This window comes from Camellia sinensis, chromosome 2 (genome assembly GCF_055761805.1).
Source record: "Camellia sinensis isolate YWXY chromosome 2, ASM5576180v1, whole genome shotgun sequence".
NCBI lineage: Eukaryota > Viridiplantae > Streptophyta > Magnoliopsida > Ericales > Theaceae > Camellia > Camellia sinensis.
Genome location: NC_138962.1, coordinates 171,398,417 through 171,470,505, shown reverse-complemented (window position 1 = coordinate 171,470,505; position 72,089 = coordinate 171,398,417). Strand labels below are relative to the sequence as shown.

General features: G+C 36.2%; 3 protein-coding genes across 4 annotated transcripts; 2 read left to right on the top strand and 1 right to left on the bottom strand.

The window, feature by feature from the left end:
• Window positions 1-17,710: 17,710 nt before the first annotated feature.
• LOC145819243 (uncharacterized) lies at window positions 17,711-18,651 on the top strand. The gene is made up of 2 exons (XM_082913205.1): window positions 17,711-17,853; window positions 18,039-18,651. Exons 1-2 carry the CDS (start codon window positions 17,711-17,713, stop codon window positions 18,649-18,651), a joined length of 756 nt encoding a protein of 251 aa, XP_082769331.1.
• A 27,501-nt stretch (window positions 18,652-46,152) lies between these two features.
• On the top strand, window positions 46,153-59,733 carry LOC114287076 (protein SOSEKI 1). Its single transcript, XM_028230344.2, has 8 exons — window positions 46,153-46,407; window positions 46,770-46,905; window positions 53,955-54,109; window positions 54,318-54,387; window positions 54,559-54,671; window positions 55,318-56,041; window positions 57,006-57,113; window positions 59,374-59,733. Exons 2-8 carry the CDS (start codon window positions 46,856-46,858, stop codon window positions 59,549-59,551), a joined length of 1,398 nt encoding a protein of 465 aa, XP_028086145.2. The 5' UTR covers window positions 46,153-46,407; window positions 46,770-46,855; the 3' UTR covers window positions 59,552-59,733.
• Window positions 59,734-60,023: 290 nt separating this feature from the next.
• Window positions 60,024-71,668, bottom strand: LOC114287077 (elongation factor 1-delta, putative (DUF936)). Of its 2 annotated transcripts, none has more exons than XM_028230348.2 (4): window positions 70,769-71,668; window positions 62,465-62,725; window positions 62,303-62,394; window positions 60,024-61,050 (listed from the first exon to the last, which is right to left on the bottom strand). In XM_028230348.2, exons 1-4 carry the CDS (start codon window positions 71,402-71,404, stop codon window positions 60,276-60,278), a joined length of 1,764 nt encoding a protein of 587 aa, XP_028086149.2. In that variant the 5' UTR covers window positions 71,405-71,668; the 3' UTR covers window positions 60,024-60,275. The 2 variants fall into 2 exon arrangements, with proteins under 2 accessions (XP_028086149.2, XP_028086148.2); XM_028230347.2 differs by having other exon boundaries at window positions 60,024-61,068; window positions 70,769-71,667.
• Between the last annotated feature and the right edge of the window lie 421 nt (window positions 71,669-72,089).

Here is a 72,089-nt window from a genome sequence, read left to right as displayed (position 1 = left end):
AGAGCGGAGGGTGTACATTGGTGAGGGGGGATTGTGTTTAGATGACACCTCGATAGGGTAGGCTGGGTTTGCTCTTTACTGTTCTGGAGACTGCTCCATATTCATTGGTTGATGGTTGCCTGGCTCCTGATAAGAAGATGTGTGACTTTCAGTCGGAGTTGGTGGTTGGCGGTATGCTTTGGTGGTCAAAGCTTGGTGCATCAAGAAGTCCATCCTCTGATCATCTTGCTCCATTCGGATCGCCTTCTTCACTGCCCGGCTTAAGAATTGTAGGCGGCGCCGCACCAGGGACCTCTTCTGCTCCCTCATATAGCGGGAGTACTCCGTCTCCACCTTACGTATCTCTGATCATTTCCTCGGTGGCCCTTATACAGCGTCGGCGGCTAAAGCAAGGGCTAACAGACATGGCCCTCCTTCCTTGCATGCGGAAAGCACCCCACGAGTCAAGACTGACGGCGCGTCCTAGATAGTCTCCCGATGACATCCTAAGGTGGAAAAAGACTTTCATTAGTTAATCTTCTTAGAATAGCGTGATAGAATAAAATAAGATAAGGGGTAAGGGCTTCTAGAGTCGCGTATAGGGTTGCGAGGGTTAAGGGTTGAACCTATGCTCTGATACCAAGTTGTGACGTCCCGATTCTACACTATTGGTTGCAGTCAAGAGAGAGTCACTAATGAATCCTATGGTCAATAACAAAGTAAGATCTCAGATCGCTGGAGGAGTCAAATTAGCCTCCCTTCTAAGTCCAGCTTTCTTAGGCAGTGCACTGCCCCTTTGACAGATCTTAAAAGGTATTGGCACAAGGTCTCATAAGCAACGATAAGGTTCATACATAGAATATAATTACATAACAACCACAAATATACTTAATCCAAAAGATGGTTCCATTACATTATATCCCAAAAGAAAGCTTAAATCTTCACATGGGTCTTACAAATATCCAAAAAAGAAACTTCTAATTTTTCTAGGATAGCCAAAAGTCTTCGAAGGTTTCAAGCTCATCATCTCCGGCTATGAGTTCCTCTTCGTCACCTGGCATGATACGCCGTGAGCTTTGAATGCCCAGTAAACACACACACACCCCGTCCATTTTTCCCAGTCCAATACACAATCACAATTATAACATCAAGTAGTAAAGCATGTGTAGACGTTCCCGAACGCCCCGGGAGGACGAGTCCCGTTCTGTTCGTTTTGGGCTCGCTACAGTTCAGGACTCTCAAATTGTCACGGTTCTTAATCTGAACCAAATAGTCCAAATCCGGCAAATCATTTTGGAAAACAGATTTGTAGAAAAGAAGTGCCAAACATGGACTGCTTTTCCAGATACAGAGTTGCCACCTAAATATTTTATTTTGAAAAATTTAGGAAACCCTGACTCGGTGCCAAAGGCCACGTGTTCGTCATCACCAAAGTTGCCTCGGCTCAGGAACTTGGGTACGATTGGGGAAGGTCAGCTATGAGCACCCCCTCTCGCCCGATCAAAGATCGGCATCTACTAACCGTGATATCTTGTTTTGAAAGCATTATGAGTTCTTATTCCGATTATTAGCTTAGAATTACTATGTTATGCGCACAGCAAATAAGTATAGACCAAATCGCCTAAATTGGAATAAAACATTGCATGTTTGTTTTGAAAATGGTTTGCTACTCGCAAGTAGGCTAAAATGCAAGTTTTGCCACCCTCAAGTGGGCTTTAGAAAAGATGGTTTTGCCACTATCTAGTGGGCTTAAAACTCACAGTTTTAATACATTATTCCAATTTAGGTAATTCAACCTCCACCCACAGGCATTCGAGCAGTTATATCACATAAGCAAGTAGCCTCATGGTAAGCATGCTGTCATGGCAACACTCACACGCATGCAAGGATGCTAAAACATAAATGCTCACCGAGTACTCCAAGCCAAAATAGAAACTAGTTAGTAATCATATGCATGATCCTAGTTCATGTTTAAGATGGCTAATGCAACACATGCAAGATGCAGCTACAATAGGCTCAGCTAATCTATGGATGACATATGACGATGCTACAACTAACACGTATTCAACTTGGAATTGAAATACAATGCAGTTAGTATGATGCGCTGAGCCCGGTGCATGCAAGACAAATGTATGGATGCACGCATGCATAGCATAAGGTATGCTAATTTAAATATGCCCTAATACTAACCATCAAAAGTAGGTAAGTAAAAGGGAGAAAGAAGTGGGGGATTGGAAGACATGCACACACGCACCCACACTTATTACAAGTTAGCCCTCACTCGGAGGGACCGAAAGAATAATACAATTTAACTAACTAACAAGCTAATTAAATATTACAGACCACCTAATTAATTAAGCAAATTAATTAATCTAATTTAAGCAATAAACAGCCTCGGGAAGAGGGTCCAATGCGATGCGTGCTCGATTCCACTGGGATGTCACTGCCATGCACAAGTTGCCTCTGCTTTGACTGTTATCCTTCTCTGAAGACTGCACAAATCTCAAGGTTGCTTCCCTGAATGCTGTGGAACACCACCGGCTGACGGAATTGGTCACCGGCCATGGAGAATGGTCACCGGCCACAAATTAATCCATCAGCCACTTATGGATGGCCGGTCGGCACTGCAGATGGCCGGCCGGCCAAATCTTCCTGCAAAATCTGTTTTTGACAGCAGCAGAGGGCAAAACATAGCATGGCAATGCATTTCAAGCAATGTATGCACCAATCACACCCCTTATCATATTCATGACTCAAAGGGATATGATTCTCGATTCTCGGACCACCAATCGCGCATTTTCATGCATGATGGCCCAAGGAACCAAGTATGCATTTTGATATGGAATGCAATGCACATAATCAAGCAAAACGGGCTCAACCTCTATCATACTCAACTTAAGAGGTGAAGCATGCATGCCAATGCAATGCATCCTAGGTATGGAGGCTAGTATGCAACACGGCAATGCAATGTGTAATGTAGGTTAGGCACACAACCTAAGTAAAGAAGCATGTAAGGCATGAAGCAATGCAACCTACAAGCATGCAAGACACAATATGGATGTTCAAGCATGCAAGCAAGCATGTGACTTCATTCAATCATGCAACAACACACTAGTATGCAACAACACACAAGGTGAGCATGCAACAACATGCAAAGGGGTGGACTTAAACTAATTTAGGCAGCCCCCAAACGAGCCTAAAACAGTGGCCAATGCTATGGAAATGAGGGCCTACACACACACACATGTACATGTTGATGGGCCAACACTTAAGCTTCAAACAAGCAATCTTTAAGCACACTTAAAAAAGCTTAAACATGAACAATTAGCATGCAATGTAAACTCAGGAAATCATGTTAATAATGGCGTCAAACCAATTTAAACAAGACAAACATGGCATGCAATTGGTTCAAGTACTTGAGGCAAGCCAAGGAGACCTAAACCATGGCTAAGTCAACCTAGCCTCTCAAGGCCAAGAGGACTTAAAACAGGTTCAAGGCAGACCTAGACAATGCTAAGGGAACACCTAGATGGCATCTAAGTGGCTTAAACATGCAAGCATACAAAGGAGTACATTCATGGAGCATGAGGCAACAACTTTTTAAAACAACAAAGGAGTATCAAATGCAAGTATGCAAGCATGTTATAAGGACTGAAATAACATGGTAAGTGGTTCCAAACCACTGAAATAGTGCAAGTAATGCATGCTACACACTCACACACCTAAGGCTAACAAGCCAAAATGCAAGGTGGCTATACTAAGCATGCTATGGTCGACCAAAACAACCAAGAACAGAACTTAAGCATGCTAAAACAAACACAAAAGCTTCACAAAGCTTGGCCAAAATCATGCTAGAACAAGGATCAAAACCTAAAGCATGTTAAGGCCAAAACATGGCATTACAAGACATATAGGCAAAGCATGCAAGGTATGTCTAAACCAACTTAACACAATGCTATATCATGGCAATATAAGCACAAAAATCAGTTAAGGCATGATCAACATGAACCTAAACTGGATGCTCCCTCAAGAGGCAAAAATGGCCCTTTTCAAGGACAACAAGGAGAGGGGGTGGCCCTCTCCTTCTTAGGACCTCAAGGTACCATCCTCATCACTGAAATCCCTCAAGATTTCAGTGGTGAGGAGGCCCAAACACAATGGCCCCGGAGCTCAACCGAAATGGCACAAAACAAGGGCCAAACAAGCCTTAAGAGGGGTCAAACGACCCCAAAACTTAAAACACCCTTAAGAAACTATTTAGGGCAGATAAAAACAAGACTTTTCTATGTTATATGTTAAGCTCAAAAATAGTTTCAAGATAGGCAAAAAGACTATGCAAGAATGGGGAATAAAGGGTGAAGTTCTTACCCTTGATGACCCTCTTCATAAACAATGGTCCAGCAGCTTCTCTAAGCTCAAAACCAGCCAAAAACTTCAAGAATAGCCTCTTAGTACCTCAGTAGTTAAAAGAAGGTGTGATGGTGGATGTTTATGCACAAAAGTAAGACAAAACACACACAAAACACAAAAGAGATGGAGATATAGATATAGGATAAATACACAACTCAAACCCTAAAACTAGAACCCTCTGAAAATATTGTCTAACCTAAAAGAGGGAGAAGAGGCCCCTCTTTATAGAACTTCCCTCTTGTAAAGCTTCTCAAGTAAGCCATCCAAGAGGGAAATCCCTCCATACACGTGTATGGAAGGGAGCAAAGTGTATAGCTGGCACAAAAAATATCTGCAAAAGCAGATGAACAGTGGTCGGCCAGCCAAAAATGCAATTTGGCCAAAATAGATGGCCGGTCGACCATCTATAGTGCTAGCCGGCCAAACATTTGGCCGGTGGAAGCAAAACACAGCCGGTGGCCTCAAGCCAGGGCCGGTGATGTGTGGGGATGGCTCACAAGCCATTCCCTGCCCCTCCAAGGCAAAACACAAGTGTTTGGTGCAAAACCAGACACAAAACAGTCGAGTCGAGAGGTCCTGAGGCAAGACGCGTAGCCGAGACCTCTGAGAACTCAAGATGAACAAAAACAAGGATGATCACCGGGTGTTCAAGCGGTGACGTCCAAGTCTTGAGGACGGTCAAAAATGGGGTGTCTACAGCATGATACTCAAATAAATAAATGGTTAAGTTAGATGTCAGTAAACTACAAATCCCCCAAAGAGATTTCGTTCTCCCAACCACAAGAATCGGACGCGGATTATTCGGTATGCCCCCTCTTTTGCTGCTTTGTTGCAGAACTAACCTCAGATGCCAACCAACGGTTATGACCGCGTAGCGCCAACCGCAGGGCCTCAAAAGAGACGGTAAAATAGGGCATCGCTCGAATCCCTTCTTACCCCAAACCACCTAGGGTCCGAATACAACCGCTCCGTTCAAGGATCCCGAAAACCACTTGCGCAAGACTTTAACTTCCAAATAGGGAACGCATCCCAACAAACCATATATCACATATTCTCATCCTTTCATTTCTCAAGTGTTCGAAAACCCAATACCCTCCCTATTAGGTTTCCCGTTGAATTAAATGTTTTAAATCAAGGTTAGTCCAACTTATAAGACAATAATATTCATATAAGCATGCATTCTTAAGATGAGAAAGGTAAATAACATAACCACAACATATATAATATCATGCCAAGATATGATCATAAGCTAATAAAAAATCTCATGAACTCAAGGGTATAAAACATCCACACATAACAAAATTTCCTGATTTAGTATCGCATAAAGATTAAAATGAAAGGTCTATTTTAGATCCTTCACCGGACTTGGTCTTCCTATGGTTCGTAGAGAATTTGATCTAGTTTCTAGAACATTTTTCAGAAACGGGATTGCTTTTCCAGATTCTAAGTTATTCAGAAAATATTTCAGCGCTGTCCAGATTCTGTCCAGACCCGTCGACCGTTACAAAAATTTGATTTTATTGAAAACCGCTTAATGTTTTTTGATGAAACAAATTTTAGTTGAAAGATAACACCTTAAGGAAGGTTTTGACATAAAATAGAGATCCAGAATAATTTTATACATTTTTCTATAATTTCTGGAAGTGGGCTGCAAAAACATATTCTAAGGTACTATGCCCAAAACAAGAAGTTTTATGAGAAAAGGGTTCCACCAAGGGAAATTTTTCGTTTCTTTTGTGAAGAAAACATGCTAACTAACATATATTTAACTCAGAAAATTTTCTTGAAAGAGTGCCCTTGGAAAGTTGAGAGATTGGTATAAAAAAAAATATGATTTTGTGCCAAAATGGAGAAAATACAAGAGAGATGGAATCAATACTCAACCCTTAGCATTTTTAACATAAGAACTCATTAATAACAGATCTGAAAACATTATTTAGAACCCTTAGAAACATGTATTGAAAAAAAGGAAAATGAAAGAGAAGGTTGTGTTTGTGGCTTACTTGCTACTTTGCACAAGAAGGCTCTCTTCTTCCTCCTTCTTCTCCTCTAGACTTCTCTTTCTTGATCTTCTCCCTCTCTCTAGCCGAATGTGTGTGTGTCGGTGTAGTGTTTGTGCTTTGCCAAGCTAGGGAAGGTTGGTATATATAGGCAATTTTGATGTAAAATGTCCTAAAAGCCCATTAGTTGGAAATGGATGGAAAGTTTAGGATTTGTTTGAAGTTTAAAGGAATAGAAGTGATTTTTTATTTTTATTTTTTTTTTTGGGGGGGGGGGGGTTACTCAAGGATTAGACAACACTTAGTTAAAATGGAACTAGTTTTGGAATTTGCATCCTAGGTCTAGGGCACTAGGTTGTGTTTTTTTTCTAGAATTTCATGATGATATATTTTGAAAATGGTCTCCTCACTTTCTCCTAGAAGGGCCGGCCATAGGGAAGGGTGGAAGGGCCATTTTTTTTTATTAATTTTGGTCCTAGAGCACACTTCTCAAGGTGTATATATATATATATATATATCTTACATGATTGATGGTTACTTCAAGGTACAAGGTACAAGTACTAGTTTTTGGGGTAAGTTTTGAATTTAAATAAAAAGTGAGGGATTAGAGTTAAATACATGTAACTTATGTAGAATTAAATTAGGTTAGGGAACCTAATTCGGCTAGGGAAATTCCTGTTTTGATAAAAATAGAAATAGTAATGCTAACTGACAAGATTCGAATTAATTCAAATAACCGAGGGGCTTTAAGAAAATAATTCAAACATTAGGTTTTTTATAGTGAATACATATTTCAGGGGCTTCACAAGTTGTGTACAGTCAAGAAACTAAATTCCATCGTATCTCGGGAAACTATCTCCTTTGTCTCGGTGCGGGTGGAACTACTTGTCTTATCCCATAAGAAGAATTAAATGGATTTTTATTTGTATTTGGTGGACACGTGGGTGTCAAATATTTGTACTCATAATAGTAGACTTGTATATTGACCCGTTTTGTCTCTTGGCATCTTGGGTGCGTCCTATTTGAGCACAATCGAGCTTCCTTTGCCGGATTAGTTGGGGCTACGGTGGTGACAAGAAATAACTATAGTTGTTAGACATGTCTTTCGGACTTTTTTTTTTTTTTTATGGAGTTTAGAGTTGATATTAGTTTATTTATTCACTTATTTATTTATTTTTATGACCTTAGTATTTTGATAATTTGGCATTGTGGGTTATTTTTCAACTTTACATTATTTAAGTTGTTTTGACTAGTTGTTTCTACTTTAATGTTAGTGGTATTGAATAGTTATGAATTTATGATAGATAGTTTGGCTGGCATTTGTTAATTTTTTTTATCCCTTGTATTTTTTTATTTTTTTTTAGCATTGATATTTACTTAAACCATATGGAGACGATAACATTTAGATTTTGTTTCACTCCTAGGATTTGGATGATGGAATATTGATTGAGATTTAGTCCTAATTTAATATTTAACTGTCCAAATTTTGGGGCATGATAGAAGCTCTCATCACTCTTCACATTCGTAGATCAACACAAAGAATCAAAGACAAATTCAACGATAAATTTATCATTGACACATTCAGTGATAAATTTATCACTGATTATTTGTAAAAAAAAAAATTATAAAAGGCAAATCTAGTCATCATTGTCGCAAATCAATACAAGAAACAAAGACATGTTCAGTGATAAATTTATCACTAATATACTAAATCTTGGTTTACAGCAAATTCAGTTTGAGATAAATAAAGAGGGAATGAAGTAGATAGAGAGGCGAGATTTGGACAATCACCGTTGCTTGGAGTCATTTGAAGTTGATTTCACCATGGAAACAATTATATTGATATAGATCTAGAACATTTGAGGTTACCAGAAAAATGATAGATAGTAAGGATAATAGGGATGGAGGATAATGGCAGCAACGATGATGCATCTACGACAGTGGAGTGTAAATCGAAGATGGTGAAGTGTAGATCGACGACGGTAGAGTATCGATCAGCGACGTCAAAGTGTAGATCGATGACGGCTTAGGTGGTCAGAGATGGAGGAGTGTAGATCGGTGATGATGGAGATAGTTGGTGAACGATAATGGTGGTAGCGGTAGCCGGCGAACACAGCGATATCCGATGATGGGTGACAGTGGCAGTGGGGGTAACAAGTGGACGACCATAGCGACGGTGGTGATATGGCAATAGTGGCAGTTTGAAACTCTTTAAAGAAATGGTGTTGAGAGAAAGTGGATGAAGAATAAGAGTTTCCTAGAAAAAATAGTATGTTAGGTTTTTGTTCTTGGCAATCCCATTTAACAAAACTTCTTTCAGTTAAATTTTATTCGTTCTTTTATTTAAGTGAAGCTATGTGTATTTAGATGCGAATCCAACCTGAATTGTGCCTATGCAGAGGAGTTTGTGATCTCAATCCTATCATGTTTGCCACTTCGCTGACTATGTCAGGGATCGAAGTTGTTTTTCCACTCGAGCGGCCATTCTTGCGCTCGAGCGAAGATCGCGACATTTTAGAAGTTTCACTCGCCTACAAAAGTACTAAGAGTTGTTTTTTTCCGCTCGAGCAGAGATCGCGGCCCTGTTTTCTGTAAATATGTGTTTTAGTCCGATTTTAGGTTTACGGCTTCCAGATCTTCTTCATGGATATTAGGGTTTTCTTCTGGAGCTTATTTGCTTGTTTCCCTTACTATTCGTAAGAGTTTCAATCATGAATTGAGTGGATTATATCAAAGGGTTTGTTTGTTTTATTTATTCAATACAAAAGAGAGAGTTGTTCTTTAGTGTATTCTGGGGAATTTGGGCTTGAAGGTTTGGTGGATTCTGGAGTGGCTCATTGTGGATTCGATATCGGCGTTATAGATTCAATGTTGTATAAAACAATTTCGAGGTGAAGACGGGGTTAGAAGAGACACATAGGGGTCGGTTCGATTCTAGCGTGGATTCACTAGAAAATGGAGAGTAGACTTATGTAATTTCTTTATGTCTGCTTAATGGATTGTTTTGTGACTTTTACCCGTGGTTTTTTATCACAACTAGAGGTGCTCCAATTGTGATTTTTTCACGTAAAATCATTGTGTCGATTTATCTTGATTGTTTGATTGGGATTGTTATTTACTACTTAAAATTGATATATACTCATAAATCAATATCTAGGGGATTTTTAGATTTTTCATAGTAGACAGAGAGAAGATAACAAAAAAATTAATGAGAATTAATAAATTCAATAAAGGCAATATAAGCATTTTAGGACTTAATCATATATTTAAAAACTCAGCTTGTTTGGTTTTGGTTTTTAAAAAACAATTTTTAGAAAATTTTATTTTTTTATTTTTTGTATTTTAATGTTTTTAATGAATTTTTTTAATATTTTAAGCAATTTTTTTAATTTTTGGACACACTTAACATAAATACACTTAAAAAGCATAATATTTGTGAAATTTTTTTAAAAAAAAATCACTAAATACAAAAAATACAAAAAAAAAAAGTTTAAAAATTCAGTACATTTTTCGTATTTTTGTATATTTATTAATTTTTAAAAATATTTTTCACAAATATTTTACTATTTAGATACATCTATAAGTAAGGTGCATCTCAAAAAGTTTTTTAAAAAAAAATGCTTAAAATTTTACAAATATTTATTAAAAATAAAAAAATACAAAAAAATAAAAATAAAAAACTCAATTTTGAGAAAACTGAAACTAAATATACTGATAATATTGAAGTGTACTTAATGAGACTGACATGCAATTAACCATATTATGGTCGTTATAATGAAAACATTTTGCCTCCAGTCTAAGACTTAAACCAAATGTTCTAGTTCGGGCTCAACATATGCCCCAATTAGATGATCTGCAATGTTGATTTTTAAGTCTGAAATATATATATATACATATATATATGTATCTAAAAGTTAAAAAAAAACTAAAAATTAAAAAAATATATATGAAAAAAATCGCATCAATTTCTTAATCGTTGCATTACATTTATTTTTATAATAATTCTTGAAATCATACATCTCCCCTACACAAATAAACTTAAAGCATAAATGGGATGGATCGTTCAAATAAAATATAGAGTGCCCACAAATCCAGGTTACTATCCAGTCCAATTCTTCAACTGCAACACATTCAACTCTTTTACAATGGGACTCAGACTTATCTATTCAGATTTTTTTTGGGTGGGTGGTTGTGTAGTGTGAGGTTTATATATAAAATAAATTTGAACTACAAGATGATAATTTTAAATAATTTACCGACTCTTTTATAATTGATTATCTTCAGTCAACTGAAGAGGTCTTGCTGGGCTTTATGGCCTCATTTTGAGGCATACATAGTTATTTCGAATCATTTTTTTGATAAAAAAATTATTTAAAAAGATTATTTATGCAAAAAATTGAGTTAATTAAATATCAATAATTATATGATCAAATCATATTTGTATTGAAAAAAAATAGATGAAAAATATGATTTTGAAAATATATATTTCATTTTTCATGATAAATGTAATCCAATCATGTTATTAATTATGCCTAATCATCTTACTTTCGTGTACAATGTAACGCCCAGAAGAAATAACACTATAGACTCAATAACTTCCAATTACATTATCTTCTTTCCAAATCAATAACTTCCATAGCTTAACATATACAGAAAATAAAGCCTCAATGTTGACATCGTCATCAAATCTCCAACATTTGTATTCATTAAACTCAAGAGATTTACAAAAAACTATTTCACAAGCGGTTATACATTCAACATTCCTAGAATATGAATTTATAGTGTGGCACAATATGTCAAGTACAATTCAATACCCTCAATGGCTACAATTTCCAAGGCTTATGCCTAGGGATGGCAATTTAAACCCGGCCCGACGGGGACCCGACCCCCCGTCCCCGATAAGAGTGGTTTTTCCCCGAAAAATACCCCCGACGGGCCGGGGATGGTATTCAAAAATAAATCCCTGGTGACATTCGGGCCGGGGACGGTGATACATATTTTATCCCCGGCCCCGACCCCGCCCCCGCCCCCCACCCCAGTTTAGCCCCGATTTATATTATATATATATATATGTTTAGGGTTTGGTTTTGAACAGCAGCTCCACTTTCTTTAAATACTATATATATATATATATATATATATTATATATGTTCAAGATGGTCTTACACAGTGTAATGGTTTTGAACAGCAGCTCCACTCTCTCTCTCACTTCTCTTCTCTCACTCTCTCTCCTCTCCACACAGACGCAGTCGGAGTCCAGGCCACCACCGCCTCCTCCTCCGTCGCCTCTTCCTCCTCTTCCGTATCCGAAGTCGTCGACTCGATCCTCCGACACCGTTGCCTCTTCCGACGCCACTACCTCCTTCGATCGAGCATGGTGGAGTCAGATGCTCTCAGATCTTTCTGTCAAAAAAATTTTGTGATCTTTGTGCAAATGGATTTTCGCCTATTGTGTGAGTTTGTTTTGTTTTGTGTTTTTTAGGTGAATCTTTTGTTTAACTGGCATGTGGGTTTGTTTTTATTCTCAATCTAAGACTCAATTCTGTGTCTTAGATGCTTGGATCCTATGAATCTTAGATAAGATTTGAAGTTGTAGTTGATTTCTAAGAGTGAATATGTTTGATTTTGATGCACTTTGTTTCTGGTTTTGATGTGATGATGAGGGTTTAGTTGATCTTTATGTTGTTGTTGTTGATCTTTCTGTGTATGTTGTTGAAAATGTATGTGTGATGTTGTTGAAAAAAATTTAGACCGGGGAATTTTCGGGGTTGGGGAAACCCGATCCCCGATCGGGGGCGGAGGCGGGGAGAGTGATAGGTTCCCCATCGGGGATCGGGGCCGGGGACGGGGCCATGTTCACCATCGGGGATCGGGGACGGGGAGTGTGATCCCCGGCCCTACCCTGCCCCGTTGCCATTCCTACTTATGCCCAGTTACACAAAATAATGGTTTTCAAACCCATACATGTAAAGCCCTTGGCTTGTCAAAATAGTTACCACAAAAGGAAAAGAGTCTTGTGCTCTTAAAATACATTCCACGCCTTTAACTCGGCGGGATCACCTCATCCTTTCCTACACACAATCTCATAAGGGTGAACACAAAGTCAGTAGGAAGATCTTAATAAAGTATATACATTTTATACTGTCTCTTGAGATGAATGCATATGTCATGTCATGTTCAAAAATATATATCCCTATCTTTTTGAAACCTTTGTGCACAATGCAATTTGAAGATACAACAATTCAATAACTTCAATGTAGTTCAATGGGATGACAAATACAACTCAGGTAATACCTAGGTTGGTGTCTACAAGTAGACATAACAAGCATTACCAATCCCCACTTTACCGGCTGCTAACCGGAAGGCACGTGGTACCTCCTCCGCGCGTGTTTTTGGTCTTTTACCATGAACACTCAGGCCAACTTAATGAATACCAACTACACCCCTTATCTGGACTTACCAACGTATTTACCCCAAAACAAATCAAAATGATCTTATTTTACAAAACAATTCATTTCTCAAAGCAATAATTTTTCAATACAGGATTCAAAATCAATTGCAACAATGATTAAATGGAATGGCAATGCAAGACTTAACAATGCATTAATATAGTTCCATTTCCAATTTCTACCACACAATCTCCCATTGTGATCAACTTCCACATCCTTTATCAATGTAACATCATAATACATTTTTTTCCAAGAGATAATATAACAATAACATCATTCATGCTATAGCGACCCCGGTTTTGACCCGACCCATTTGATATTCTGGACTCGGGTTTTATGGTTTCCGAATGTTGTCCGTCATCGTTTGCCCTTATTCTTACTTGAATTTGGCTTTTGGGTTGTTGTGGTTGTGTTTGGGACTAGTTGGTCGCCTGATTTTCAAACCTTATATTGCCCAGATTTTTGGTCTTTCGCTCGAGCAGCCCTTCTTGCGCTCGAGCAAGCTTTGCAAACTTTCAGTGCTTTTGTAGGTCTACAAAACTACCGGGACAGTGTTTTCTACACTCGAGCGATGTTTCCTACGCTCGAGCAGATGGGCGCTCGAGCGGCCCTTATTGCGCTCGAGCGTTGGTTTGTTGTCTGCAAAACTACTGGAAATGTGCATTCTGCGCTCGAGCATCATTTCTTGCACTCGAGCAGAACAACTTATTACATTGGACGCTCGAGCGTCACTTCTTGCGCTCGAGCGGACTGTGCGTTTATCAGTTCGCAGTAGCACCTTTTTACATCACTTTTTCACATCCATTCCTCTCAAAACCTTAGATCTAAGAGCCCCTCTCTCTCTAAAACTCTCGCTCTCTCTATATTTTCACCTAGATTTAGTGGTTTCTCTACCCTACTCATTTTGTTAAAGAGGTAGGGCATCTCAAGGGCTACATTTCTATCCGAATAGAGTTGTGTTTGAGCATCTTTGAAGTTTCCTCCTTGCTTGCTCGCTCGACTTCTAACTACGAGGTAGGGACTTTCTACGCTCTTCTATGAGTTTTAATTTAGCTATTTGTTGATGTGCGAGAAATATTGGGATTTGAGGTGATTTGAACAAACCTAGGGTTTTGATTTAAAATCAAAAAAAGGGTTTTGAATGGTTGTATTGGAAATGGTTATGGGAGCAAATATGAGCTTGTGCTATATTTAGATAATTGATTTTGGTACTTGGAGCAGATGTTGGAAAAAAAAGGGAAGTGTGCCCTAAAATTATCTCAATTAATTATTTTGTATAAATAAATGAAATTGGCATCGGAAATATGAAATTAGATGGACGTTTATATAAATGGTGACGTTGGGTATGTATTACCTCTCAACTATGGAAATTTGAATAATTTATCTGTCTTTGAGATTTTACATCTGTTTAGAAATATCTGCTTTGTGCTATTAGTGGAGGATAGCTTTGATTGTTGTAGAAATTGCACGACGAATAAGTGAATTGAAACTAATCTCTTGTTGGTTGTTATTGAATATGATTATGTTTTAAATATGTTGTATATGTATGATGTTTGGGAGGAGAAAGGTGATGTATTCCATGTTTGGGAGAAGAAGGGGGATAAACTTCATTAAATTAAGTTGGCCTGTGTGTTCAAGGTGAAAGTCCCAAAAATCACGCGTATACATGGGTGCCGATTCCTGTGGACGAAATTTTCGTAAAATGGCAAATAGAAGTATTTTTATGATAGTTATGTTGATTTGAGACCTACTGAGATGTGTCCTCAGTTTGGTTGTCTGAAATGAATGGAATTGACTCATGAGTTGAAGTAAAATGAATTGAGACAAAACGAATGGAGATAATATGAGTTGTGATATAAAGCTTGGCATGACTTGGTTTTGTAAAAGAGTCATAAATGATTTTATCATGGGCATTGGACATCCATATCATGTTTATATATTTGTTAAGACTTATATAGTGTGTTAGATTGTTTCTGCTGGGCTTTGGCTCACCCTACTTGAGAAAAACCATTTTCAGGTACTGGTGACATGCCTCCGCCAAGACAGCAGCTTGGAGAGACTTGGAGTAAGGGCTCGTTTTTGTTGTATTTAATTTGTATAGCCAAGAGTTTTAACTATATTGAGCTAGACTCATTTTGTTGTAACCAAGGAATGACTTAGAAAGATGTAAGCCGTTAGAGTATTTAAATATATGTTCAACTTTCTTCCTTTGATTATTAGTAACACATGTTATAGATTTAGGATAGGATATTTATGAATGTATATTGCATCTGATGAATGAAAGTATGTTGTTTCAATTCTATTTCCGCAAATGAGATGGGTTTGTCATATTTATTTTGGGGCGTTACACATGCATTTTCCATATATTAATCATCATTCTTAAAATTTGGTCTTTCCAAGCCAAACAACAATAAAGCTATTCCTTAAGCTTCCCAAATCAATAATTCTCATTTTTCTCAAGAAATATTCTCATTGGATACAACTATAGAAATTTCCTTCATCATTTACTCACATAACAATTTATCAAGCATAAATTTCACAATGTCCTAACTTTTTTTTTTTTAAATCCCTAAATTCTAGGGTTTCCACCAAAACTAGGTTTTTGCTCCATTTTTGTAAAGATTTTTTTAAAACAACACCCATACCTTAGAACACAACTCATACTTTCAAAAACTATGAAAAATAATAGAGAAAATCCACTTTTAATATCATCTAGGATTCATCAACCCAAAATCATAATCAAAACATGTATAAAATACTCCAAACAAGCATAAACTTGCGAAAATATATATATAACTTAAAGATTATCCCTACCTCAAGTTTGGAAGAGGAAGGAGATAAAAACCCTAAAGTTCAACATTGATGAAAACTTGATTCAATCGGTGTAAACTTCGCCTTCTTCACCCTCTTCGATTTGGTGTAAAAAACCGTCTCAAATTCTTGAAGATTTTTAGAGAGAAGTTTGGATTTGGATGTGCTTGTAAAGAGAAGGAAGAGAAAAAATGAGTATAGAGAGAGAGAGAGAGAGGCAAAAAAGTGTTCAAAATACATTTTTGGCATCAATTTTGAGGAAAAGAGCTCGAAATTCGAGACAGGCACACCGAAATCCCCACGAATAGTATAAATTTCACACAAGCGGAATCCCAATTTGCACGAGCAGATTCTGATGCCTCTACAAGCGGATTGCTCCAGAGAAATCCCAAAATTTTCACAAAAAACCCGCTCAAGCAGAACCCAAATCTGCATGATCAATTTTGCCCAGAAATTTTCCAACACACTCTATGTGATTCCGCTCGAGCAGTTGCCCAATCCGCACTAGTAGTTTTGCCTAGAAAATCTAGAATTTGATTTCACATCCCAAAACAAGTTGTAATGCTCAAAACTCAAAATTTTTATCTTGAAAATGTTAAGGGATGTTAAGTAAGAGTAGAAAATAAATCTCAACGACCCAAAATGATAAACAAAACGCCGAAAGTAATGCAAACTATCTTACTACGCAATACCGCTCAAGTTCAAGACTCGGGACATCACATACAAGATGATTGATTCATATTATCAAAATAGGCCCAAAATAAACCTATCGAGGCTCAACAACACCTCTCCAGTTAGTTGCTTTTGGAGAAAATCCATTCACATTTATCTAGACTATTATATTAAGTGAATCATGGACTTGGCATCCAAACCTTTCCATACTTCTCTTTATACCACGTGTCCATCATTTTTCTATTTAAAACAAATAAAAAAGTTAGACAAATGGCAGGAGTGAGACTTGAATCTTGAGTTTATTGAAAGAAAAAAAAATTATCACTAGAGTGACACACAATATATAATAAATATTTTGTTTATTTAAACTGCACATACATCGCATGCGCTAATCTCTAATAATATATAAAATATAGAATTAAAATAAAATAAAATAAAATAAATAACTCCTCGAAAGCACTATATAATATGGGGAGGAGTGATTGAGACCCCTCAATAACCAACCCCCACCACCCCCCACACACACGTGGGGGTTGGTGATTGGAAGAGGAGGAGGAGAAGAAAAAACAAAAAAAAATTTGGCCAATCAAAGCCGGAGGGGGTCGTGGGGGTCACTCCTAGAGGGGGTCTGGATCATTTTTCATAATATGGGTGGGCATAGAGGGATTAGGTTGGATTTGACCAGTGTTTGCACTACGTAGTGAGAGTCTATTTCATCTTAAGCCCGACTCGATATTAGGTCTGATCTAATTATTAAATAAAATTCATATCTTTAAAAAAATTAAATCTCATATTTATCTACTTAATCCAATATATATGGATCCTTTTTTTTTTTTTAAATCTTGGAGGATTATTAATTTAATTAGGCTTCTTTTTTTTTTAATAATTATTTGAATTTAGTTCATAACAAAATCTAATAGAAAAATGAATTTAGATTTTTAACAAATATTTGAATTATATAGATGTTCTTTTGTTTGCAGAGAATTTAAGATTTTTAGAAATCAAATTTTTACATCTTTAAAAGTAAAAATTTTGTTGCAAAAGACATTTAGGAATCAATTTTTATCGCCGTAAGGATAGTCGCCAAAAGGTAATTCTGAAAAGTCAAAAATAAGGCTTTTAGTGACAAGATTTTGAAAATATCACTAATAAATAGACTTTTAGGAACAAAATAATTTGGTTTCAAAATGTTTTATTTTTTGAGACAAAAAATTTGATCCCAAAAGAGTAATAATTCATTACTAATGTCCAAATAACACCACTGCTAGATCATCTTTTTGGGCGGGTATCCTCAAGCTTAAGGACCACTTTCCTGCTCCTTGGTGCATGGGTGACGACTTCAATGAAATTAGGCATATAGGAGAGAGGGTTGGCTACTCCATGAGAGACATGGGGATGAAACATTTTAATGATTTTATTGAGAAATATGAGCTCCATGACTTACCCCTTCATGGAAGGAAATACACTTGGTGCAGTGCCCAGGAATATGTGAAATGGAGCCGCATAGATAGAGTACTTCTCAGCCCAGAATGGTTGATTACCTTCAGAATGAAGTTATGGGGGCTGCCTAGATTAGTTTCTGATCACTGCCCTCTGTTGCTGATGGAAGATGAAAGAGACTAGGGTCCCAAGCCTTTTAGGTTTCTCAATGCTTGGACTCTCTATCCAAGTTTCTCTAAGTTCTTTGTTAACATTCAGAGCAACACTACTGTTGCAGGGTGGGCCGGATTCAAAATTGTTCAAAAATTAAAGCAGCTAAAGCTAGAATTAAAAAATGGAACATTGAGGTGTTTGGAAATGTCTCATCCAAACTCAAGGCTTTAGAGGAGGAATTGCATGCATTAGACATCTTAGCAGAGGAAAGACTTTTGGCTGATTCTGAGAGGACAAGAAGAAGAGTGGTCAGAGGTGAAATGTGGCATTTGCTCAGAATGGTGGAGTGGATCTGGCACCAAAAATCCAGATTGAACTGGACTCTAAACGGGGATAAGAATACTAGATTTTTCCATGTCTTTGCTAATACCAGACAGAGTAGAAACATGATCAGCTCTATTGTAGTTAATGGGGTGTCTTATGAGGATCCTAGCAGGGTTAAATTAGAGGTCTATCAACACTTCAAGAAGTTGTTTGCTGAGGACTGGTCAAAAGACCTGTCTTGGGAGGGTCATTCAACAGCATTGAGGCAGACTATGTTTCTCATCATCTTGTTGCAGAATTCAGTGAAGCTGAGGTGTTGGCTGCAATTAAGGATTGTAATAATAACAAGCTCCAGGCCCCGATGGTTTCAATCTGTTGTGTTCTTAGAAATTTTGGAAGATTATGAAGCCTAAGATCATGCAATTTTTTGCAGACTTCCACTCAAATAGCAAACTGACATATGGCATTAATAATACTTTCATTAGTTTAATTCCTAAGTTGGAAAATCCCTCCAGCCTATCTGATTACAGACCCATTAGTCTTGTAAGCCCCCTTTACAAAATTTTGGCAAAAATGTTAACACATAGACTGAAGCCAGCTCTATCCTCAATTATTGGTGAAACTCAAACTGCTTTCGTAGGTGGAAGGAACATCCTTGATGGGGTGTTCATTGCCAATGAAGTGGTGGATGGATGGAAGAAGACCAACAAGAATGGTTTGATCTTAAAGCTCGATTTTGAAAAAGCTTTTGATTCGGTTAACTGGGAATTCTTGTTCTCTCTGCTGTCCAGTTTTGGGTTTGGGAACAAATGGATTTCTTGGATGAAAACTTGTGTGTCTATAGTCAGGATTTCCATTCTTGTGAATGGAGCTCCAACTAAGGAATTCTCATCACAAAGAGGGCTTAGGCAGGGTGATCCACTATCACCTTTCTTATTCAATATTGTGGCTGAGGGGTTAAACATTCTTTTGGTCAGAGCAATTAATCTTGGCATTCTTAGAGGTGTTCATGTTGGATCTAAAGATGTCCTTTTGTCTCATCTACAATTTGCAGATGACTCAATTCTCTTTTCTGAGGCAGATTGGGATCAAATGGTACTTATCAAAAGAATTCTTAGATGCTTCGAAGTTCTATCTGGTCTAAGAATTAATTATCACAAAAGCATGGTGTGTGGTGTTGGTGTGTCTGATGCTTTATTGCTCTCCTTTGCACATCTTCTTAACTGTAAAGTTCACAGCTTTCCTTTGAAATTTCTGGGACTGCCTCTAGGTGCCAATCCTGGTAAAAAATCTAGCCGGAAGCCTGTGCTTGACAAGATCAGATCTAAACTTTCAGGGTGGAAGAGGAAACTGTTATCTTTTGCAGGTAGATTAACTCTAATCAAGTCTACCCTATCTAGTTTACCAGTTTACTTTCTTTCTTTATTTAAGATGCCAGAAGGTGTGACAAGAGAATTTGAAAAGATTGAGGCAGCTTTTTTATGGGGTAGTCATGATCTTAAAAAGAAGGTTCATTTAGTGAAATGGGGGGAGGTAACTAAAAGCTTTGACCAAGGGGGCCTGGGTATCAGAAGAATAAGAGATGTTAATGCTTGTCTATTGCTCAAATGGTGGTGGAAATTTGCAACTCAAGTCAACTCTCTTTGGAGGAGAGCTATATGCAGCAAATACAATATTGATAAGGCTAGTTGGCATCCACCTTTAAAGCTCTCTTACAAACATTCTAGAGTTTGGAAGGACATTTTATCTATTGGGAATCATAGCACAACTATTTACAATTTCTATATAAATAACTGCCAAATCCAAGTGGGGGATGGAAGCAGAATTAAATTTTGGCATGACAGATGGTGTGGCAGCTCTAGTCTCAAGTCTATCTTTCCCCTCCTCTTTAATCTTTCAATAGATAAAGAAGGCTCTCTACAACAATTCATGGCAAGAAAAACCAGCCCAAACAATTGGAATTTTCCTCTTAGGAGAGTGTTTTTCACTTGGGAAGCGGATGAAGAAGCTAACTTACTTGGACTACTATCAACAGCTCCCTCTCTATCACTTGGCAGGTCTGATCATTTTATCTGGGCTACTGCATCTGCAAGTCCTGGTGTATTTTTTGTGTCCTCTCTCTACTCTGCTACTAGCTCTATTCTAGGGCCTCACTTTAAAATTTGTAAGCATATTTGGAATGGGGTTGTCCCCTTTAAGGTTTCATTCTTTAGTTGGCTGGCCTGGAAAAACAGAATCAAGACAGCAGTATTTATGCACAGAATTGGAATTTTAGATGCTTCTGCTTCCTTCATTTGCCCATTTTGTCGTTCTGAACCTAAATCTGCTGTCTACATCTTGTTTCATTGCCCATTCTCTTGGTTGATTTGGTCGTCTATAATTAATGAGTGGGGGTTCTCTTAGTGCATTCAAGGTTCAGTGGATGATCTCCTCCAAAGGTGGATGGCTGTCAATTTCAAGAATATTGATAGGTTAATTTGGAGAGACATCCCCCTTATTGTTCTTTAGTCGCTTTGGAAACTTAGGAATGAATGTGTTTTTGTAGAGGCTTAACCTAATCTCTCTGGCTTGAGTGAAAATATCAAAATCAGAGCAGCACTTTGGCTGAAAGCATGTATTAAGGACCTTCCCTCTTCAGTTGATGATTTAACTTTCAATTGGCGTCAAATCAGAGGATGTTCTTAACTATTCTGAGCTGGTCTGTGTTGGTTTTTGCTTGTAATTGATCTGAGGATGTTCTTATCTGATCTCGGGGTTTGTATTGATGTCCTGATGTATTCAGCTAGTAGGCAGAGGAGTTTGTTATATTATTAGTGTTATATGCTTGTAAATGATTCAGCTGGTGGATAAAGGAGATAAGGGTAGTATGTAGTATGTAGTCTGTTGGAGCTGTTTAGCTTTAAGTGTTGAGCTCTGTTGCATCTTCTCTGCAGTTCTGGATGACACTCAGTTGAAGCTGGTTTGGTTGTGTGTATGAATTTATTGGTATTATTGTTAGTATCACTTTGGGGTGTTGTGTGTATGAATTTATTGGTCTGTTGGTATGCTATAGTGTGCTTGCGGTGTGTGCTCCGATCGGTTGGGGGGGTCTTGTCTTGCTGGACTAATCTGATTTGTTCTGCTAGGCAGCTTCAGCTATGAAATTCATAGTGACTTCTAATATGTTAAGGTGAGCATGGTTGCTGAGATAGTTGTGGGCTGAGCCATTGCTGGTATGATCTCTGCTGTGTGTGGGTGGGCTGGTGCCTTGCCTTTGGTATGCTGTTGGTCTACTTGGACTTCTGCTTTGTTGTCCTGGTTCTCCATCTCCAGATCTGGTAGGGTTTATGGTTGTTGTCCTGGTCTGCTGTTGGTTTGTCGTTAGTCTGTTGGTGGTTTGCTATGTTGGACTGTCATGGTGTGCTTCTGCTGGTATATGGGCTGCTGTTTGTGGTAGATTGTGTGTGTTTCTGGGCTGATGGCAAAGGTTTAAGTATGCATTATAATTTGGCTTTGGACAAGTGTAGACACCACATTTTTGACCGCCCGTAGAGACTTGGGCACTATTGATGGCCTACCCAGTAGTGCAGGCTATGCTATGCAAAGGTTCAATTTCTGCGGCAAAGGGAGAGTCAAGTCCCAACCACACACCTTATTTTGGACCAAAGCTATTTTGGATAGATTTTAGACCTCAAAATCCTCTCTTTCAAAACATTTTTGAAATAAAGTTTTTACGATGTTCCTAGGCTCGCATTTTGTCAAATGTTGCGCTTTTCGATAAATCGAACAAGGACAAAGTAGAAATGAATGAAAGAGAGATGAAATCTTTGAAAAATCTTTCAAAACACCTTGTTCGGGGGTTTAGAGTTGAAGAAAAGAGGAGAAGAGAGAAGAAAACTAGTTTGAAAGAAGTTTGGCATGAATACGGGTAGGACCGAAACTGCGCGACTCCACTGAAACGGGCATAACTCTTTGCACAGGGGGAATTTTGATGCAAGGTTGTTGCATTGGAAAGTTAACTTATGGGGCTTCAATGTGGCCACATGGCCGACAAGAAAATATGATGGCATACCAGAAAAATCAGGTGGTCAAAAGTGGTTCGGCATGAATCCGAGAGGACCAAAACTGCGCGGCTTCAACGAAACGGGCATAACTCTTTGTACAGGAGGTATTTAGATGTGAGGGCATTTCCATTGGAAAGGAGACTTCTGGGGCTTCATTTTTCACTCAAAAATCTCCTAAATCCAAGTCTGGGTGGGGGAGATATGGTTGGTTGAAGTCTGGTTGGACCGAATCTGCGCGGCTTCACCAAAACAGGCATAACTTTTTGCACAGGAGTAATTTTAATGCAAGGTTTGCGGCATTGGAAAGCTAACTTCAAGGGTTTCATGGATGACCAACTTTGGGGCTTGAACCTTTTGACCCCTGGTCGGCCGACCAAGCCAAGTGGTCGGCCGACCACCTTGGACCTTTTGAACTGGTCAGCCAGCTTTGTCTCAGTGAGTGTATTCCAGCTGTGCCAGCTGTTTGCCATTTGCTGCATCCTCCATATGTTTAACCTAGTTTTAAAGCTTCTTTGAGAATCTTTAGCCCCTCTCTTCTATAAATGGAGGCCTCTTCTTCCATTGCAAGGGTTCAACATTTTTGGTTAAGAGATATACATACATCCCTCTCTATCTCTCTCTTTTGTGCTCAAAAGTCCATATTCTTGGCCATTTTACGCTACACCTCTTAGCCTACCACCTCCCTCATTCATTCCAACACCTTGGAGGTCATTTACAGAGGTTGAAAGCTCACCAACTTGGTCCAGAAGCTGCTGGAGGTCGGCTCTACAATGGTAAGTCTTCATTTCCCCTTTTCTAGCCTTATTTTTCTTCATTACTTAGCCCAATTTGAAAGAATTTATGGGCCTCGACCTAAACTGTAAGGTGTCTTATTTTGAGCTCTTCTTCAACTTTGTTTAAGGGCACTTTGCTGTTTGAGGTCATCTACTTCCCCTTACCCTCTATCTCTCTTTTAAGGCTTATTTTGCATCATATCTTAGCCTCACTTGCAAACTTTTTTGGACTTTGACATAAACTAGAAAAAGTCTTTTTTTGACCTCCTCTTTAAGTTTGATTAGGTCACTTTTCTGTTTGGAGTCATCTTCCCCCTTGCATGCTTCATTCACTCATGTTTTGAGCCATGCATTTGAGCATTTGCATTGGCCTTGTTTTGGCCTCTTAGCCACTGAAAACCAGTGGATTTTCAGTGGCTTTGATGTGTCTTTGAGCTCCAAAATCAGAGAGGGGTGACCCTCTCACCCCTTGTTCTCTTCACTAGCATTGTTGGCCTTCCAAAGGGACTCTATTTTGCATGCATTGAAGTCATGTTTCAGGCCTCATTTTGTGAGTTTTAAGGTTTGCCTTAGCTCTGTCGAGAGCCCATTTTGCCATATTTTATGTCTATGATGCATGTGTAGAGCAATCCCATTCAAGGCCTTTCAAAGGGACCTTTCTTTGCATGTTTCCTAGACTGATTCCAGGGCCTATTTGGTGAGTTTTAAGGTTTTCATAACTCATTTCTAGAGGTGGTTTTTCCATCTTTGATGTCCATCATGTATGTGTAAAGTAACCCTCTTGTTGGCCTTTCAAAGGAGCCCATCATTTTTGCATGCATTGACTGAGTTTCAGTGGTTATTTGGGCATATTTTTACATGGCATACATCTGTTTTCAGCTGGTTTGGTGAGCCCTCATATTCTTCATATAGTTGTAGAACAACTCATGGTTCACTAGCTTTCTTTGCATGCTTTGTTGGACCTTGATTTTAGCACATTTTGGCTATGCCTTAAACTGATAATGTGCTTATTTTGGACTGCCCTAGCTCAGTTTTAGGGTCTTGTGGTTGAATGATGTTAGTTTTGCATGCTTGTAGTTCAAGGTCCATGCTTAGCTTTGAGTTTTGAGATCCATTCCATGCATATACTGAGGTATTTTCAAGCCTTGGGGTCATTTTTCATCAAATTTCAGAGCTTATACGAATGCCATGTTGCCATGTTTTCATCTCTTTAAATGCGTTTGAGAGTCGGGCTTGTATGCCTCATTTACCGACCATTGAATGAGCTCCATTCCGTTGCATTCCGAGCCATCATTTTAGGCCAATTTCCCACTGTTTCAGACCTGCCTAGGGTCTGTTTGGGGTTGGTTTTTCCTTTGGTGCATTACTTTGGGTACCTCTAGTGTAACGCACTTCACTAGTTTCGGTACCCGGGCCCCCTAGCTTGCATTGTGTGCCATATTTGCATGTTTCGGGACCATATTTCATGCTGTTTTAGAGCTGTAATTTAGGCTATTCCATGTCATGTTGCATCATTTTCCATGCTTTGGTAGAGTGGCATTTGATGCCTTAGGATCGATCCCTTGCATCGTGCATGTTTGTATGTGTTTCAGTTGTCTCATTTCCATCATATGGCCACTGATGTGAGTGTGGCTGAGGTCCACTCATGTTGGTGTAAGTCCATCATGCATTGTGTATACCATTTCGGTCCATAGCATTGCGTATGCTAGGTCGCATGTTAGAGCATTGTGTATGCCATTTCATAGCATTGCGTATGCTAGGTTGTATGTTAGTCGCATTGTGTATGCCATCTCATTTGCATTGTGTTTGGGATACGAGTTAGCCCAAGCACGGGAAACGAGGGACGTTTCGTACTCCGAGTGACGGAACGTGTCTCAATTCCCGGTCGCCGACACTCCAGATTACCCATGATGGAGTTTAGGTCTTGTTGCGTTTTCATGTGCATTCATTTCACATCGAGTCGTGCAATTCGACTCCTCGGCCATCATGCATCGAGATGCGTGATTGGTGGCACGAGGATCGAGGACTACACTCCCTGAAGAGTAGTCATGCATACATATGTGAAAATACTTTTCCATGCCCCTTTCTTGCTCTCTGTTGCAACAAATCAGAAATCAACATCCTTCTGGAGCTTCACACAACATTCCGGGATTAAGAGCAAACAGAGGCGAATCGGGGCATCGCAATGGATTTTCGCGCCAGGCAACTCAAACATGCATCTTTCATCATTCGGAACCGAGCTGAGGCGGTCCATAAGCTTGCATGCTAATTTACTTGCTTTCCTAGTTAAATTGTTAATTAATTAGGGTTTTGTACTTATTCGGACTGTAATTATTATTCGGACCATATTATTTATTCGGACCCTCCGAGCGAGGGCACAATTGTAATAAGTGTGAGTGCGTGTGATGTATGTCTTCCAACCCCATGTCTTTCTCTCTTTTATTTACCAGCTTATGATTGTTAGATTAGGGCATGTTTCAATTAGCATACTTATGCTTACATGTTTGCATCATTCATCTGTATTGCATGCACCGGGCTCGGCGCATCATACTAACTGCATTGTATTTCAATTCCGAGTTGGATACTTGTTAGTTGTAGCATTTCGCATGCCATCCTTAGAATAGCCGAGCCTACTATAGTTGCATTTTGCATGTGTTGCATTAGGCATTTCAGCATAGTTAGGATTCATGCATGGATTTCTAACATCGCTTTTGTTTTGGCTTGGAGTACTCGGTAAGTTTTATGCTTTAGCATCCTTGCATATGTGTGAGTGACTGCCATGATAGCATGCTTACCATGAGGCTATGTGCTTATGTGATATACCTGCCTGAATGCCTGTGGGTGAAGGTTGGGTTATTTGGATTGGAACAACTCATCGACTGTGAGTTTTAAGCCCACTAGATAGTGGCAAAACCATGTTTTCTAAGCCCACGTGAGGGTGGAAAATCCACATTTTAGCCTACTTGTGAGTAGCAAACCGTTTTCAAAACAAATATGAGATGTTTCGTTCCAATTCATGTGATCCAATCTATACTTGTATGCTGTGCGCATCATATAGTAAATCTAGGCTAAAAATCGGAATAAGAACGCATAATGTTTTCAAAATTAGATATCATGGTTGGTAGAGGCCAATCTTTGATCGGGCGAGCGGGGGTGCTCACGAAGTGACCTTCCCCAATCGTACCCAAGTTCCCGAGCCGAGGCAACTTTGGTGATGACGGATACATGGCCTTAGGCAAACGAGTCAGGGTTTTCTAAATTTCCCAAAATAAAATATTTAGGTAGTGACTCTGTATCTGGCAAAGCAATCCATGTTTGGCACTTCTTTCAAAAAAATCTGTTTTCAAAAACGATTTGCCAGATTTGGACTCTTTGATGATTTCATCGGTCTTGCATTGAACTCTGCGAGATTAGATACAGGACCATGACATTGAGTCCTAAACTGTAGTGAGCCCAATGAACAAAACGGGGGATTTCCTCCTGGGACGTTCGGGGACGTCTACAGTTTCTGGCGACTCTGCTAGGGATTTAGAGAATTTGACTCGAACTCATGATATCTTGTTTTGATTACACTTATGTTTTCTTTGCATTGCATTTGCATTGGTGCGCCTAGGACACCGTGTTTGTTGTATGCTATTCCTGGACAGTTTGTCGGAGGCTGGCTTTGTGAAGCGTGCCATAAGGCTGACCGGTTGCGGGCTCTGCCACGACGGGAACACAAACCCCGGTTTTACCGAGGCACCCTTTTTAACCATTCGACCTAGTGCATATTCGGAATCCATAGTGACCATTCCAAGCTAGGACAGGTTGCTCATCCGATTATAGGTTGTTTGAAACCGCTGCGTGCGTAGTGAAACCCTAGCTCCTGACAAAATAGGACAGGGAAACCCTACCCCAACATAGGGGTGTTTTGCCTCTCACTTGCTTGTTATGTGCTTTTAGAGTGCGTCTCTACAGGAATGCATGTATCAGTTTGCAAGTTTGGGCATCAGGCCTGCGGGCACCAGTTCATTATTTTGGGATTCAGTTTACCTGAGGGTATCAGTTTACGGGCAGAATTTTGGGCCGAATTCTGTAGGGGGCACAGTCATTCAGCTCTGCTCATATGGGTTATCGTGAAATCAGGCTGAGATGCTCTCTGTTTTCCCTTTTGCTAGGGTAGTTTTGGAACCATAGCTCCAGAAGGCTCTGAGATCCCCCAGATTCATTGGACTTGTGTTGATAGACTTTGTTAGGTCAGAGATTCAGTTCAAGGGCAATCAGTATTCCTTTACCAGAGACCAGGTGAAAAGGTCAGTCAGGCACAGACCACCAGTACAGCAGCTACCAGCTCAGTGGTCTTTGAACAGCCAGGTTAAGATTTTCGAGTCTACTGTAGAGATAGATATACTGGTGGTTCAATCAGATCAGGACAGTATGTCAAGCTTAGAAGAGATGGTGCGCCAGCTCCAAGATAGTATGAAAGCCATGCAACAAGACGCTGTCCGTCAAGCGGAATTCACCAAGCAACAGGCCGTGATCATAGCCCAACAGGCAGAGACAATTGCCAGGTTAGAGCAGCAAACTGGAGTATCTACTTCACACCAGGCTTCTCCCCCACCAAGAGTCCCCATACTCGGGGAGGCAACCCACGTCCAGGATGATACGGACATTCCAGGCGGGCCAACTCCGCCCCCGGTTCTACCCCAGCTATCTAAAACACCCACCAACCTACCAGACTCCCCCTTTGAGTTCGAGACGGACCCCACAGTATTGAAAGTGAGCAAGCTTAAGAAATTGTTCAAAAAGTCTCAGGGGGCCCACTCTATTCCTGATATAAATGATGGTTATACCGACTCAGTGGTGAAATTACCGGATCGGTTCAAGATGCCACATATCGATCGATTCGATGGCTCTGAAGACCCAATGGTGCACCACCAACTATTTTCTGATATCTTGAGGCCAATGGGTTTGACCACAGCCCAGAAATTGTCACTATTCGGCCGAACCCTGTCTGGGATAGCCGCAATCTGGTATGCAAAATTAGAGAACTCTGTGAAATAGAACTAGGAAGAGCTGGCTGAGGCCTTCATTGTTCAATACTCCTACAACACGCAGATTGAGGTCACAACTCGTGATCTTGAAGTCACTCGCCAAGAGCCAAAGGAGGGTTTCTCAGAGTTCGTGACGAGATGGAGAGCGAAGGCCTCAATGATGACTACAAAACCTTCCGACAAAGATTAGATTAGGATGATTGTTCAGAATCTGCATGGCAAGTTACTCCAAAAGATGGTCATTCTACCTCTGTTTACCTTTCCAGCCCTTCATGAAATGGAGGTTCAAATCGAGGATGCCATCAGACAAGGGATCTTTGCAGAAGATAATAAGCCTTTGAAGAGGAATGTTGCTCGCAGTTCCAATGCTACTACTGATGGTAGCACAACTGCGAAATGCTCAGAAGTAGACACTATCACCACTTCCCTCAATGGCCAAAAACCAACCACTTCAACTCGGCCCCAAGCCCGAAAATTCCATCCTCTTTACATGAGTCTCTCTCAAGCTTTGAAAAAGCTGCGAGAAGAAGGGCACCTAGAACTTCTAGAACCCCAACCCTTTCCAAACCCTCTTCCACCAAGATATGACCCAGTTAAATACTGTGCCTATCATCAACAGCACGGTCATGATACAAACCGTTGCATCCGCCTCCGTCATAAGATTCAAGATCTTATTGACGAAGAGACCCTAGCTCCACCAAAAGGACCTCAGGTTAGTACTGACCCGTCACCTCTACATCTCAACCTCATCCATATACTGCCGTCCACCTACGACCCCAGCGTATACATCACCCTGGCCCATCTACCCAAGCCTGAGGTGTTTACCTCGGAAAGCATGGACTTATGCATGATAGGTGCATCTGAACCCCAATCACCCCAATCATCCCAAACCCATGAACCCACTACTTCTGAGCTGATAAGGATGATCGAAGATCTTCAGAGAACTGTGACAGATCTGGCCTCCGGGACATTGGCTCCGTCATCAACCACATCACATACCAGGGAGTTCATGTCAAAAGGCTCCCCAATCTTGGAACGGGCTACATTTGAGGAATGCTAATCCCTTGGCAAAGTGAAGGCGAGTGGAAAGAACAAGATAGGGGGGACATGGATCCCCATGAACATCTTCTGTTGGCTGTTGAGGCTTTGAAAGCCGAGGGACTGAACAAAAAGCAAGTGCTCGCAGTTGTTGCGAAAACTGTAGACGACATTTTCGCCACTCAAGTTGGGGGCAGTTTGAATCAAGGGGCAAGCCGGGAGAAGGGCCGTTGTACCAAGAATGTTCCTTTCAGCTCTAATCCCGTGCTCGGAAGAAATCAGCAAACCCAGTCAGCACCTGCCAATCCCTTTACTGGTGCATCCAGCAAAAATCCACAAACCTCGAAGTATCTACCCCGAGGACAGAGGGTCTTCCATGCCCTCTATATGCCTTTTTCCAAAGCTCTCCAAATCCTTGTTGAACAAGGCCATCTCAAACCCCTTGAGCCTCGGCCTCTCCTGAACCCTCTTCCGATTACGCATGATGCTACCCAGTACTGCGCATACCATCAGCAAACTGGCTATACTACCGATAACTGCTTCCATCTTCGCCATGAAGTACAGGATCTATTTGACAACGGGGTCATCCTCCCGCCGAGCTCAGCAAAGTCTATCAGCACTGGAACGGTGAACTTGGGGGATAATGTGATGTGATCGGGGGATGAACCAGCTGCGGGTGGCGCTCAATTAACTCCAGACGTGGGAATGGCACGCACTGTTCTGAGCAATATGCAAACACCAATTTTTGTGCTTTCTAACTTGGGTATTGAGTCAGTCTTGTTGTTTTGTATAGAGTCAGTCTTTTCTTACTGAGTCAGTTGGGTCTGTCTTGTTGTACCGAGTCAGTCCTGTTTTGTTGGAGTCTAGTGATTTTGGGGGTGTTACCTCGGACATCACTTGCTTGTTTTGTGTTTGTCTTTTTATTTTCTTTTGAGTCTGTTTCTGTCGAGGGGCCATTTGTGCCAACAGATCTGAATGAAACAATAGTGATTTTCACACTTTTGTGTTTGCTTCTGTCGTGTGCTAGTTATGCCGGGATTTAAATGAAACGACAGTGCATTCCACCTGCTCTCTTGTGCCCTGAAATTATTGCATTGGCCTAAGTTTTTCAAAACTTTTTGAACACTGCGGTGAAAACAAAGAAGGAAGAATTCCTCGGGTTTTGCAAAATTTGATCAACTGAGAGGAAGAGAGACATGCTAAGCCCTTAATGAATGAAATCATGTTTGTTAATGTGAGTACTGAGAAGGATCCTAGCTTGATCCAGATTGGTTCTACATTGTCTTCCGCGCGAGCGATTAGTCGCGTTCTTAAAAGATTTCAAAAAAAAAATTGTTTTGCGCAGTCCTGCGAAGACTTTTGTGGAATCGCTCTTGAGATTGTGTAGCTTAGGATCGCTCTCAGCCTTGAGACTCGACCCCCTCTTTGCTTTCCGACCTTGAGCCTTAACTCAGAATGTTCAACGGTCAACCGCAATGTGAGGCCTGTGTGGCCAGATTCGAAGCATCCCTCGACCTAGAGGCAGAAAAATGTCCGATTGTGCTCGAAGAGCCGAAGATGGATCATTCCGAAAATCAATGAAGATCGGAAAGAATGCCAAATCCCAGAAGGGAGGAAAGAAAAAAATACTGTTGAAGGACAACTGAGTTCCTATCCACAACACTAGGGGCAAATTCAGCCCCCATTGGATGGACTCCTGCATTGTCAGGGAACGACAGTCATTCCCCTGGATTCAGATGATTTCAGGATCTCAAAACCATTTGACATGGACAAAGCTACACTTTTACCCTTGAGAGGCTCGCTGGGCCGAAAACCCGGAAGGGCGACCCAGGCAAAAGTTAGAACAAGAAAAAAAGAAGAAAAATAACAAAAAAAAAAGAAAAATGCAAAAAAAAAAAGAAGAAGAAAAGAAGAAAAATGAAGAAAATGAAAGGAAAAGATGAAAAAAAAAAGAAAAAAAAAGAAATGAAAAGAATTGAAAAGAAAAGAAGAACATAGCTCGCAAGGTTGAAAACCCGGAAGGGCAGCCTTGGCAAAAGTTAGAGCGCAAAAGGAGAGGTTAAATACACGAGTGTACCTTAACCCCGAACTACGTAAGGCTTGATTCTCATCTTTAGAATACATAGGCAACTTCATTCTGAAGTCCAGCCATAAAACACTTCAAATCTGACTGTGTCTATGTGATGGTTCTGGTCATTTTTGTCTTCTCTGCATCCGAGAATTCGGTTGTGATCATCACCCTGAGGATCGATTGCAATGCGCTGCAGTGCTATTAAGACAAGGGGCAACTTTTCGTTGCCATACAACGCGCTGTGGCGTTATTCAAACAAGGGGCAACTTTCCGTTGCCATGTAACTTTCCTCGAGCGAGGGGTAATTTTCCTTCATATCTGAGGTTGTGCATCTCAAGAGTAGGTTCTGTGCTCGTTGAGCAGTGACCATTTGCAAAAATAGTTTTTGAGAATTTTTTAATGACGTTGACTAATTCTCTCGAAAATTATTCCATTCTTCTAAAACTGGACCACTTCTTGGACCCAAAAAAGGAAAATTTTCAGTGCTCATAACCTGACTTGCATGATTTTAAATTAAAAAATTGAACAAGCATGTTAATCTAACTCTCATTTTGGTCAAAATTGTTTTAGCAGAAAGCCAAAAACAGAAAATGGTCAAAATGATAAACTAGGGGCACAGTTGAGTCAGGTGATCTGTCTTTTCCCCATTGTCAACACACTTGCTAGAAAGGGCACTCTATCTGCCAAAAAAGGCATTCTACCTGCCAGAAAGGGGCACCACTGAAGCTGACCACAAAAGGGCAGAAAGCTCTCACATCCTCCAAGCAACGAGGTATCAAGCCAAGTGCGGAGCATGAGCTGGAATGGGGCAAGATATTACACTCCCTCATCTGGACAGATCTGATCACGTCCAAACTCCCCAGCAGAGCATCGTCAACCGATGTCAGCTGCAGATTTGCTACACACCCAGTTGTAGCACAATTCTTCTATGGGAGGAATTCACTAGCTGTGCGTAGAAGAAAAAGAATCTAGCAGAATGCTAGGGGCAAGAGCCCGCAACTTCTTGTTTATCCATCAACCATCCAGGGGAGGGATAAAAAATGAGAGATTAAAGAATAGAGAGATGTGCGCTGAGAGAAAAAGTGAGGAAAAGGGTTTTATGAGAAAAGTCGAGCCTGAGGGCCGAGTGATGTGAGAATCACAAATGAGAAAGGGTGAGAAACAATACCCCGAAAAACTGGCTCCTCGTGCACCAAGAGGTATCTTGCCTTTGTAACACAACTGAGTGTTGTGTCTGTGTGTTTTGTTTGTCTCGATTCTTGTTTTGAGTCGTTTGAGTGTCGATAAATGTGTTTAGGTTGTTTTACCTTGTTTTTCCTTTGTTGAGTTGTGTTTAGGTTGTTCTACCTTTGTTTTCCGTTGTTGAGTCATTTTGGCTGTGGTCAGTTGTAGGCTCAATACCCGATTAAGAATTCATTTCTCAATTTCCAAATAAATCGTTTTGTGCTTAGGAGAGCCGTGTCGTTCTCCACATTTGTGCAAAACAAGATTTTGTTCTTTCAAAAAAAAATCGCAGGGTTCGACCCAGGTCATGTGAGAACAGTAAAACCAGGACCTATCTGAAGCTATATGGGTTCCAGACTGCAAAGCAAAAGAAAAAAGGGAAAATTTGGAGCATCCGAGTTTGTTTCAACTTCTACAGGTTCTGTTTTTGCATCCCGTCTTTTCAGATCGGACTGTCTGTTCAGACTGAGCTGTGTGCCGAGTAAACCGAATATTGTGTTATGAGCTGCGTGTTCAGAATAAGCAGTGTGCTAATACAAGCTGTGTGTTCAAAGTGAACAGAATACTGTGTTGACTGTTTCATTGTTTCAAGCCAAAATGGTGATTAGAAGTACTCTCCTTGAATGCCATTCCCCGTCAAAGTAAAGCGGTTTACCGCCACTCACTCCATGAGGTGCTTTCTTGCATTCCCTAAATGTCATGCTCTACATCGCTTGTAACATGTACTGTATTATCACACTTATTGCATTCATTTGTATCTTGTATTATCTCTTATTGTTTATCCTTTTACGTCGGGCAGCGTTTAGGATCGTGGTCCCCCGGGACTTAACTTAGGATGCGTGGAACGCGCTCCTGAATCACCTGACCTCTTCTTACGATTTCAGCGTGGTTAGAGTGTTCCGTTCCTTACACGATTTCAGCGTGTTTGGAATTTATCTCAGCACGCCTAATGTGCGGGCCTGGGCGGGTTTTATCCCAAGTTGCGTTGTAGACGCGCTGGGCGGTTGTTTTCGGACCTCTTCTCACAATTTCATCATAGTTAGAGTGTTTCTTTCCTTACACGATTTCAGCGTGTTTGGAATTTATCTCAGGTTGCGTTGTGCGCACACCTAGGCGGTTATTTTCAGGCTTCCTCTCACGATTTCAGCGTGGTTTGAGTGCCCGTTTCCTCACACGATTTCAGCGTATTTGGAATTTATCTCAGGTTGCGTTGTGCGCGCACCTAGGTAGTTGTTTTCAGGCCTCCTCTCACGATTTCAGCGTGGTTTAAGTGCCCGTTTCCTCACACGATTTCAGCGTGTTTGGAATTTCTCTCAAGTTGCATTGTGTACGCACCTGGGAGGTTGTTTTCGGACCTCTTTTCACGATTTCAGTGTGGTTAGAGTGTTTCTTTTCTTACACGATTTCAGCGTGTTTGAAATTTATCTCAGGTTGCGTTGTGCGCGCACCTAGGTGGTTGTTTTCGGACCTCTTCTCACGATTTCAGCATAGTTAGAGTGTTTCTTTCCTTACACGATTTCAGCGTGTTTGGAATTTATCTCAGGTTGCGTTGTGCGTGCACCTAGGCAGTTGTTTTCAGGCCTCCTCTCACGATTTCAGCGTGGTTTGAGTGCTCGTTTCCTCACACGATTTTAGCGTGTTTGGAATTTATCTCAGGTTGCGTTGTGTACGCACCTGGGCGGTTGTTTTCGGACATCTTCTCACGATTTCAACGTGGTTAGAGTGTTTCTTTCCTTACACGATTTCAGCGTGTTTGGAATTTATCTCAGGTTGCGTTGTGCGCGCACCTGGGCGGTTGTTTCCGGACCTCTTCCCACAATTTCAGCATGGTTAGAGTGTCCCTTTCCTTACACGATTTCAGCGTGTTTGGAATTTATCCCAGGTTGCGTTATAGACGCACTGGGCGGGTTATTTTTGGACCTCCTCTCACGACTTCAGCGTGGTTTAAGTGTGCCGTTCCTCACACGATTTCAGCTTGTTTGGATTTTGTTTACCTCTTCTCACGATTTCAGCGTGATTGGTGTCTTCCCTTCCTCACACGATTTCAGCGTGTTTGGAATTTATCTTAGGTTGCGTGGAACGCGCTCCTGATTGTTTTCTTTGTTCTTCCTCCACTCACGAGTCCAGCGTGGTTGGCGTATGTCACCATTTTGCATCTACTGTACTATCTGTTACATCGCATCTATTATCTATTGCATCATATCTGTTTTATCGCTTGGTTTAGGAGACCTTAAATCCTCTAAATGTGTAATTCCTTTGGTGTTTGTCATGCCCGAACGACTTCTGATGGTCTGTTATAGCCACCTACCTGTGTTTGCGGTGAGTTCCTAGGAGACCAATTGAGACGGTGGAAACTAGAGTTTGAATGGCTCATGCCTAGAACGCAAAGGTTCGGGATTTCCGAAACTAAAGTCTGGTTTAAATACCCAGGGGTATATCCTCGGCTTGAAATCTGTATGGCAGCCCCATAGATTGAGATAGCATATGTATGCGCCTCAATTCTGGATACTGAACCAACCTAGTCTGTCACCCTGTTGGAGAATAGGGAAAGCTACGACCATAGTCAGGGAGAAAAGTAGTACCTATGGTTCAACCAAGAAGAAGCGGAAGATTCCCACATCAGCATGAGGTAGGACATTGCCGAGGTAAGTCATTGCCAATTGCCCCTAGAAGGTACCTTCCCTTCCTAGCTATTACATTGCATTTTAGCTACTACATTGCATTGCATATAGTATCTATTGCATGCATCTACTGCATATCCGTTGTATCGCCTGCATCCTTCCCATGTTGAGCTTGGTCTGGTATGTGCTCATACTTTTCATGTCAAAGCATGGTTATGAGATTTTGTGTACGCACCTATTCCACTAATGGGATTGTGGTTTGAAGGTGACGGCACCATTTCCGTGTTAGACATGGTTTGTTTGTGTCCATGCCTTTCCTAGGCAAAATTTGGTTTGGCCGCACGCCTCATCTGTTGTATCCATTGCATTGTAGTGTAGTATGTTGCATCTAGTATTTAGGATCACGATCTTTCCTAAGCAGATCGTGCCTCACTTATATCATGCCACCCAATTACTTGTATTTGCGTTCCATGTACGCACACATAATTCTGCATGTGTACGAGCCTATTTCACTGATGGGATTGTGGTTTGAGGGTGTCGGCACCTTTTCTATGGTAGACGGAGTTTGATTTTGCATCTCTATCCCTTTATGATATTTGTGTGGTTTTGCACTACTTATGGTTTGATTATTTCGATACATTGCATATCATTGGCACAGTTTCATTCCATTGCATTACATAAACCCTGAATTTCAAACCGGCTTCGCTTAGCGTAAAAGTCTAATCTTCAAACCGGCTTCACTTAGCGTATAAGTCCAATCTTCAAACTGGCTTCGCTTAGCGTATAAGTCTAATTTTCAAACCGGCTTCGTTTAGCGTATAAGTCCAATTTTCAGACTGGCTTCGCTTAGCATATAATTCCAATTATCAAACCGGCTTCGCGTAGCGTATAAGTCCAATTTTCAAACCGACTTCGCGTAGCATATAAGTCCAATTATCAAAATCTCTCTGCATATCATTTTGCATCCTGCCCATGAACTACGCTGGTTTGATTCCTTACAAAGGGATACATAGGCAGCCTGCGAGCGCAACCATTTATTTGTCTGTACTTTGTTTGTTTGTCCAAGTCTTCGGCCTTGTCAAAAATGGGTCGTCTCTGGGCTTTGACATTCACTCCCATCACTTCTTGACTTCCGAGTTCTGTCAAAGAGGGGCAACTGTAGACACCCCATTTTTGACCGTCCGTAGAGACTTGGGCACTATTGATGGCCTACTCAGTGGTGCAGGCTATGCTATGCAAAGGTTCAATTTCTGCGGCAAAGGGAGAGTCAAGTCCCAACCTCACACCCCATTTTGGACAAAAGCTATTTTGGATAGATTTTAGACTTTAAAATCCTCTCTTTCAAAACATTTTTGAAATAAAGTTTTTACGATGGTCTGAGGCTCGCATTTTGTCAAATGTTGCGCTTTTCGGTAAATCGAGCAAGGACAAAGTGGAAATGAGTGAAAGAGAGATGAAATCTTTGAAAAATCTTTCAAAACACCTTATTCAGGGGTTTAGAGTTGAAGAAAAGAGGAGAAGAGAGAAGAAAACTAGTTTGGGAGAAGTTCGGCATGAATCCGGGTAGGACCGAAACTGCGCGACTCCACCGAAACGGGCATAACTCGTTGCACAGGGGGAATTTTGATGCAAGGTTGGTGCCATTGGAAAGCTAACTTCTGGGGCTTCAATGTGGCCACATGGCCGACCAGAAAATCTGATGTCATACCAGAAAAATCAGGTGGTCAAAAGTGGTTCGGCATGAATCCGGGAGGACCAAAACTACGCGGCTTCACCGAAATAAGCATAACTCTTTGTACAAGAGGAATTTAGATGTGAAGCCATTTCCATTGGAAAGGAGACTTCCGGGGCTTCATTTTTCACTCAAAAATCTCCTAAAGCCAAGTCCGGGTGGGGGAGATATGGTCGGTTGAAGTCCGGTTGGACCGAATCTGCGCGGCTTCACCAAAACAGGCATAACTTTTTGCACAGGAGGAATTTTAATGCAAGGTTTGCAGCATTGGAAAGCTAACTTCAAGGGCTTCATGGACGACCAGATTTGGGGCTTGAACCTTTTGACCCCTGGTCGACCGACCACGTTGGACCTTTTGAACTGGTCGGCCAGCTTTGTCTCAGTGAATGTATTCCAGCTGTGCCAGCCGTTTGCCATTTGTTGCATCCTCCATACACGTGTATGGATGATGTTTAACCTAGTTTTAAAGCTTCTTTGAGAAGCTTTAGCCCCTCTCTTCTATAAATGGAGGCCTCTTCTTCCATTGCAAGGGTTCAACATTTTTGGTTAAGAGATATACATATATCCCTCTCTATCTCTCTCTTTTGTGCTCAAAAGTCCATATTCTTAGCCATTTTACCCTACACCTCTTAGCCTACCACCTCCCTCATTCATTCCAGCACCTTGAAGGTCATTTACAGAGGTTGAAAGCTCACCAACTTGGTCCAGAAGCTGCTGGAGGTCGGCTCTACAAGGGTAAGTCTTCATTTTCCCTTTTCTAGCCTTGTTTTGCTTCATTATTTAGCCCCATTTGCAAGCATTTCTGGGCCTCAACCTAAACTGTAAAGTGTCTTATTTTGAGCTCCTCTTCAACTTTGTTTAAGAGCATTTTGCTGTTTGAGGTTATCTACTTCCCCTTACCCTCTATCTCTCTTTTAAGGCTTATTTTGCATCATATCTTAGCCTCACTTGAAAACTTTTTTGGACTTCGACATAAACTAGAAAAAGTCTTTTTTTGACCTCCTCTTTAAGTTTGATTGAGGTCACTTTTCTGTTTGGAGTCATATTCCCCCTTGCATGCTTCATTCCCTCATGTTTTGAGCCATGCATTTGAGCATTTGCATTGGCCTTTTTTTGGCCTCTTATCCACTAAAATCCAGTGGATTTTCAGTGGCTTTAATGTTTCTTTGAGCTCCAAAATCAGAGAGGGGTGACCCTCTCACCCCTTGTTCTCTTCACTAGCATTGTTGGCCTTCCAAAGGGACTCTATTTTGCATGCATTGAAGTCATGTTTCAGGCCTCATTTTGTGAGTTTTAAGGTCTGCCTTAGCTCTGTCGAGAGTCCATTTTGCCATATTTTATGTCTATGATGCATGTGTAGAGCAATCCCATTTAAGGCCTTTCAAAGGGACCTTTCTTTGCATGTTTCCTAGACTGATTCTAGGGCCTATTTGGTGAGTTTTAAGGTTGTCATAACTCATTTCCAGAGGTGGTTTTTCCATCTTTGATGTCCGTCATGTATGTGCAGAGTAACCCTCTTGTTGGCCTTTCAAAGGAGCCCATCATTTTTGCATGCATTGATTGAGTTTCAGTGGTTATATGGGCATATTTTTACATGGCATACATCTGTTTTTGGCTGGTTTGGTGAGCCCTCATATTCTTTATATAGTTGTAAAACAACTCATGGTTCACTAGCTTTCTTTGCATGCTTTGTTGGACCTTGATTTTAGCACATTTTGGCTATGCCTTAAACTGATAATGTGCTTATTTTGGACTGTCCTAGCTCTGTTTTTGGGCCTTGTGGTTGAATGATGTTAGTTTTGCATGCTTGTAGTTCAAGGTCCATGCTTAGCTTTGAGTTTTGAGATCCATTCCATGCATATACTGAGGTATTTTCATGCCTTGGGGTCATTTTTCATCAAATTTTAGAGCTTATACGAATTCCATGTTGCCATGTTTTCATCTCTTTAAATGCGTTTGAGAGTCGGGCTTGTATGCCTCATTTACCGACCATTGAATGAGCTTCATTCCGTTGCATTCCGAGCCATCATTTTAGGCCAATTTCCCACTGTTTCAGACCTGCCTAGGGTTTATTTGGGGTTGGTTTTGCCTTTGGTGCATTACTTTGGGTACCTCTAGTGTAACGCACTTCACTAGTTTCGGTACCCGGGCCCCCTAGCTTGCATTGTGTGATATATTTGCATGTTTTGGGACCATATTTCATGCTGTTTTAGAGCTATAATTTAGTCTATTCCATGTCATGTTGCATCATTTTCCATGCTTTGGCAGAGTGGCATTTGATACCTTAGGATTGATCCCTTGCATTGTGCATGTTTGTATGTGTTTCGGTTGTCTCATTTCCATCATATGGCCACTGATGTGAGTGTGGCTGAGGTCCACTCATGTTGGTGTAAGTCCATCCTGCATTGTGTATGCCATTTCGGTCCATAGCATTGCGTATGCTAGGTCGCATGTTAGAGCATTGTGTATGCCATTTCATAGCATTGCGTATGCTAGGTTGTATGTTAGTCGCATTGTGTATGCCATCTCATTTGCATTGTGTTTGGGATAGGAGTTAGCCCAAGCACAGGAAACGAGGGACGTTTCGTACTCCGAGTGACGGAACGTGTTTCAATTCTCGGTCGCCGACATTCCGGATTACCCATGATGGAGTTTAGGTCTTATTGCGTTTTTATGTGCATTCATTTCACATCGAGTCGTGCAATTCGACTCCTCGGCCATCATGCATCGAGATGCGTGATTGGTGGCACAAGGATCGAGGACTACACTCCCTGAAGAGTAGTCATGCATACATATGTGAAAATACTTTTCCATGCCCCTTTCTTGCTCTCTGTTGCAGCAAATCAGAAATCAACAGCCTTCTAGAGCTTCGCACAGCATTCCGGGATTAAGTGCAAACAGAGGCGAATCGGGGCATCGCAATGGATTTCCGCGCTAGGCAACTCAAACATGCTTCTTTCATCATTCGGAACAGAGTTGAGGCGGTCCATAAGCTTGCATGCTAATTTACTTGATTTCCTAGTTAAATTGTTAATTAATTAGGGTTTTGTACTTGTTCGGACTGTAATTATTATTCGGACTATATTATTTATCCGGACCCTCCGAGCGAGGGCACAATTGTAATAAGTGTGTGTGCGTGTGATGTATGTCTTCCAATCCCACATCTTTCTCCCTTTTATTTACCAGCTTATGATGGTTAGATTAGGACATGTTTCAATTAGCATACTTATGCTTGCATGTTTGCATCATTCATCTGTATTGCATGCACCGGGCTCGGCGCAGCATACTAATTGCATTGTATTTCAATTCCGAGTTGGATACTTGTTAGTTGTAGCATTTTGCATGCCATCCTTAGAATAGCCGAGCCTACTATAGTTGCATTTTGCATGTGTTGCATTAGGCATTTCAGCATAGTTAGGATTCATGCATGGATTTCTAACATAACTTTTGTTTTGGCTTGGAGTACTCGGTAAGTTTTATGCTTTAGCATCCTTGCATGTGTGTGAGTGACTGCCATGATAGCATGCTTACCATGAGGCTATGTGCTTATGTGATATACCTGCCTGAATGCCTGTGGGTGAAGGTTGGGTTATTTGGATTGGAACAACTCATCGACTGCGAGTTTTAAGCCCACTAGATAGTGGCAAAACCATGTTTTCTAAGCCCACCTGAGGGTGGCAAATCTACATTTTAGCCTACTTGCGAGTAGCAAACCGTTTTCAAAACAAACATGAGATGTTTCGTTCCAATTCAGGCGATCCAATCTATACTTGTTTGTTGTGTGCATCACATAGTAAATCTAGGCTAAAAACCGGAATAAAAACGCATAATATTTTCAAAACTAGATATCATGGTTAGTAGAGGACGATCTTTGATCGGGCGAGTGGGGGTGCTCACAAAGTGACCTTCCCCAATCGTACCCAAGTTCCCGAGCCGAGGCAACTTTGGTGATGACAGACACGTGGCCTTAGGCAAAAGAGTTAGGGTTTCCTAAATTTCCCAAAATAAAATATTTAGGTGGCGACTCTGTATCTGGCAAAGCAGTCCATGTTTGGCACTTCTTTCAAAAAAATCTGTTTTCAAAAATGATTTGCCGGATTTGGACTCTTTGATGATTTCATCGGTCTTGCATTGCACTCTGCGAGATTAAATACAGGACCGTGACATTGAGTCCTGAACTGTAGTGAGCCCAATGAACAAAACGGGGGATTTCCTCCCGGGACGTTCAGGACGTCTACAACAAGGTCCTAGTATGTTATGGTCAGCTACTGGTTCAAGTATGCAATAGGATTCTGGGTTGTCGTTGTGTGGTGCTCCTGCTGGAGTCTCAATGTCTGCTGTTTGAGGTTGAATGGACTCACAAGCCTATCTGTTTTGTGTTATGGTCTCATAGGCTTGTCTGTTTGTTTGCTGCTTTGTGGTTGACTCTGTCTTGTGCTTTGGGCTGATATGGACTCATAGGCTTATCTGTGGTATGGTTGAATGGTGTTCTGTCTTTTGCTCCAGCAGAGGAGTTTTTTTTATTGCTTTTTTGTTTTTATTTTGTTTTGTTCCGCTCTGAATGTTGGTTTCTCACCAACTTGGAGCTTCGAGTGTGTGCTAACAGATGATTTGATGTGCGTCTAGGTGCCAACCTAGTTGGGATCTAAATGTTTCACTGTGATACTTTTTGCACCCTCTTCTTTATTGATGTAAGTTATCATACTCGTTATGTTTTTCCATCAATAAAGCTTCTCTTTTGCCGATCAAAAAAAAAAAAAAAAAACGAAGCACCGCATCAAGTATACATAAAACAATTTTGAATCATAATAAAAGATAATATCATAATTAGTATCACAATAAGTCACAACTAACACTCCAATAGATCATAACCAATAACCACAAATGTTGTAACTAAAGGTACATATAAAAGTGTGTACCATAGAATTTTTTATAAACAAATTTGTACTCATTTCAAGAGTTTTTTTTTTTTTTTTTTTAAGAGAGCCAAATACACAATGAAAAAACAGTAACCATGGCCTTAATATTCCATTCTTCCATAAAAAAAAAACAAAACAAAAATTCTCCCGTGTGCAATGGATATCTTATATAACTCGATCATAAAATTACATAAATTTTTCTAAATTTACATAAGTAATTTCCTAAAAATACATAATTTAAATATAAATTTGCATAATATTATACATATATCATAGTGAACATGGTTATACACTATGCAAAGCACCTAAATCGTCCCCTGTTTTGTTTTTTTTTTTTTTTTTTTTGATCAGCAAAGAAAAATTTCATTTAAACAGCATGAAATTAAAAGTACTGGAAGATGACATGCATCGAGAGAGATTGAGAAAGTATAAAAATACCCCTACTACTGCTACTCGTAACCATACAACCAACCCCTTAGCCTTTCGATTTTTTAAACAAAAAAAGTTAAGAAGAACTTAACTAGAAAATAAAATACAAGAATCCCCACATAATCAACCCACCAAAACACCCAAAACAAACCAAATTAACTAAACCAACACCCAAGCTGCCCGAACCACCCACCTAAATCGTCCCCTGTGGCACACAACTCAAGCCGCCCTCTATGGAGCACCACCCAAGTCGTCCCTTAGTGCACCACCTAAGCCACCTCCTTTTGGTGCACCCTCTAAGCCGTCTTATTGGCACACCATATATACATTAACACGTAAATTCGTAAAAATTTAAGAGTTACACAAATTTGTAATTAATTTACTTATTTTTATGACTTTACTTATATAATTTATAAAAATTGTATAATTTTATGATAATTTATATCTGGTGTGCATTGGACACTAGAATATTTCCCCCCATAAAATAGTGGGGTATTGAAACAATATAATAGATTTGCATATCAACTCTGAAATAATGGTTCACCCTCCTCAAGTCCTTGGTCTCCTCTCTCTCTTCTGTTACGGCGTTGTTGTCATAAAATTCTTTCCTAATAACATCAAGGCCTAAAAACCAAAAAACACCCCCTCTTTAATAAAATAAAAGAGTTAGACGAAACAAACCTCAACTTAAAAGGCTTGTCATCATCTTCCTCACATCTACATCACTCAGTGCGACGTCGTTTTCGATCGAGCCAGAAACAGAAAACTAAACAACATGGACATGGAAATGGCATGGTTAATTGCCTCTACCTATGAAAGTTTATTATTGATTCACCTCTCGAATGTTTTGGTAAAAACACAATAAATTTCATAATTTTAATATAATTATATTAATTTTTCTCTAGTAGTGTATTAAAAGTGGTCGAAATTAATACAGATAGTGTGAAGACACAAAAATAAATAAAATAAAATATATATTTTAGTGTAGAAAATATGACAGTATTATTTTTCATTCATATATGCCTAATGAATTATTGATTAAAATAGACTACGTATTATATTAATTAAAATTTTAAGAAAACGCAATGTAATAATGTGAAACTTATGAGGTTGTTTGTATTTTTTTTTCTTCTTAAATGTAGTTTATCCATTATTATCAGATAGATAGTATTAAAATATTATGTGACACGATTTATATAATATTTTGACAAATGAATAGATGAATCGCTCTTTATTTTCCAACTATTTAAAAAAAATGGATCACCATTATCCCGCCTGTAGAGGCGAAACTACGAATTTTATTTAGGAGGGTCACGGTATATGAATAGAATAAAATAAAAATAATTAATTTCTTATATAACAGTTGTGGGAAAAAAAAATCGAGCAAGGATCCTCTAGAGTAATTTTTCCCTAAAGTTTCCTAAAGTGTTACATTGTGTAGTTGAGATTTACTGGCAAGTCACATCAATTTTTCTGATGTGACTTGCCAGTAAATCTCAACCACACAATGGAGCACTCTAGGAAACTTTAGGGAAATTTCACTCTAGAGGATCCTTGGTGAAAAAAATCATGAGGAAGAAAATATATCAATCATGTTTTTCTCCCCCTAAATTTTGAACTATTAATTACATCTTAATACATAATTGATTAGATCACTATTTTAAACTACTTTGTTAGTTGATATAATTTAGTATATAAAAATATACATACTTCTTTGACTTTTAAAATTATAAAAATAAAAATAAAAGGGGGTGATATGTAACTCTTGTATAAATAAAATCAACTCTGTGAAATTGATGTTATTCACTAAAATGTGAATTAGTTAGAGATCATATTATTATATATTATAAAATACTAATGAAATAGAGAATTAATAAATTATTTTTTATAAAATTATAGGGTCATTGTATTATGCATTATACAAAAACTCACAAAATATAGAGATAATAATAAAATCTTCAAAAACTTCTGCCCCCTCAATTTTTTATTATGTGATTAATTTAGAACCAATAAAGTTTTTCACTAGGTCACTAATTTAGAGCATCACATGAATAATAGCACCTGATACTTTAATATTACTTAATAATTAGAATAAATTATATTAATCTCATTCAAGAGTTGGACAAAATACAATAACTCACATAAGCTTGACATAATTATTTTGAATTTTCTTAAATTTTTAATTTACATAATGTTTAGACCATTTTTAATTAGTATTCACTAATCATATAGATAGAAAAATAATATTGTCAATCTCTTTTATAATAAAACATATATTTAATTTATATTGTTTATTTTTGTATTTTCACACTATTTGCATTAGTTATGATTCTTTTAATCATCTTCTTCTTCTTCTTCTTCTTCTTCTTCTTATTATTATTATTATTATTATTATTATTATTATTATTATTATTATTATTATTTTGATCGGCAAATGTTAATTATTAATTGTTAGATTATTAGTACATATAGGAGAAAACCTCCCCATATACCCTTGGCAAAGCATATAAATACTTGCACTCCATTAATTCAAATCCCCTAAGGGAAATTGAACTCATAGACCTCCCAATGAATTAAATCTTAAGGAAAACATGATGGCCAACTAGGCTAGGCCTAGTTGGTTTCTTTTAATCTTATTAAAATGAAAATCACTATAAATTTTCTAAAATTGTACTACTTATTGAATTTTTTTAAAATCCCAAGGAGTTCAATATAATTTAATAATTACCTAAAGGGTAAATTACGCTAATCTCTCTTGATATTTGAAAAAAAAATTTATAAATCTCAAAATTTTAATATAATTACATTAAGCTCCTTTTAAATTTAATTCACATAACACTTAATCCCAATTTTACCAATAATTTTGTAGTCATGTAGATTAAAAAATGTTATATACCAAAATATATATCTTTTCTTATTTATTTTTGTATTTTCATACTATCTGTATTAATTTTGATCTTTTTAAAATTACTAGGGTTAATTACACTTTTCACAATTTTAGTTTGACCTAAATTTCACTTTAATCCTTATAGTTTTAATTGAAACAATTTGGTCCCTACACTTTAAGTTTGGTTTCAATTTGGTTGTTCCATCTAAATTTTTGTTACTTTTGTCTATGCGCACATCTTAGAAAATTAACAAGTATTCCAAAATTATTAATTTTAACTTTTAATTTAGATAGAAGAATCAAATTGAAGCTTTAGAAAATTAACAAATGTCTCAAAATTATTAATTTTAACCTTCAATTTAAAGGGAATGACTAAATTAAAACTAAACTTAAAGTATAGAAACTAAATTATTCAAAACTATAGTAACTAAAGTGAAATTTAAGCTAAATTACAGGAGTAAAAAGTGTAATTAACCCAAATTACTAAAAAGAAAGTCACTCTAATTTTATCAAAAATGTAAAATTTAGTGTATTTTCTTGGAAAAATTGCTATTCATGTGTATTTTTCAAAAATAATTAACATATAGATGAAAAGGTTTATGAATTTAATAATTGAAATTTATAAAATTTACCATTAATTTGAAGGGAAAAAAAAATCAACATTTACTCTAACATGTTATTTCCCTATTTTCTTTCAATTTCAAGAGAGGTAAGAGAAATTTACTCTTAGGCTCAGTTTGGTTAGATAATACCGAAAAGTGAATGGAAAAAAAAATATTTTTTTATGTATTTCTTTAGATGGAGAGGCTTATGAAAACTAGAGTTTTCTATACAACTCAAATTAGCTTATTTCTTAAACTAATAATTTTTTTTTTACAAATATACAAGAATCTTTCATTTTTTTCCACAAATCTTCATTTTTGTCTATATTTCTCTCCACAACTCACTATTATGCAGTGATTATATCATTTTCTTACTAAAATTTTCATCTATTTAAACGCATACAAGAAAATAAACTTTTATTTCTTCCTTTTTTTTCTTTCTTTCTTTCACTTCACTTTCTGCCATTTACATTTCTTATCCTACTATCCTTCTAAACAAAGAAGCATATTGGTTTAGTCTAGCAAGAGAATGTGTTGGAATCAGCTGAAGCGGCACGCACGCACTATATGTTGGAAAGTAGTGCATAGATTTCAACATCAAATAACTCCTCTTAGCTACCTCAACAACGACCTCTCATCCTCCTTCTTCCTTCTACAATCTACATATATATTGTACATACACATGATATATATTGTACGAGGAAGGTATTGAGTTTCTATTGGGAATAATTGGATGTTTCTGACCTACAGAGAAGTTTGGGTTTCAGACAATTGGATATATATCATTGAAAGAAAATGTAAGATAGTTCATCACTCTTTTTTCTATCATAATTTTCCTGGAAAGTTACTACTCTCCATGTTTCTCACGATTAAATTTTTCTAGCTTTCTTCATGATTTAGTTCTTGTTCGGTGACAGTTTCAGGGTACTTTCTGTTTTTTGTTTATGAACACAGAAAAAGTGGCAAACCATTTCTGAAAATTGTTTTCGAGAAAACACTTCTAATTTTATTATTTATTTATTTTTAAAATTTTTGAGGATTGTTTTTGCAAAAACAGCGAGTGTTTCCAAACTTTTCATTGTGAAATGGAAAGACAAAAGTTTAAAAACATTTATACTTGTCACAATGCTTTTGTTTTGTTCTGAAATTGATTATGCAGAAGTGGCAGAAGAGTCGGAGGAAGAGAAAGGAACAGAGGAGAAATCCGAGTTGAAAAGTGTTGGGTTGTTGTTTGTTAGTTAAAACATGGAATTTAGTGAGGAGTTTGAGCTTATGAAGAAGCGAATGGCTAAAAGGTTAGATATACTTTCCTTTATTATTAATTCATTATTATGATGTTGTATAATATGTATCGATTTTAATTTGTTATACCTTGAATGATACAAGGCTCAATTTTCTTTTCACATCATTATGAATGAACTTTTAATCGGTGACTTTGGATTAGAACAAGTGTTTTACTAAGTCTAGACTATGACTTAGAAGCCACACGTACATAATTTAACTTGTCATTTATAATAATATAAAATATGCCGACTTAGCCTTCCAAATTCTGCTTTTGATGGAAAATGTATTGTTTCTTATCTATGTATAACAATTTTACACGTGGGATATAGTTACAGTGTGGATTATAAACTAATGAAGAATCCTAATATAACTTACAGTTGCGGCTGCCTCTTACATATGTATAGACTGAAAACACTTTATTTTCCTTCCAAAGAAGTGTTTGGAATCAGCAGATTCCATCTTATTATAGATGGTAGAGGATGGCATGGATCAAATTGATCACAATTCAAATAGTGAATGTGTAAAATTGATATAATTAAAAGGACAATTATCTAATTAATTTTTAAAGAATAATGTCGAGGAATAAAATAAAATTTTCTCTTTTATTTTAAACTTCGCACCACAAAACAATGGCATTTTGTTTCAACTTCAAACTAAGACCCGTGAATGATCACAAGAAGATCATAGTAGGCCCCCAATTAATAAAAAAAAAAAAATTTAAATTTGTGGGGAATCCTAATCCTCTACACTAGACATGTGGAATAATGTATTCGAATCTAGTATTAACTTGGTGGAAAAAAATTTATTTATATTTTTTTTATATCATTGTTGGTTATGGAGATTAAATGATTAGAGTAGGTACCTAACCAACTTATATGTTATCTTTAAAAGTTTATTTCATTCACGGAGTTCATATAATGGCTCTTGTCACAATCCTACATCCTCAATTAGCTTACATTTCGGCTACGGTGTAGCCATCAAATGAAATCACCGATGCATTTTTATTTGATCAAATCCAATAAGTTTTTTTTTTTTTTTTTTTAAATAAAAACAATTGGCATATAACCAGGCAACAATATGATCCATTTCTTCTTTAATTAAGCACTGTATATGAACATGGAAGAACAATGAGAGCATAAATGCAAGGTGGGGAATAGAACAACCAATCCATTTATCATACTATTCAAGAAGAAAGTGAATTGGTCACCCAACCTCCATGTCCTATATAGTGAAATTCATTGAAGTAGATTGAAATTGGTTTGATGTTAGTTGCCCCTTCAAGTAATAAGTGAAATTAGTATAAGATGCTTATTCTATGGGACAGATTATACAAAGTATCCATCTTTTAAAATTAAGGGAGACTTGGATGAAGCATACTTATTGTATTAAAAAAACGATAAGAACAAAAGGTTGTTGCTAACAACATTCCATCTTTTTCTTTGGACTTTCATTCCTTTATATTTTTTGTATAACAATTTTATCTCATTATAAAATTCCAATTTTTCCATCATACCTAAACTCCCAATTCCTAACCCCAACTCTAACCTTATTGCCACTCACCCCAGCTCCTCATCAGCCCTTTCCACACTCACTCGTCCCTCTCTAACCCATCACCACTTCATTCCTTTCCAACCCATCTTCGCCACCTTCATTCCTCTCTAGCCCACCTTCACCTCCAAGTCTCCTGCTACCTTTCCCTGCCACTACTCAACCACTCCCCAACTACCCAGCTAAACCTATTCTCAAATCTTTCTCTCTCTTTCATTTTCTTATTTTTTTTTCTATCAGGGTTTCATAGCCGAGGCATATGCAGTGGCGTAGGAAAAGGGGCGTTGAAAACGAAACCAACTACCCAGCTAACCCTATTCTCAAATTGGTATTTTTGAAATCCTCTAAACAAGATCTAGTCTAGCAAACGAAGCCAATGATGAGTATGAAATTATAGAAAACGAATTGAAAATTTTCATTGCATCACTGTCTTCAAAACAGTGAAATTTCACTGTCAATTTTTTAGGAAAGTGAACTTTCATTTCACTATCCTCAGATCTGAAGGAACAAAAGTTGCAGAGGAAACCTTTGGAGTCCTACACTCTCTCACCTGTGTAATTTTTGTACACGGATAAGATATATAATAGTATTAGGGATGATTAAAAAAATATCATAAAATGTATCATGAAGATTTTTTATCATTTGATTAGAGTGTATTGTTTTATTGTATGTATAATCTGAAAGTAAAAAATTTTTCATGATCATCTTCATGATATTTTCTTCATGATGTACCTTCTATTATTGTAATTAGATTTTACAGTATAATCACTACATTTATGTTTGGTGTTGGGAGAATAATAAATAACATATACATTTGATACCCTATTCGTATTCAAAACATTTTCCTCTCACCTACATTCCCATTGAAATAACAAACATGATGTTGTTGTTAGTAGCTCAAGTTCCTCTTCGGCGTTTGTCTTTCATCCTTGTGTAATCACATCAAAATTTCAAGAACAAATAGAGCAAACATTCACTTCGTTTAGTTTTGGAGTTCTCAAATACAATTTTTGAATTTTTAATCAGTATTTTTCTTTATTTTCAGTGAATTTTTTTAATATTTTAGTCAATATTTTTTATTTTCTAGATCCACTGAATCTAAATATACTTAAAAAGTATAAAATTTATATATTTTTTTAATTAAAATTCACTAAATACTAACAAATACAAAAAAAAAATATATATATATATATATAAATTCAATATATTATTTTTTTTTTGAATTTTTTGAATTATTTAAAAAAAAATCCATCACAGATGTTTTTATTTTTTAAATACATCTAGATTAGATATATCTAAAAAATTATCAAAATATTTTAAAAAATCACTAAAAAAATTATGGACTAAAAACTCAAAATCTACATTTTAAAAACTCATATAGGGGAAATTTCCTACGTGTTTTATTTTGCCTTTAATACTCGAGTTTGGGAAGACTGTTTCCCAAATTGATGTTTGCAAGTTTGCTTTCTCACCAGTCTGATGTTGGGCCACTAGGCTCGTTTCCAGTTTCTTAATAATATTCACTTTGTTTGTTTTTAGAAAATTTTATTTTTTTATTTTTAGTATTTTAATGTTTTTAATGAATTTTTTTAATATTTTAAGTAATTTTTTGGGCAAATTACATATACCCCTCTGAGGTTTAGCAAAATTACAGATACCCCCTGAAAGTTATATTTTTATAACAAATTAAGGAACAATTTGTTATGAAAATATAAACCTCAAGGGGCAATTTATTATGAAAATATAAACCTCAGGGGGGTATTTGTAATTTCTGAAGCCTCAGGGGTATCTGTAATTTAGCTAAATCTCGAGGGAGGTATATGTAATTTGCCCTAATTTTTTTGAGTGTTAGACACACCTAACATAAATACACTTAAAAAATATAATATTTATGAAAAAAACTTCAAAAAATACACTAAATACCAAAAAATACAAAAACAAATATGAAAATTCAGTGTACATCTTTTGTATTTTTGTGTATTTGTTAATTTTTTTAAATATATTTTTCACAAATATTTTACTATTTAGATACATCTAAAAGTAAAAAACTTACTTAAAATTTAAAAAATATTTACTAAAAACAAAAAAATATGAAAAACATAAAAACTTAATTTTCAGAAAACTGAAACCAAACACACTAATTATTTCTCTTCCTTTGAAAAAAAAAAAAAAAAAAGGACCTCAACCAGGGCCAAGGTAAAGAGGGTCTAGGGGTCACGAGCCCCCTCCTGAATTTTGGGATTTTTTTTTTTTTTTTTTTTTGTGAACATAAAGAAAATATTTTAAATAAAAAAATTTATAAAAATATTATTTAGAGTGAAATGTCAATAACATTTTTAATGATTGTTTTGATTGAAAATAAATAGATTACGATATTATTATTTATAAAAATTCCAATATAATGGTAATAGTTATCATTATTGACATGCAAATATAATCAATCTTAATGAAAATATGAAATTTATTGAATTATTGGTTACATTTGACATATAAGGTTCATCCTCTATGTATTCTTTACTATTAGTTGGTGATATCACATGACAATGATGGTGTGGTATGACTATTATATTGAATTTTTACGCATATTTTGTATAAAAATTACTTTATCATTATATAATTTATTTTAAAACTACATATCTATGACTTTTATAATATTATCTATGATACACTAATTACAAATAACATTATTTTTTTTAATCTTTTTTGAAGTCAATCGAAAAATTTATGTGAAATATTTTTGTAAAAAAATTTAATGTTGTAATTAACAAATGCCTCTTTTAATTTAATTTCTTGACTCCGCCACTAACAAAACTAGATAATTTTTGTGTCCTGGTTGTTGAGCGCTTAGATATGTGTTGCTAGATTATAATTATTTAGTTTACTATAATTATTTTTATATTTATAATTAATCCCTGGTTAAAAAAAAGAACACTTCTTTACATGGTATGCCAAAATTTTGTCAACTATATTAAGGATGGTCTTAGAGATTCTTCTGTGTTTGATGAATTGATATGATAGGGTTGTCTTTCAGTTGAATGGTGTTTGAATACAAGATCACATTATTTGTAATAATTTTTTAAAATTATGTCAAGTTTTTTATTTTTTCGATCCGTCTTGTGTAGAAAAGTAGTAAAAAAAATTCAAAAAAATCTAAAAGTTCAATTGTTCTTGGCTTTCTTTTTCTGGACTATTTCCAAATTTTTTTAAAAACTTTTACGCCTCGTCCAGTAGAATCCCAAAGTTTAAAGTTTTTTTAAAAAATTAAAAAGAAAAAAGTTCAGCATAACAAATAAAAAAATAAAAAATTTACTAATGAAAAAAATACAAAATAAATAAATAAATCAAAAAGAAAATCCTAAACATATATTTGGGTGAGCTCAGCTTTGTTTTGGTTTTCTTTAGTTTTGGTTTGGATCCGCATATTATTGTTTTGGGTTCATGTGCCAATTTAATTGGGATGTATTTCTAAAATAATGATGTTTTTTGCTCAGACATCTTTTATTGATTTTTTTTCTTTTTTGAATTTATGGGAAAATGGCTGTAACTTGGATGAGTCCAATCCTAATGGAATTTCCAAAATTCTAGGAATTTGACACTATAATTTTAAATTTGGTTACGGAATAAGGCCTAAACCAAAATTTGCTAAATTCAGACAAAGCTTATGAACTCTTGCAGTCCTAGTAACTTAAATTCTATTATTATAAAGAAAATTGGTGAAAAGTCCGTAGCAAAGGGTATAAGGCATTCGAACCAAGATAAAATTTTATTTGGTGATTCTGAAAAATTAGCTAGAAAAGCCACTAACGACAGTGACAGTAGGAGGTAGTGGTGGTGAAGTAAAGAAATGTGTGATATCTAACAGATAACCTATTGAATGAGTGACATGTGTAATATTTCAATAAATAATTAATTTAGTAAATTTCAACAGATAGACAACTAGGCTAATTTCAACATGTTGTTATCCTTTTGGATAAATTGTAAATCCAAAGAAATTGGAGCTTGGGCCAAATAGCCCAAAAGATTCAAAAATAGATATTATTAATATATATATATATATTATATAATAAATATGAAATATATATTAAAAAGTACTAGGTATTTCCTTACCATTAGATTGAATTATACCATAAAGTAACATATTCTACCACAAACACCTCAAAAACCAATTTTTGTATCATGTTTAATATTTGTAAAATTTTAGATTTTTTTATCTATTTTTCAAAAGGTATAATTTATTGGTTTCAGACAACTGGAGATAATTTTTTTGGGTAATTATCAACAAATCCTATGGACTGCATGCATTTTTACTCATAAGTTTTGAGTGAATTTTTCTACCTATTTTTCTGTTATTTTTATAATAAAAAAAATTGAGAGGTTTTAGATGTATCTTCGGTGCTTGTGGAATGATCATTTGGTATTGATAATCATACTAAGAAATTTATAAAAATAATAAATAATTGAGACATTTTAGATTTTGTTTGTGAGTTTTGATTTATTTTTGTTAGTTTGTATTGAAATATGATATGAAAAGTATAATTAGTGTTCAATTATACTTTTTAAAGTAATAAATTTATCTTCTTTTTTTTCTTCTTTTTTTTTTTTTTTTTTGACATCCATAAGACTGGTAGTAACTTCTCCCTTTTTTTTCTTGGAGTAAATTATGGATCAATCTGATGCGATTGACTTAAATATCTATGGGTCTTGTATGCTTTTTTAATCTACTTAATAAGTTTTAAAATACTTATTTTATTCTAATACTTTTTGAATGATATTGATTAGTGAAAAAATGAGTAAAATTTATAAATAAATAAGTTTAGTTAATAGAATCGACCTATAAATTTTGTTTTGGTATTAAATTTAGGCGACTTAGGCCCAATCCAAATTCTTTTAGATAAATTTGGACTTGGGCTCATGCTGGTGTTTGCTCAGTCCAACCAAACCCATTGCAGAATCAAATCTAACCGTACTGTTTGACCTATTGTAAAACCGGGTAACCCGACCCGGATGGATCATCTCTTGGAATTAAGAATAAAAGGACATGGTCAAAAGTTTCCTAAGTGCATAACAATGTAGTTAAGCATATCGCGGGAAATCAGTAAAAAAATCTTGGGCTGCCAAGTTTCCCCTATTAGCTTATCTACAAATCTACTCTTCAATTCTCCTTTTTAAGTACCATTCTCTATCTCTCTCTCTCTGCTAGAAAGTAAGTATTTAGCTTATCTCGAAATCCAATTATACTCTTTTCATACAAACTTTTATCATTTCTTCACATATTTTATGTGTGTGTATATTCTATATGTATGTTAGGCCTGCAAAAGTGTTTTTATTTTTTAATAGATTTTGGCTTTTCCTAGAGCAGGCCGGCATAGACAAATATTTCTCTTGTTTTTAATGTTCTTTTTTAATTGTTTGTTTTTAAAATTTTAATTTATTTGGGATTTGTCTAAAAAGAAGAGAAACTGTACTGATGTTTCTTAGTCGTTGGTGGTGCGTGGCATTTTATGTTAAGTAGAAGAATGGAAGCTGCTCAAGCCGGTAGTGGTGGTGGTGGTGGAGGTGAAGTAAGAAGAATTCACATCATTTATTTTCTCAGTCGTCGAGGTCGGATTGAGCATCCCCATCTCATCCGAGTCCGCCATCTCTCCCGAAATGGCGTTCGTTTGCGAGGTATGTAAATAAGTCTAAGAATACAAAAATAGATCACAGAATAAAGATATAAAATTGCTTTCTTGTTTTACCATGTTGTCTATATATATGAACTTATGCATGGTAACGTTTCTGTTTCTTGTTCTGTGTTTTTGTTTTCAAAATTTTTGAGAATTGGAAACAAAAACATGTATGCTAATGGATTTTGGTTTGTACTTCTTAAAAAAAGATGTTAAGAGATGGCTTTCAGAATTGCGAGGAAAGGACATGCCTGAATCATTTGCTTGGTCTTACAAGAGGTTAGCAAATGTATTACCTTTCAAATTTTGCTTATGTTTTCAAAATCATTCATTTCATATGGAGGTTTATTATTCTTTACATAAATATGTAAATTTTAATATGAATTGCCATATAAGTATAAATATGTGCATATATATGTGAAGCATTGATATGGAAATTTTTGGGTGTAGGAAGTACAAGACAGGTTATCTATGGCAAGACTTACTGGATGAGGATCTCATAACTCCAATCTCGGACAATGAATATGTCCTCAAAGGATCCGAAATTCCCTCTTCCAATCTTGGTAATGATTGTGTCTATCAATCTCAATTTTTATTTTTATTTTTTCTGGTCAATTACCCATTTTGATAGGATTTTCCGTTTTCAATTTCGAAGAAATTATCTAGTAAATGTTTCCATATGTACGCCTAATAGTAAGGGCACACTTACCATTCCATCTCGACATTAGAGATAAAATAGGAATATTTAATTTATCCAAAATAAGAATGTCATTTATACAACTTTTTGCGTAATATACAAATATATTGTGGGGTAATGAAAAATTTACTATTTGTAAATAAAACTTCTCATAAAATGGTGATGTTCTCTTTTATTTTATTAAAGTGGTGCACCAGCTTCTTACAAACCTGACCAATTGAAGTTTTTTTTTTACATTCCTTTCGCTTTTTCTCTAGATATATTTTCGATTGTACAATTATTTGTATCTCGAGATTTTTACATTTTGAAATTTCTATTATACCATGTGACTAAAAATACATTAGAAGGATGCAAAAAAAGATTTGAGAACTAAATCATCTTACCTTGACTTCTTGCTTTAAGCCAATCCATATTTAATAGAAGGAAAGTAGTATCAAAAAGTAATTATTTTCCATTTTCAAAACTTTATTTCAAAGAATATAGATCTCAACTTCAATTCCTTTACACAACAGATCTTCTTCGATCACATGGAGAGAAGAAAGATTCCATCCAAAAAGAGTATTCTTCAACCTACAAAACCGATGCAAGAGACACCAAATCCACATCCAAACAACAAAATGAACATCAACAACAACACCCACAACAAACAACAACAATTGATGTGTCCACAAAAACAACATCCTCAGAAATAGAAGAAGAATCGCCACCATTTGGGTCCGAGACCTCCACGTTGACCGATGATTCACTAAAGCTCGAAGAAGAGAAGCATTCAGATTCTAGCAAACAAGAAACAACAAAACTAGACAAGTTTGAAAATTCCTCTCCTCTTTATTCGATTCTCTTGAATAAAAAGTACGATCAGAACAAGAACAAGAACAATAAGAATAAGAACGAGAAGGTTGTGAACCCTAGTACACCGGCTTCATCAACATCAGCATCAACATCATCGTCATCATTCTCTAAGAATAAGAGCTACTCTGGTGGAGCGACTAACATGTTTCGAAGCTTCATCACATGTGGTGCAGTGGACACGAATGATTCGGCTTTGGTGATGATCAACAGGAGAGATAAGAAGAGCTCTTCTTGCTATGAACCCATAAGTAAGATGCATGAGAATAGTAGTATTAGTACTGATAATAATACTGCAGAGATTTGCAAAGAAGACAAGTTGGGAGGGTCTGAGAGGGTTTTTGGGACTCCTTGGATTAAACAACAACAGCCACATCCCAATGCTAGGTAATTTCAAATTCATTGATCATATCATATGCTTATTACTTACATTTTGGTATTCTTTTTAGAGAGACATGCATGCGCATGATACCAAAAAATAAAATAAAATAAATTATACACATTTTGTAACATAAAAGAAAGTACAAGGGAACATGGAAAAAATTTCACAAAATTTTAAAATTTTAAGTTTACATTTAAACTTACTGCGGAGTGACCTTAAATTAATCGTATTCATAAATTATAAATAGTTTTCTAAGTATGTAGTATTGTTGGGTGCAAAAATATTATTGTCAGATTTTTTTAATAATGATATACATACAAAAATATATGTACCTAGAACCTATACAAAAATAATTTGCAGAATTTGTTTCCATTAATTTCAAATCAAATAATAATTTTTTTTTTTTTTTTATCAAAATGGCTTATCATTTCAAACATGTTATAGGCTATTGCTACATCATTTTGATGGGTTTTTCTATATAAGATTTAGGCCAAGTTTGACGTAACCTAAATAATACAAAAAGTCAAAAAGTCACTATCCTATTTAAGTCACATCATCTTATTTAAATCACATCACCTCTCTAACACATCAAACCCAACCCAAACCCAAACCCAACCCATATAAGCCAATAAGTCAAAAAGTGCAATTTTTTTAGAACATTCCAAACTAACCCTTATATTCGTAACTTACTTTCCTTTTTTTTTTATAATTAGGATATCTGACATTTTGCCTCAACTAGTCTTCCAGATGCATATACTCTACCATTCCACTCATACTAGGTAATTACGTGCTAAAAATCATGAATTCAATTAAAGAGATAAGCGTTTCAAGAAATTTAAACTGACCTACAATTTTTTTGAAACACTAACCTTTTGGGTTTGTCACATTAGTCTTGGTTATGTAAGATTAGAACTCTCTTTGCATGCTATGTTTGGTTGATTGTTAGTATATAAACTTGATTGATATCAGGAAAAGCTTTGATGGAGTAAAGAGTTCAAACCGTAATAAGAGCCAATTCAATAATCAGCAAAAGTCAATTCCTGCTGCTTACAAGCCAATCAATGGGCCTAATTGCTCGTAAGTTTATCTAACTAATATCCAATTTGGTTTTTCTTTGCTGTAAATTAGACAAATTATTGGTAGTTCTTTTATTTTAGCCCTTGTGTCATTTTTGTCCTTGTATTTCAATTAGTTTGATTTTGATTTTTAATTTTAGTTTTTTTTCTCAATTTGATCCAATTGATAATATCAATTAAGGCTTTCGAAGGAACATGATCACTAAATTTGTTTAGGTTAACTTAATTAATTGAATAAGTTTATAATTTTACATATAAAAATATATACCTAAGACATCAAAGTTATTATGGTTAGAAAATATGTACATTACATGTGTGTATATATATAAATGATGAAAGAGTAATGTTGGGGTGACCAAGAGTTGGGTACCACACATGGATACTATAAGTGGCTAAGCCACTATTTTGAATGAGGGGGCTAATATTTAGGGAAATTATAGGGTTAGGTTGGTTTGAAATTCAAAGTTTGGTTTGGTAAAAAATTAACTAACTAGACTTTAAAACTATTTTAATATTGTACATATCACTATAATAGAATTATCTTAACATTTAAATCTATAGAATTCTCAAGAAATATGAAATGAAATTAAAAATGAAAAAATGTCAAACAACAGAGAGTAAAAGAAAATATTTTTAAAGATTTATTTGAAAACTAAATAGGCAGTCATATGTCCATCTTTAGTTAATGATGTTTCAAGTTTGTTATTAAAAATTTTTTAAAAAAAAATGAGAAAATTTTGAATGGCATATACATAATTTAGAGGGAGAAAATAGAAAAAAAATTGAAAATATTTTCAGAATTTTAGACTATAAAATATTTTTTTTTAAGTTGAGGAGGAACACATGTTACTATTGGTCTCTTAATGACTGTGTCACTAAGTAACCATTTGATAAGGCATTAAAATGGTATTGATCATTTTTAATGTGAGGGGTTTCATAAAGTATTAGCATAAATATTTTTTAGATAAAATATGAAATTTATCAAATAATGAAATTAGTGTCATATCAAGTGCTATATCAAATGGTATACCTAAATATAGGTTTTTCTTTTCTTTTTTTATTTTTATTTTTTTTTTTGTCATATAGGGTGGGACATAGGGGAAGTGAATGCCAGGGCTCCAACTTGGATGCTAAGCTTAAATAACTCGTAAAAATCTGATTTTTTTACCATATGAATTATTTAATATTTTTTGCCTGATATGATTTAAATCAAGATCATATCAATTTTCCACGTGAGTAAATGCCAATTTTATATTTATTTTTTCTCATAACTAACACCCAATTTTTATATTTCTAGGCTTAGCAGGCTGAACTCTAGGGGACTATGGTCAATCCAAATGGTACAAATTGGGCAAAAGAGAATCTTTAGGTTAAAGATTCATTACAATTTACAAATCAACATGAATCTAAAGCATATAAAACCTGCTATTTGGTGTTTATATTTTACTACTAGTAGTTCAAACCCTGAGCAAAGCAAAGGTTTTACTTGTTCTAAAGCTGGCATTTGATTTGTTGACAATGATGTAAGCTTGAGAGCATTATTAGCATTGAAGGTACTTAGTCACCCTACATTCGGCTCAAGAATTGGACTCACTTGCCTTATCATTTGGCTCTCCTCAGTATACAATTACACATTTTACTTGTCTTCATTGCTACAATTATTAATTGTGTCAATCAATATGATTTAACAATAATACTAAACTAAATATGAAAGGAGATCATTTGTCTCACTCTCTCTTTATCTCCTCATCTCAATTCCCCTATCTATTATAAGTTCAGACTCAGTGAGATAACTCATAAAATAGAAAGTGTATTTGAGATAAGAGAATAAAAGATCCTTAATCTAGTATAAATTCAAGTCACACAATTCACTTTTTTGTAAACTTTTTGTCTCTGTAACTTTACTGATAATTCAAAATTGGAATTATAAGCTCCATTGATCCATGACTCTTCTATGGTTTGCTTGCCCCTCTTATTGAAATTGTTCACTTCCAAGACTAGTGACACAAATTGGCATAGTTCGTTTCATGTCTCTGTACAAAATGCAAAAGACTAGACAAATGCAGACCCTATTGACAATAGTACTTCAGGACAATCAACTATAGTTTTATGTCTGATTTGGGCACTTAAATTCGAGGTGGAAAGTGTGATTTTATGCTTAATCAACCATCAACCTGGTATTATGTCTTCTCTATGATCTCATTATTTTGAGTTTTCTAAAGCCAAGGAGTGACCAAAACATGCATATTATATGGGTGCAGGCAGTGCGGGAAGATGTTCAAGCCAGAGAAAATGCACGCGCACATGAAGTCGTGTAGAGGTATGAAATCCTTGGCGAAGGGTACCGGTTCTGCTGCTTCTGCTTTCGAGCCAAGGAAATCAATGGATTGTTCCTATGAAGAATCAGTTTCTGGCTATTACTTGGCTCATGGAAGCTAGTAAATTTTTGAGTACAAACAGTTTATTTTCTGAGATATTTTGTGAAAAAAGAAAAAGATATAGAATTAACCCTCTTTGTTCTTTTTTCAACCGTCTTTCCAATATTTTCTCAATGTGAAGTGGGAGATAGGGAGCATATGGAGTTGGTCATCTATGGAAATACAAAAATTTTAAGTTTATTCCTTTCTTGATCTCTTGTTATGAAGTTCTGTTGCCTCTTCAAAAAAATTAAAAAAAATAAAATGTGGCCACGCATATATATATATATATATATATATGTAGATATGGTACTAAAAAAGAGAGAATTAACCTTTTTCAAAAATAATTTAAGAAAAGATAACTTTGAAAACCATTTCTTTAGTCTAACATTCTCAACTGATCCCAAATACTGCAAAAACTTCTCATCCAGCTACAAGCTGAATGCAACAAGCAAAACACTAAGGAAAAAAGCAGCTAAGAAGAGTCATCAAAGGAACCGAATGAACTTCTGAGTTCCTCTATACACTTGAATAATGTAAGGTTTTACAACAAAGTCTTCTGTGACTGATTTTTTTTTTCTTAATCAGTGGAAGTTACAAATACAGTTGGAAAAAACAAAATCAGAAAGTTTCAGAAGCTTTTGCGCTATTCTAAGCTCTTCTAACTGTATAGCAATCATATCTCAATTTGAACTTGGTCAGTAATTTATTAACTATATCCCAATGAAGGTCAGTCTGTACCTTAACTAACTAGTTGCAACAAAAGCAGAATCAACATGCTCCAATAGGAATCCATATAACTTTTTCCGTAAGCCTTCTATTCTCCCATCGGTCCCAATTCCATCTGTAACCGAGTCATCCAACCATTGATTAACCCTTTTAAGCTGCCTAAGGAGACTTGCAATTTCAGAGTCCGCTTCCCCGATCTTCAATCCAAATCCCTTGTTTAAGGAATCCTCTAAATAGTCCAAGAACCATGTCCGAGATACTAAAAGCAGTTTTTCTGCTAAACTAGCTGCCTCGTTCAACCCACTCCCTTTAGACCACTCCTTTTCCGTTTCTACTTTTTTCATGGTCGAGAGACGCTTCCATGTAGGTGGTGTCGCTTTTGCGCGTGACTCTGATAAGGAGCTTCCATGATTACCAGGGCTGCGCTTATTTTGAGGTGAATGGTTCTTGTCTTGAGCTTTTTTAGACTTGTTGTCCAAGACAACAAAATGAGATTTCTCATCTTTTGAATTTTCACTCTCGTCTTCCTTTCTGAACAAACAGAAGTTAGAAAGATCAGTCTCCACAGCAGCTAGAACCCACGACGCGGCATTCTTATTGGGGAAATTTTCACAGATTTCTGGGAGTGGGCGCTTTGAGTAAGCACTGGTTTTTGGTTCCTGAAAACTTGTGCCGAGTAAGGTATTGACAATGGCTGCTGCTTTCTTCATACCCTTGTGAAGGTTTAAAAATTGCTCTACTAGTTGACCTGCAGAACCTTTCTGAGAAGACTGGCACAGTTCTTCAAACATGCTGGATACAGAAAATAAACTGCTAGTAAAAAGAAAATTTTCATTCTCATTTGCATTGGTTTCAAACTAAGAAGTATGAACATTTCTACGAAGGTAACGTGTCGTGTCCGACAATGTGTCAGACACCAACACGACACTCATCGCACACTTCCCGACACTTCAACACACATAAAACACATTATAAGTTTGAATGAAATAACTTGAAATCCAATTTTAAAACAACAACAATGTAAATTTATACATATTCTCCCCCTTTAGGCTACAAAATTATCATCTTTGACATAAATATTCATATATATGAAATATTAATTATTTATCCTTATACATGACATTTAATAAAAATATAAAATATTTTGCATGTGTCATGTATGGGTCGTGTACTATAATTTTTGAAAACTTACATGTCAACATGTCTGTGTTGTGTCACGTGTCCATACTACTTAGATTTCAAAGAGAACAACCTTTTAAACTAAGAAAAGGATAAAAAAAAAAAAAGGAAAGAGTATAATCTAGACTTCCTGAGAAAACGAGGGTGAAAACATGAGAGGAAAGAGAAAATGAATATAAGATATTTATGATGTTTCGCCAAAGTGGAAAGAAGACCAACAAATGCAAATGGTACAGCTGAGTGAATGATTGCAAGTAGAAGTCTACAAGGATTAGAAAATTGATGAAATGGAAGTAAAGATGGTGACAAAAGATATGATCAACTAAATGATATGGCCATAGACATAGCTAAATGAATAAAATAGTGCATGTAGCTAATTGATTCAAGGCTCTCTTGAGTTGAGACCATATCATGCAACACTTGTTATGCAGAAGAGTAAGTCACATCCCTGAATTGCAGTGCACATAAATTAACATTACTGAGCCTGCTTATGTACATGATCTCATAACATTTCTTGAACTCTATGATTGTTAATGTGTCATGATATCCACAAAGTTTTGGCATATAATTATTTTTTTTATATTTATTATTGGGTACCATCCCATTCATTAGCATACTCCTAATGAAAAATTATTCTTTAGTCATCAACAATGAGTGATCAAAATACCGGATAGCATATTGACAGAAGACAAGATGAGATACAACTTAACCAACTATATAACCTACTACTGCTGCATAGCATAAAACCAAACTGTGTCAGTAAAATATCCAAACTTCACATTCACAATTTTATGCTATGCATAATAATCAAAATAAGATGACAAAACTAAAGACAAGAAAACTTGTGCATGTACAAATTGTGTACCTCATGCATCGGACGACACACTCTGCAGCTGATGCTTCTTCCAGTGCATGCACAGCAGCCAAAAATGCAAGATTCCTATGACCCATAGCTTCCTAAACATATCATCGGTTATATGAATATGCTGCATACTACCAAGATTTAGATATGTATCTAATTGCATACCTTCCCGATATCATGAATACTATGCGGAAGCAAATCCCACGAAATCTTCCGATCTGACCAAGTTCTGAAACTGAGGGGCACCTTAGTGAGATGGCTTGGTATAGGACCATTAGATGATGATTTCAAATCTTTTTCTACAAGTTTGCTTATTGACTTCTGTGAAATGTTCTGATTTTTGTTTTTAAGTGGTGAAATGCTCAAATTGAGACACGTCATGGCTGAATCTTTTTCAGAAGAAGCCTTCCTACTGGACTGGACATCCTGAAAATGATTGATATGGAACACAAAATTAAGTTGTCAATTTTAATCATCGCAGAAAATGCATACAAATGAGGAGCATGTGTACTAGGCATTTGTAACAATCAGCTATACAATTGTCCTATAGAGCGTCAACCATCCCTATGCCAAACCAAAGGTTGCCAATCCTAGATGGCTTTATTATGCCCATCAAAATGCACTAGGAATAGGGTCTATGCCAGTTAAAAAGAGGATTTCTCTTTCTTTACATAGTGTTTATTCTTCCTATTACTGTAAAAAAGGTCCAACCAAGTGGAACATGAATGAAGGAGTCAAATGCTTTTTCTATTCTTTTTATCCAACGCAGCTGGGCCATTCTGGACTTGAAACAGAGACCTCACGCATGTAAGTAAAGTTAGTATGCCGAGTTCAAGTCAATCTCATAGTCAGGCAGGCTTATACTCATACTTGTGAGCGGAATCTTAACTTAACCTACCTTCATGTAAAGTTATTACTTATTTTTAGGGTTCTGTATCCATAAGTACTTGAAAAAATAAATAAATAGAAGATAACAAAGCAGCCCTATTGCCACGAAAAATTCAAGTGAAATAACAAAACTACCCCTTGATCAAGATCATTTGATGAATCTTTAAATGAAAATTTTATCAAATTCACATAAAAGTTACCCTGTCAATAAAAAACCACCAGAAGAAAGAAGCATAAACAGTTGGTCGCATACCCGAAAGCTCCATATACTTGTTTAGTATATCATACAGCAGCAGTGCTTGATTCTTATTGACAAACAATGTAATGTAAAAATCTCATTGTGAAACAGAGGCTGGACCATTTAAACAATCAAAGTTTCCTCCAAAACATACATTTTAAAGCAGAGAAGCATATATATATTTTTGTCAATGTCATTATTAGCATCAAACAAAAAATAAAAATATTATTGATTATATACACAGAGAAGAGTTATGTCAATAAATTGGATATATAGAGTGCAACCCAACTTCATCCCCATATAAACACAAAACAGAAATAGCCAAACACATCCTGAAAAAATACAAAAGAAAAATATCTATATAACAAGGAAGGGTAGTTTTTGAATTTTGATGGGACTTTTGTCCCTTTGTCAAAATGTGAACCCTTAGATTAATTCAATCCAACAGCTCAAAAATGTCCAAGAGACAAATTATCTTTCAATGGTTGAGATTGTTTGTTGACATACATCCTACGGTGATATACATTTCTCCTTATATTTCTTCTTCCCTTCCATCCCTTTCTCTTCAGCTCTCTCTCTCTCTCTCTCTCTCTTCAGCTCTCTCTCTCTCTCTCTCTCTCTCTCCCTCATTCAAAATTCAAAATTCAAAATTGAGTTGTCTCCTTCATCTCTCACTCGTAGAGCTCACTTTTCATCTTCAATCTCACTGGCAACAGTCACGGCCTCAATCTCATTAGCAGATCGGCTACTAATGGTGGGTTTGTTGGGTGCTCTGTTCTGCAAAGGTAATTCTCTCATCTCTTTCTTAAGTAATTTTTCAAAGTAAAAGTAATACTCTCATCTCTTTCTTAATAGATTATTGATTGTATATATATTGATTACAGATTTTTTTTTTTTTTTGTTTTTTTCTTTGAAGCCACAGAGATCATCAATTGATCATTAGTGAAATCAAACTGTGAGTATTGTTTTTCTTTAATTTTCTAGATGCATGTAGGATTTTGGGTATACTATTATGGGTTTTGTTGATTTTTCTTATTTATATATATTATCTATGTATATATACACACATATATATATATGAAGAGTTGGTTGGGTTCCACGAAACCCATTTACTTTGATTTAGTAGGAATTAGTGGGACTATTGTATTGAGTTACACTATTGAATGGTTGTTGTGCCATTACTATTGTTTGGTTGTTACAAAAATGTTTGATAACCATTCTATCTTCCTTGCTTATTAAGTGTTTGATAAAATGTTTCAATGGAATTTACACACACACAAATTGACTTTAACACACACTACACACATTGATAATTTTCATCATAAAAATTCATAACTATTTTATGATGTGCATCCTTTTTTTCTTTTCTTTTTTGACAAATAAACAAACTATATTAATATGATGTGCATCTTTTTAGGAGTGGACATTATTAATTTTCCCTAATATATGAGAAATCAATACATGATAAATCAATATTTAGCCAAGAGAATGCATTAAAAAAATATATATATTCAAAGAACAAGATTGAAACCTTAAACGAATAAATTATGGGTTTGTTGGGTGTTCTGTTCTGCAAAATAAAGGTAATACTCTCATCTCTTTCTTAATAGATTATTGTGTGTATATATATTGATTACGGATTTTTTTCTTTGAAGCCATAGAGACCATCAATTGATCATTAGTGGAATAGAGAAAGAACGATTCCCAAAATCAAACTGTGAGTATTGTTTTTCTTTAATTTTCTATATGCATGTAACATTTTGTGTATACTTTTATGGATTTTGTGTTTTTTCTTATACATATATATTATCTATGTATATATACACATATATATAAAGAGTTGGTTGGGTTCCACGAAACCCATTTACTTTGATTTAGTAGGAATTAGTGGGATTGTTGTATTGAGTTACTCTATTGAATGGTTGTTGTGCCATTACTATCGTTTGGTTGTTACTAAAATGTTCGATAACCATTCTATCTTCCTTACTTATTAAGTGTTTGATAAAATGTTTCAATGGAATTTACACACACACAAATTGACTTTAACACACACCACACACATTGGTAATTTTCATCATAAAAATTCATAACTATCTTAGGGTTGGTTTGGGAAGTGGGTTAGCTTTTTGGCTATTTTAGCCTGGGCTAAAAATTGGTTTGGGAATGACTTTTTGGCTTTTTTAACTTTTTTTGTGAGAGAAGAGTGTAATGATTATGGGTTGGATGTGATATTTTGTTTTTTGTGGCTAAAATAGCCTATTTTGTCTTTTGTGGCTAAAATAGCCAAAAAAAACCTAGCTTAGTTCTTCCCAAACGGTGCCTTATGATGTGCATCCTCTTTTTTTTTTTTTTTGGATAAATAAACAAACTTTATTAATATGATGTGCATCCTTTTAAGAGTGGACATTATTAATTTCTCCTAAAATATGAGAAATCAACATTTAGCCAAGAGAATGCATTTAAAAAAAAAAAAAAAATTCAAAGTACAAGATTGAAACCTTAAACAAATAAATTATGGGTCAGAATTAAAAAAAATAAATTATACAAAAACAAATCAAACCTGAACTTAGGCTTTTTGTACAAGAAAAGCAATTGTCAAAATTGACTTGACCTACTTTGGTCAATTTGATAAAGATAAAGTCATTCTCATTCATTTTTTATTTTTTCAATCTCATTGATCAGAAGTACCATATGTATATACTTTTATGGCATTCGAAGAATATTCAATAATTTTTCAAGTATGATTTAATTATTTAATGTTACAAGTCTATTGGACAAATTAATTTTTTTGTACAAATTTCTTTTCCTTTTCCTTATTGTGATTTAAAATTTCTTTTCCAATTGTCAGTGCTGAATTTATCTGTGAATAGAATCAGTAATAAACTGATCTTTTCCCTACAAATTTGGATACTCTGTTTTTTGTCATCCCATCATCCCCACCATCACCAACAAAGCTCTCGCTCTCTTGCAAATCAAATTGGGGGTTAAAGGAAGAAATTGGTTTCATGTTAATACCTATTTTTATTTCATGTTAGTCAAATGAGTTGAAGATTGTTAACATTAAATGGGTTAATGTGAACATTACGATTAACCTGACTGTTAACATTAAGCCAAAAATAATATAGATGGTCATATTTTTTATTCATAATTAGACAAAATATTTTTGGTATTTATTGAATACTTTTGTATTTACTTAAGCTTTATCTAGAACATTATTTAGTAGTGATTTGCAGAATGATGATGAGTTGTGGTGCACAACGGATGTAAGCAGTGGTTTTGTTTTTGGATAATGTTCTTAATACTTTTTTTTTAATTATTATTATTATTTTGAGAAGTGCTCTTCCTGATTTTGGATTTGGTACTCCTTCATTTCTAAAAGATATATTTTGTTTATGGTGATTCTTTTGGATATATTTATTTATTTATTGTTACTTTTTTCAATTGTTTTTGGTATTGGTATATATCTAAGAATGTTTCAGTTGCAGTAAGAGTGCTTCAAAGTTGAAAATCACTTCCAATTTAATTGCTTTATTTACATTTATGGTAATTTGTATATGAAGCATTGTGTTTGTGTTTCTATATATCTGAATCATTTCTTTAAATTTGCTCAATAGGTTCACATTAGAGAGCTTGAGGAAGAAGTGAAACTTCTTAACAACCTTTCGCATCTGAACATTCTGGTAAGTATCTGATTTGCATTCTTACTAAAACGTTTTAATGTTTCCTTTTGTTGGTCATCCCTTAGAAAACAATTCAAATATCTTTCTGCGCCTATCCATAAATTCTTCAAAAGGTAAGGTATAACTTCCAATTTCTGGTTGTAATAATAACATTCTAATGATTTGAGCACATGCAAGTTCGTTCAAATATAAGTGATGATCCTCGCCACCATACATAGAACTTTAAACCCAAATGAAAGTCTACTTTTTCAAGGCAATTAAAATCCATTGGGGTTTCTATTTTATAATTTGTTGTGGTATTGCTTTGTTTTCATTTAAAATTCATTGGCTTTAGTTTGGTTTCTTTTGCTTATATAGAGTTATGAGCTATTATATTGGTTTTCATTTTTCTGGATAATTAATTATTTTCTTTTATCCACCAATGGCGATAGCTATTATGGGCAGTTTGGAAGTTGATTTCAATAATTTTCCATGATTCTTTGATTTTGAAGACCAACACATGCTCTACATAGTTGATTTGTGGTGACTCTCTCTCTCTCTCTCTCTCTCTCTCTCTCTCTCTCAAAATTTATATTTAATGGGTTCAATAACTTTTTCGTGGTGAGCACCCAAACTTAGATTTTTAGATATATTTTTCATGTGAATGGGTTGTTATTTCGTGCTTTTATTGGTATATTAGTACAGGATTTTGGGGTTTTTAGCATGTTGTTATTGCATTATTGTACAAAAAGGTTTTCATTTGAACCTTTCTCACCTTCATTTCCCCCCCCCCCCAAATATTTAATGTACATTTGTAATCTCATCATACACCATCAGTTGAGCCCACGTGTGTTTGGATTTTGTTTTAGGCTGAAGATTCATAATGGAATGATTTCCACTCACTCACACCCCCTATCTTAGTTATATCTAAATACAATTTTGATTTTTTTAATTGGTACAAATGTATTCAATTTCCATGGAATTCGAAACTTTACCAATGGAAGCAATTTCAAGTTAAGGAATGAGTTATAGATATAAAGGTAAATTCATGACTTAATTTGTTTTATACTTATAGAAGTTAAGTTGGAGTTTTTATTTACTAAGATTTCAAATTCATGATTAATAATTAATTTCAAGTTTTTATTCAAATTCAAATTCATGACTTAATTTCAAGTTTTTATTTACTTATAAAAATTGTGTTAATGATTAATATTTGAAAAAAAAAAATTCCAATTAATTGGTTTTGAATTTCATAACTTAATTATTTGGATTTGTAATATCATCCAGTTAACAAAAGTATTCTTATTTACATAGAATCCTCTAATTGGTTGTTTAGAATTTCATTATTATTAGTTGGTTTAACAGAGAAGCCTTCTATTTGTTAGCCTGCTTTCAATTTGATTTCCAAATTCTATTTTTTTCATAGTGTAATGATTTAACTATGTTCATTGTGGAATTTAATCTTTATTTGTTCTTGGTATTATTAATTGGTAGGTTATTGATATTGACATAAAACAGTGCATCTTTAGCTTAAATTTTATATTATTAGTTTGGCATCTGCATATGTGTGTGGTTTTGATTGATTGCTTGAATTAGATGGTTTGATTCTTGGTCTAAAGAAATTAACAAAATGCATAAGAAAACAAAGTGCAATAGCTCATATCTTTGTCAGATTGATTCAATTCAGTTAAATTAATAGTATTGGGTAATAATAAAATGAATATATACTGTCTTTTGAGTATAAATAGGACAGTTTCATGATTTCATTGTAAATTTTATCATTTTTACTTAAATAATCAAATGAAATTGGGAAGTTTGAACTAAAAAGTTTTGTGGATGGGGCTGTTTTGTTGAGTATTGCTCATTTGGGACTTTTAATTTTGTTTTTGCATGTAACCTTTGTTATTAAGTGATTTTGAATAAAGCTTCAATAGAGTTGTTAATAGTTGATTCACTTCCTCCCTCTCTCAACTAAATCTCAATTTGCTTTTTAATTTTTAATTTTTATACTGGTTTGGTTTTGGATTCAGTTTGTGTGGAATTCAAAATAGAAAATTGTTATTTTTTTAAGTTGAATTGAAAGTGTGAGACGTTGTGGTGATGACTGAAATTTGGTTTTGGAGTACTTGCCACCATTGACTGAATTTCATCATAACTTTTCTAGCATTTTCTACTACTGATTTGGTTTCATTTGTGGGTTTTTGATTAGATCACGTTTTTTATACAAGCATGATTATGCTAATTACATTTTTTTTTACTTAAACACAGAATCATATTTGAACTATTATTTTTTCCCAAGTGGATTTGGCATAACTGGTAGTTTTGCCCTCTTTCCTAAATTGTGGAATTTAAGTTTTTATCATTAAGTTGATCGTTAAATTGTAATTTGTGAACTTTATCATTTCTTCTTCCAAAATTTTCTTTGTTAACATCTAGGCGATGACACTGGATGTTCAGTTCAAATATCAGTTCAGTTTTTAATTTGTAGTTCCTAATGTGCTATTATGGAGTAACAATAAGATTTCAGAAAAATTATGGAGTAACAACCATTTGGGTGCTTTTTGAATGGCTATGTTCTCTCTCTCTCTCTCTCTCTCTCTCTCATGTAGCATCAGTCACTGAAATCGAAGTTGGGTTGATGTTTATCAGTTTGATACAGAGGAATTAACGATGTTGACATGCCCAATAACCACTGCACCCACTCAGTCTTTCCTCTTTGCCGGTATATAAGCACTACTTCCTCAAATGACTCTTCTTAAAATACCACTCTCCACTTCTCTTTAAAATTTTCTCTAATTTTTTTCCCACCCCTTCTATTGTTCATTTTGATCACTTGAATTACAGGCTGTTAGGTGATGGAATATACAAGTGGGTAACATGGATTGCACAACTGGGAAACAACGCGTATCTAACGTAAAAAGCCTTTTCTTTTTACTGTCATTCCTTTAAATACTATAAATGCATACACATATGTATGCATATAATGTAATGAATAGAATGAATATATTTAACGTGAAAAGATCAAATGGTTCCATTTGAAAGATATTTGTTTGTGAGACTGTAATTCCCTTTGAAAGATCAACTGGATTTGCAAATGAATCTTTTGATCTTTTTCAAGCATCATGCATTTATGGTGGTGTGCTACTGGCAATAAGAAATAATCATATCTAAAATGCATATAGAGATGTTGAACCAAGTTTAACGTGGGACTACACTTGAGGCATATAGAATGCATGATTATTTATTTTTTGGTTTCAAAGTAATTTATGAACTATATGTATTAAGTAAATCTGGTTTCAAATTAATTCATAAACTATATGTATGAAGTAAATCTATCCTGATTTCATATTTTAATTACAAGTAAAAGGACAAGAGAATTAAAAATGATTGTAATTGTCTATATGTGTATAATGAACTATATGTAAGGAGTTTAACCTTAAATATGAAGAATTATTAATGGATTGAATAGATGATAACTACAATGTGGCAAATTTTTAAAAATATGGAAGCGCTACATTAGTTTGTCTTAATTTTTATTTTTCATTGGTCAGAAGTTTATTAACTTGAATGTGATTTTTTTTTTTTTTTTTTTTTTTTTTTAAACTTGAAGTGCCGTAGGCACGGATCATCCACTAGTGTATATACAAATTGATGCATGTATGAGTATGAAACAAGAAGACTTACAGAAGGAGAATTAGAAGAATTGGTAGTTTCTTTCGATTTCACACGCGATACAAGTTGTGGATTCCTCGTAGTACTCGGAATTCGATCCCATCCCCTCCGCACCGAATCCAACCTCGACCTCTTCGACTCCCCATTCTCGATCGAAAGCCGATTCGGCTTCGAATCTTCACACACCGACCTCCGAATCTTCGTGTTCGCCTCCGCTCTCTTCACGATCTTCGACCCCTTCTTCTTCTTCTTCTCAGAGAAATCAACTTTCGTCCGAATCGGCAGCGAATCGCTCGAAATCAAATCCTTGGGTTCTCCGACGCAAGCTCGCCGCCTCGGGAGCGGCTTCACGCCGCGGAGCACCGGGACAGGAGAAGCCGAGTCGAGCCGAGCCACGTGAATGAACTGGCCGAGCTGGATCTTGTCGCTGAGTATCAAATCAACATCGTCATCGGAGATGGAAACATAGGCAGAGTGCATGGAATCGGAGACTCTCAAGAAGAAACCGTTGGTTTTCCAAGGATCGGCATCGAGGAGAGAGGGGAGGATTCCGATGACCTGTAAGAGGGGGGAACGGTGGTCTCCGGCGACAGTGTTGCCGAGATTTTGGAGGAGTTTGGAGAGGACGCCAGGAGTGAGAGACGCCATTGTTGTGGTTGAAGTTGAGAAGTGTGGATTGATACTGGGTCTGGCAATGGCAGCACAGCACCAAAAACACCATTGGTGGTGGTGGTGATGGTGGTGGGAAATGGAGGTGGGTGAAGGTGGAGAGGCGGCAGTGGATGTGGATGGAGAGAGGAGAAGAGGTAAACGACGAGGAAGGAAAGTATCCAATCTCAAGACGTCATTGGAGAGATGCCGCGGGGGGGGGGGGGGGGGGGATGGACAGGTGGCGAGTTGTCATGTGATGTGGGGGGGTTGTGTTTGGGGAGTTTTTTTAAATATTCTTTAAAAAAAAACAATTTAGATAATTGACTAACTTTTTCAAATTATTTGAAAAATTAATTTGTTTTTTAAAGTCGTATTTTAAAAATATAATTTTAAATTGAAATTATATTTTCAATATATAATTTTACCTTAAAATTATATTTTAAAAATGTAATTTATGATGATATAAATTTTACTAAGATATATTGCATGTTCAACATACAATTTCAAAATAAAATTACATGTTGAAAATACAATTTTAAATTCAAAATCCCATTTTCAAACTGTGATTTGAAAAAGAATATTAATTTTTTAAATAGTTTAAAAAGTGAGTCAATTCTTTAAATAATTTTTTTTGAGAATATTAAAAAAAAAACTTAGGGTTTTGATTGTGGAAATAGAGAAA

Bases quoted from the DNA above. Each gene is read 5' to 3' on its own strand.
- LOC145819243 (XM_082913205.1), top strand. From the start codon at position 17,711: ATGGGGATGAAACATTTTAATGATTTTATTGAGAAATATGAGCTCCAT. The intron at 17,854-18,038 runs GTTGATTACCTT...CTACTGTTGCAG, and splicing joins GTACTTCTCAGCCCAGAATG to GGTGGGCCGGATTCAAAATT.
- LOC114287076 (XM_028230344.2), top strand. From the start codon at position 46,856: ATGGAATTTAGTGAGGAGTTTGAGCTTATGAAGAAGCGAATGGCTAAA. The intron at 54,110-54,317 runs GTATGTAAATAA...TCTTAAAAAAAG, and splicing joins AAATGGCGTTCGTTTGCGAG to ATGTTAAGAGATGGCTTTCA. The intron at 56,042-57,005 runs GTAATTTCAAAT...GATTGATATCAG, and splicing joins CAGCCACATCCCAATGCTAG to GAAAAGCTTTGATGGAGTAA.
- LOC114287077 (XM_028230347.2), bottom strand. From the start codon at position 71,404: ATGGCGTCTCTCACTCCTGGCGTCCTCTCCAAACTCCTCCAAAATCTC. The intron at 62,395-62,464 runs GTATGCAATTAG...TGATATGTTTAG, and splicing joins GTATTCATGATATCGGGAAG to GAAGCTATGGGTCATAGGAA. The intron at 61,069-62,302 runs GTACACAATTTG...TTTTACTAGCAG, and splicing joins TGTGTCGTCCGATGCATGAG to TTTATTTTCTGTATCCAGCA.